The sequence below is a fragment of the Tympanuchus pallidicinctus genome, unplaced genomic scaffold (genome assembly GCF_026119805.1).
Source record: "Tympanuchus pallidicinctus isolate F22 unplaced genomic scaffold, pur_lepc_1.0 scaffold1, whole genome shotgun sequence".
NCBI lineage: Eukaryota > Metazoa > Chordata > Aves > Galliformes > Phasianidae > Tympanuchus > Tympanuchus pallidicinctus.
The window spans coordinates 51,090,940-51,163,028 of NW_026294618.1; the positions used below are offsets into that span (position 1 = coordinate 51,090,940).

Genomic DNA, 72,089 nt, shown 5'->3' on the forward strand with positions numbered 1-72,089 from the left:
CTGCTTTAGCTGAAATGAATAATAAATGACATGGTCCAACTCCCTACCCTGAAATGTCTCAACATTTACTTTCATCAGGATGTCGGTTGAGATCCAAGGCCAATGTAATACCACCATTTGTTTCAGTTTAGCTCCGATTGATTCAGTATATGTGCCCCACCGTAGATGTTTCCACAGAGTGAACTAAAAGTGAAATCAAGAAGGAAGCAGTAAAAAATAGATGAGTGCATATATATGCATGTGTTGGGTGCATAAAAGCAAAGCAAGCATTGTGAACTAGTGAGCTTTGATTTTTCTCAAATGTTACAGAGCCACAGAGATGGTATCTCCAGCACTACATCATCCTGGTTCTCCCAGACATACATCAATGCATACTTTCTACAAAACACAGCAGTCTAGACCAAAAGACATGAACTAGTGCTGAATGGCATCTCCTTGGAAAAACTAAATATCTAAGATTTAACTGCTCATAGGAGATTGTACAAGTAATAGAGTGACGTTTAAATAACCTGATCACTGTTTTTCTGAATTTTGAAGATTATTTCCATCATTGCTTTCCACTCACTATCACAGAAACAAGCTTGTCTATTTCCCAGAGCCAAGCTTCAACAGATCAGTCAGTTCTAAAAATTTTGGGTTGACTGCAGATCACTGGCTGGAGATTTTTAAACAGTTCTAAATTCTTCTTGGCCCTTTATGCTTCTAGTTCAGCTTTTGGCTACCTTTCAATAGTGAATGAGGAATTCTTCACTTTCTGTCCAAGCTGCTGCAATTGCTACAAAAAGAATTACAATGGCAAAAATCCATTGTTGAGGGTTCTCCTGCACAGAAGAGGCGAAAGCTTTTTGCACAGAACAAAAGCAAAAAACCCATAAAATTATTTGGCCCCAAAATAACACCTCTTGCCAGAAAAACACAAATTCTCTGGCTGCTCAGAGCATGCCCGTGGAAACTTCTCATGCCTTACAGCTCTGCTGACCTGCAGAAGAAGAGCTGGAAAATGAAGAGAATCTTCCAGGCAGCTGCTTTCCCAAGATCCATTTCCCTTCAGCTTGGGTATTTGAAGCTTTACCTCCTCATGGAAAGAGTGGTGGTGAAGGAGTGAAACTACAGCAGGGAGAAATGCAGGTTCAGCTTCTCAGCATAGACAAGAGTGCAGTTTTGTTTGTTTGACCTTAAGATGTCAAAGTCCTACATGAGTCTCAGCCCCACGCACAGAGAGAACAATACATGTCATTTTGCAGTACCTAAGCAAAGGATTTTTCTAACTATCTCAGATTTCCACATTGTTTTTTCTTTCTTGCAGAAAAAGAGGCAAAATTGCAATCAGAGCTGCACAGTAGGCTTACATTTGGAAGGAAAATGTGGCATCTATAAGTATTTTTTTGTCAGTAAAAGCTTTGATTGCATTTTCTTACTTAAAAGAAAATGAGCCCTCAGAATCTTGTGGGTCTCATTAACCCACAGGCTGTTTTTAATGTATAAAGCATTTCAGTACCATTTGTAGGGTGAAGAGTTTGTTTACACACAATATTGGAGACAGTTTGTTTGCAATATGTCTGACTGTGGTACCCATCTACAAATTGTATGGTATCTTAGAGCAAAACCAGCTACACTGAACACTGTGGGGCTTCCTGGAGGGAAAAGTGCTAATGTGTCACTTGGGATGTTATCATTCAATCCAGAAGATCCAGTGCCTTTGCATATATATATGTATACGTACAGGAGATACAACAGCATAAGAGCCAGCATGTGAACATGAACCTCTTTTGATAGCAGGCTACTTTTTGTTTCAGAATTCTCCATATGACTTCTTGTCAGGAGTAGCTTAGGTAGTTCATCTGCCTCCAGGTGATTTTGAAAAACCAAACGTCCAGAACAGTCAGAATATCGTTATGAAAACAAGGATTCTGCAAAGGAACATACAGTCCATACACACGCATATATTTGTCTGTGGTGCACTTCCATCAGCAATATTCTAAGCAGCTCTCCACTATACGTAACACCAGCAGAGATGATCCGCTGTGGGTATCTCGTGATGCAGATGTAAAACTCAGCATAATTTTCTGTGTCACTATGCGTCATGTCACTATGTGTCATGTTCACACAGTGCACATGTGAGTGTAATTTTCTTTAATAAAAGTCATTTTTTGTCATGAATAAGATTTGGTGAAACTAAAAATTCTTTCAGCCATTGTCAACTACTTAGGAAAATCTGATGGAATGTGCTACTAAGTAGAAGTCCACTGAGACTAAATATTAAATAACATTTTGCTTTACTGGAGTGACTGGTCAAGGGATTTTAGCTCACTAATTGGTATTAACCAGTGCAGATTGCTTATCTGTATTACGCATCTGTGCAGTGTTTACTCTCTCTCCCTTCTATTTTGTATTGGGATCCCATCTACTCCCTAGTAAAGGGAAACCTCTTATGCAATACAGCCCAAATGTTTGAGACTGAAAAGTGAGATGTAGGGATTTTTCCCTACAGTGTCATTTTTCAGAGAATCTTGGCCACAGTGATTTTTTGGCCACACAGAAGTGCATCACTAGGAGAAATCAGATTCTGGACCTTTCCACAGAAACACTGTAGATTGCGGTTGTTAAAGTAAAGGCATAAAGCAGCAGCGCCTGGATAGGAGCCTTCCTAGCACTTACAAAAATAAACACTGATTTGTTAGTGCAACCAGTAGTTGGATTTTTTTTCCCCACTTTTCCCTAGATAGTAAGGAATGTAAGACTACATGAAATGGATCTGATTCAAATTCATGAGATGCCCTGTTCTAGAATATGTGCTACACGTGCTCTCCATCAGAAGAGGGGTGGCCAGCAATGACAGGCAGGTGATTGTCCCTCTCTGCTCAGCTCTTGTGAGGCCCATCTGGAGTACTGTGTCCAGGTCTGAAGCCCTCAGTACAAAAAAGACAGGGAACTGTTGGAGAGGGTCCAGAGGAGGGCCAGAAAGATGATCAGAGGCTGGATCATCTCCCTACAAAGACAGGCTGAGGGAGCTGGGCTTGTCCAGCCTGGAGAAAAGAAGGTTGTGGTGTGACCTCATCGCAGCCTTTCAGTACCTAAAGGGAGCCTACAAACAGGAGGGGAATCAACTCTTTGAAAGGGTAGACAACAGCAGGACAAGGGGAAATGGTTTTAAGGTGAGTGGGGGAAAATTTAGGTTGGATGTCAGGGGGAAGTTCTTTACTACGAGAGTGGTGAGGTGCTGGAACAGGCTGCCCAGAGAGGTTGTGGATGCCCTGTCCCGGCAGGTGCTCAAGGCCAGATTGGATGGGGCCCTGGGCAGCCTGGTCTAGTATTAAATGGGGAGGTTGGTGGCCCTGCCTGTGGCAGGGGGGTTGGAGATTCATGATCCTTGAGGTCCCTTCCAACCCTGGCCATCCTGTGATTCTGTGATTCCCTTTTTTTTCCCCAGATGTCCTTTGAGAAGGGCACCCAGCCACGAAAGATCATACGACTGTAAATTTTGTACCACTCTGGTGAAAAATATCCTGTACTAAGGAACTGACTTTGCTTGTACTCTCATCATGCTTCCTGGCACAACCTGTGGAGATGAAATACAGTCTGGCTCTGGTTGTATTCAAGCAAAATGTTGGTTTACATTCATCTTCCAGGAATCTCTATGTTTTAGCAGCATGACAGAGTGTCCCCTTGCTCAGCGCTGGGAATCCTGTGTGGGTGGAAGCTCCAATCTGTTGTGCATTCAGGAATGTTCATGCTATGAGCACTGTCATGTACCTGCTGGTAAAACCAACTGCTGCCAATGAAAGGATTAACAAATGAAACTTTAAAATACTTCAGTAAACATCATACCATCAAATATGGAAAGAGGAAGGACTGGTGTTAATCTAACATACATTTCAATATTTCTTGCTACTGCGAGTTCACAGAATGGGAAAAGGATACATAGAAAGATGCTGATTGAGAAAAGAGTACATTACTGGAGGTTCCAGGAGATTCGAAATAGGCAGAACACATGGATCTTCCATTAGAAGCAAAGAACTAGCCACAGCATTAACAAGTGTTACACTCTCCTACTCAATTATCTGTTTTCCTCTGACTTTTATTTGTACACTTCCACTTTGAACTCATTGAGGGTTCAAGCTCTCCTCCTCGAGGGAAAATCTGATACAGCTGATTTTAGGGTATACAACTAGCAAGGCACCCTTAGGTATGAGCTCCCATAGCCACACAATAACAGGATGAACCACATACATCAGAAACACACCTCTGCTGATACAAGTACTATGCAAAACAGAAAAGGTGTATGGGCAAGGGTTAGAGGCAAAGCACATCAATCCTCATTTCAAAAAGCGAGAGCAACAAGTTTTATATAACATATGCCATTAACAGTTGATGAAAAAATTGTATTTTCAGTGATGCAAAACAATAGATTAAGGTCTAATATGTTTTTGAATGGCTATAACAATACCAGCATTTTTAAGAATAGGCTGTCCCAAAATATTTTGACATCAATACAAGTAGAAAGTCTCATGGTATGGCATATACATAAAGAGCAATGTCAGTAAACATTCACTGGGATCAAGGAGGGATGGAAAGGCCAAAGGGGCACTGACTTAGTGCACTGAGAGCAAATGCATTCTGCCCTCCAGTTTAAAGAGCATTTAAGCAATCAAAGAGACTGCAACAGATTTGTTCAATAGAGAATATCAAAAGTGTAACAGCTAGAGCTGTATATTACAGATCTCAAAGCTAAAGGAATTGTTTGCATAGCAACAGTGTGAGAATTGCATAAGTTCTCGCATGCTAGGAAATTTAGGCTTGGTCCAGAAATAACAAAACTCCAAGGGAAATGGCCTGCCTGCTGAGCTGCTGTAGAGCTTGCTGAGCTGCTGTTGAGCCATTGGATACAAAATCCCTATTTACAGAAACAAATTCTTAAAAAGAAAAACAGCAACAAAAACAACTGCAGAAATAAACTGGTGCTCTGAATGCTCTGGAAAATTACATTATGCTGATCGCTGATTCTTTTCTATATCTAACAGCTAACTCCTTTACAGTATGTATTATAGTCAAAAGATAATTTTATTGTCGATGGAGAACATGCAAAATTCATCCCTCAGCAACATCTTAAACATACATAAATGTCTATCACTAACACTGTAAAGATGAAATATTCAGTGGGAATATACACTGACTTTGAAGAATGATATCCATAAGCTTAAAAGTACATCTTTTTTCCTCTACTCTTTCTGCCTCTATCAAAAGCCATGAGCCAGCCCAGTTTTTGAGAACTGGGATAGCCTGCTATGCTGTATCTGTAGGCATGGTCTGATTAAGTCAGTGTTCTGCCCCTTCATGCTCCTCCTTAAGAGTTTGAAGGAAAGATAGTGCCTCCATCTCCAACCACAACAGAGAACAATCCCTTCCATGAGCTAAGCACCAGCCAGCTGATTCCCAGTGGTATCCCCTAGCTCTGACAGCTTGTAAATGTGCCAGTGAGCAGCTGGCTTTTTGTGTGTGAGAGGGCATTGATTCAAGTGTCCCCTCTGTAACTCCATTTAAGGGTTTTACACTTTGAAAATTTCCTGCTGCGTTTCAGTATTAATGTCCCTAACCATGCCATAACAAGACCATAGACTCATTCAGAGCACAGGTAAGAACAATCTGTATCTGCATTAAGACTTCATCATAGAATCATAGAGCTATTAAAGTTGGAAAACATCACCTAGTCCAACCCATCAGTCAGTAACCACCATACCCACTAACCATGTCTTTCAGTGCCACATCCACACATTTCTTGAACACCTCCAGGGACAGTAACTCCATCACTTCCCCAGGTAGAGGGCATACAGATGGCATACTGAAGAATAATAAAATCCTATTTTAAAAAATAACTTGGAAAACTATCAGCTTCCACAGGTGACCCCAGTATTAAAGGAAGGTCAATGCTTAGGTCATTAGTTGTTCTTCCATGAGTATGCCTGTGTGCAGGCATATAGAGCCACCTTTGCCTGAGACTTCCAAGATTAATGCATTTTCCTGTCAAAGATCATATGGGGGAACTTGGAGCTCTTCCTACAGCAAACATGTACAATAAAACCAGTGCTATGGTTCAGTAATCACTGCTCTGGAAACAAAAAACTTGCCACAGTACATAGGTCCTATACCTATGGGTATGGTTGAAGAGAATATTTCAACAGTCTCAGTGGCAAGTTTCTAAAATCAATATATCCAGCAAACCTCCTACAGATGAAAATCACCAGTTTTGATACTTTCAGGCATTAGAACCAATGTCTGTAATTTGATGGACACAGAAAACGTTGACAAAATGAACTTATCCTTGACCTATTAGTTTATTTCAAAAATCTTCTGTTCATTAAATTTACATACATAAGGGAATGTTGTAGATATTTGATCCTTTCTCTGTTATTCAAAAACGTGACTATGTCAAAAGTGATCAAAGAATGTTAAGCACGCAAAAGAAACACATCCGTTGACTAACTGATGGAAATGGTTCTGCAGTATTATGTTCTCAAAAGAAAAGTGCACCACCCATTTTTCAGAATAAAGTTGCATAACTTTACCATGAAGGTAATTGAGAGTTTTGATTGTGACTGAAATAAAGAACCATAATTTTACCATTCTCTCATATTACCCTTTCCTCAGCTACAGACATTTAAAGTCTCCTGACTACTTCGGCATTTAAAAGGTCAATTTGCAAGGTATTTTGGTATGCCAGTTTTCATAGTTACGAGAATCTTAATGTTCTAAATTCACTGTAAGTCATCTTAATCTTTCTAGTTCTAAGGACTTCAACAGAGTGCAATCTCTACATTAGGGCAAAGAGAAAAAATTTTATTACTCTTCATTTTTCATTCAAACACAGATTTTTATCTCTGTCCAAATTGTATGAATTTTCTTCAAGGTCTTCTGTCCTTCTGTCTTTTCTAGTAATAACCTTGCAATAAAATCTGAGCTGTTTTTGGTTTATTGTTGATCTGCTTGAAGCCTTCATATATATACTCACACATAAAGTGCCAGAAAGTTTAGATGAGCCAAATTAGTCTGAGCATGTTTTTGCCATGTAGGCAGCCATGATTCTGCATGCAATTTTGGATTTATGGCTCTAACGCCTTCTCAATCCAACTCTGGCATGCCTGAAAAGTTATTGATCCTACAATAGAGGGTACATTGTTCAGAACACATAGCTGTCTGCTTTTTACTCTGCAAAAAGGCAGTTGCATACAGAAAAGAAGAATAAGGCCCTAAAAAGAAGAAAAAAGGTGAGGGTTCTCAGCATGACTGGGATTAGACAACATATCACTATCAGATTAAGTACAGCTAATTTTCCATATATTGCCAAACATACAATTCACTAGGACAAAAGCCTACACTCTCTCTGAAATCCTGTTTACGTTCACATATGAGGACGCACATATTAATGGAGCTTGGGATGATTTTTGAAAGTCCTTTGAACACACTGTGTTTCTTCGGAAGAAGAAGGAAATTTGCAGGACAAGATTAAGCTGATGTTGAAGAAGGGCCTCTTTACTCCTTTTCACCTAGACATGCTGTTTAGAGGTACCATTTATCATCGTCACTACCCTGTGCATTCAGCAACAACCTAGAAAAGGGTGCAAAAAATTCCAGGATGGACACCATCTTTTCAGCAAGAGTCTGGGCAGCATCTGCACTTCTTTCACACTGTGGGAAAGAACAAGCCAAGCTCTGTACACATCATTGTGATGGCCCATAATAATGACTCAAGTGAAGGCAATAACACTTCCGATGCCATTTGTTGAGAATTTCTGTCACTACTGTGATGAGATCTCGATGCAGTACTTCCATACTAGATGTGGATGTTGCTAGAATGCAAGTAAACTTCATTACTGACTGTCAGAAGTCAGTTAGGGAGCAGCATGCTGCTAGCAAGCGGCTCAGGCACTCCAGTCTAGGAGGAGAATAAAAAAGGAGTGTGTCTGCAGCACTGGGAACAACAGTCCTTGTTCTCCTGCCTTGAGTGAAAAGTAAACAAGTCCATTGTTTTCTGACTTTGCCAAACCTCAAAGTATAATGCTAGAAGAAAAAATAAGTTTTGCAGAATTGAGCACATACAACCCTTTTCTTCCCTTCATAAACTGTATGTTACACTAGTTGGAACTGCTGAACTGTTTACAATATGCTATATATATATAATGGCACGCTTAAACGTTTTAAAGAGATCAGAACATTTCAGGAATGTCTCTGGTGTTGAAAAAGGCTGTGTATTACAAATCATATAATATTTTCATTCAGAAAAAATATGTTTGGGTATTTTGACCTCGTACTATAAGGGTTAGGAAACTGAACAAGAATGCCATGAAGCATGACTGACAAATCAGTTGAGCTAGTCTGCTTCAGATACATATTGTGCAAGGCATTATCGCTGCAATTAGTCACAAAAATGCATATTTAGTTTTTGTACATTAAATACTACACCTGTGAACCTATGTAAAAGATATACAAAATATAAATGTCATCAGGACTGTATATTTCAAACTTTTATAATAAGCACAAAGTATATATATATATGTTGGCATATAGGTTGTAATTTCAATGGCAACACTAGCACAGTTTGTCTCTTCTAAGTACAGACCTGTATACTTCTTAATCCAACACATGCACTTACAAACACATGATCATGCATACAGCTTTATGTTCTGCTGTTTGCAGAAGAGTCAGAATATACAGCACTATACATTGTTTCAACTCAAAATTGATTGGCAAATTAAGAAAGATGCCACTCAAAATAAATTCTCTGTGAGCTAGTATTCAAAACAAAACAACAACAACAACAAAAAAAAACAAAACAGGAGAAACCGGGGGTATCATTGTTTCCTCTCAATAAAAACACTGAAGACCATGATGATGACCTAAGATTCAAAACATTTTGTCCAGCATGTGATGGAGTCATTCTTGAACACGATAGGACAGTGTAGATCTGGTTGCTACAACACATACCGAACACAGTTATAATGAGGTGCAGAGCTTTCACAACACCATCCAACCCATTTCTGGGTTCAAACTACTGAGGTCTCCGACCGAAAGGAGACAGACCAGTTGTATGCTGTCCTTCTCACAGCTGGAGGTGCTGATGGTGATCTGGATGCCCATCTGGAAGGTAGACGTCTATTTGCTGGTCGGGCTGGCCGTGAGAAACCCTTCCCATTTGAACATTTAGCTGGCACAGATATCTAGAACACAAAAGCAACCATCCTTGATTTAATGAGTTACAGCAGGAAAGTCCTTCAGGGAGTGCACTGGGAATGTAGGAAGACATTCAGGGTGACCACAGAGCAGGTGGTCTGAAGCTATTAAAAGGAACAAAGTAATGCGCAGAATGCAAAAGAACAGGCATTTCTATGTATAGGGATTCTCACTTCAGCAGCAGTTTAAAATATGCAGAGACAAGTGTCAGACACAAGGAAAGAGACAAAATGTTAATGCAAGTTAAAACTGAACACCCATTTTTCATTTCTCTTCATTGTTGGAAGTCTTGTGAATGAACTCTCAGCATCTTAAGAATACGATCTACATACTTTTTAGGTAATTTTTGATAGCTTCCATTTCAGCAGATGCATTTTGCTAAGAACTCTCTTTCTATTAGCACAGCACAAAGCTGTTTACAGTTGGTAAATAATTCAGAGTGATTATTTATTAATGCAGTGCTATGCCTGCATGCCAAGCCTTATATGTACAGGAGAAACAACAGACCTTGATTTTAGCTACAGAAATATAAATCTGAAATAATAAAGATAAAACTCCATGCTTCATGCTGGGTGTAGTTTTTCACATCTTTGAAAAGCTGCTGAACCCCCAACCGAGCAGTATTCTACTCTTAATTTATGCAACATAAATGATATCATAAAGTGTGAGTCTATGGAGAAAATAATCCAATTGGATTAGTAAAGTTATTCTGGGCTTGCATCAATGCAAATTCAGTCATTCATCATTATTTCTTCCTTACATATTCGTTGATGAAATTCCATTTTCCTATCAAACTTTCACTGGATGAGAAAGAAATCAAAGGCTTTATGTATTTTCCTGTGCTGTAACAAAGATGCTTCTGCTAAGCAAGATGTTGCATCACTGCAAGGCTGACATAAAAACACACAGATTAAAATCTACATGCTCACATTCTCAGCTGTTTAAATCCACATACCTCCACTGAAGTCTGTGAATTTGTGACAGTGTAAGGCATACCAGATGACAGTCTGAATCCATCTAAGTTTCTCAGCTCTAAACATATTTGCCTTCTTGTTTCTGAGACAGTGAGGAACACATTCATTTGTGTTTAGGCCAAGGAGCTCTCCAGGAAAACAGATTTTTCCTTCTCTGAGGCCTCTTACAAAATCTGTAACTTATAGTTTATTTAGAAAAAAACAAACATCTGTTTCTATTTTCATTAATAAAGAATGTTGGCAAAGGCAGCACTTTCGCAAATACAATTCAGCCAAATATAAATTAATTAGTTATGCCATACTCTTCTACTCTTGTGAGCATATACTTGAATTTATAGGAAAAGCGTGGAGATGTAAGTGGATGTCACTTCATTCCTGAAAGCTCTAAGAATAATATAGCTCCCATTTTCATGGTCAGTTCCAAGGAAATCCTGAACCAAGCAGCACCTACGACTCTGAAGGATGCTGCCTCAGCCATCTAGAATTTTGACATGGCAGAGTAGTCTTAAGTCATTTGAGAAGGTTTATGAAACAAGTTATGAAAGTTTATGAAACATGAATCAGCTAAAGGAAGAAGGGAGGGAACTAATATCTGATTTTCAGTAGTTCAAACCCCAAACTGCTGTTAACATCTAGTTTTACATAGCAGCAGCAAAGGCTACAATCTGGCACATAACTTCACTAGTCATGCCTACTTACACACTTCTGCCCTCTCACGACTGTTATTTTTAAAGGAAATCCTTCTGATTCACCTAGATCCTGGCCTGACTTACCAATTTTTATGTAATTTTTTACAGTATAATGATAGTCTGCCTCACTTTAAAACATGAAGCTAAGTATAAAATGGATATTGTTCTTGCCATTCTTCTGAACCTTACCTCTGGTAACTTCTGTCTCTCCTTTCCTTGCTTCAGTTGCTGCCCAATATGCCTGGCTGAATTCCTCAGAAATTCTTGTTTTCCTTGCTCACTTGGAAGCATTTCTAAACACTGATTCAATGTCTCACAACCTCCATCAGTGGATTCAGGGTTTGGCCATGTCCACTTATCTTTGCAGTATTTTGCATTACATGGAGAAATCACTGCAGATTTTTCATAGTTTTTCAAAAGCTTTTCAACAACACCATAGTTTGATCTTGAGTCAGCTGAACGCGGGCGACCGGATAAATTACTCGGTCTCCAGTCATGCTCATGAAGCATGTGCCTGTAACCACTAGTATTTGAAGGTTCATTTATTTGCTTTTGTTGTCCTACTGTTCTGACAACTTTGCTGGGGTTGCTAGTTTCTTGTTCTTTTGCTGCAGAGAATTTGGGATTTGAAACACAAGATGTATCTACAGTTTCTGTCCTGCTAATAGCAGAGTCACACTGTGGGCTGCAGGGTTTGTGATCTAATGCTGTCCCAATCACCGGGTTTTCTTGTAAAGTATTGTTACGTTTATCTGTGTGAAATACAGTCCGGTTAAACTCATCAATCTTTGCTGCTAAAGTTTCATTTCTCTGAGTCTTTCCCAAAGTACAACTGGAGTCTCCCAAAAGATCATTGTGCAGGGTAGCAGGGGCATAAAAGTCGTTGCTGTAATAAGGACTGCAATGAGACTTGGAATTTTGTTTCTGGTGCATTCTGCTACTATGAGCCATATTTCCATCTGAACAACTCTTCTGGGCTGACAGTGGGGAAGGCTCACTTTTACTGTCTTTACCAACATCATATGCCCATGTATTGTGGCAGAAACTTGGTACAATGCACTCGTTTTTAGCTACAGGTATTGCAGCAGTTACCACCACAGGACCTTTCCCAGCCTGCTCCTCATTTGCATAGGCCATTGCAGTTTCATTTTGTTTTATAGATGAAGGATTTGTCAATTTCCTTCCACTCCTACTGTCCTGAACCTTGCAATTGCTTTTGATGCCTGGATCTCTCATTGGTGCTTCAGAAAGCTGTACAGCTGCAGAAAGTGAGTTTGTTAAGTGCCGAGAAGTGCTTCGTGGAGGAACTGGTGGAGCTTCTTTCTGTTGCCAAGGTCTGAAAACCTCTCCTCTGTTGCCAGTAAGACTACCGTAAGACATATCCTTCAAAACCTTGGTGGAGCTCATCAGATTCTTCCTATTATTATGCTCCTCTGTTACAAATGCAACTGAAGACTGTGATTCATTGTTGGACAGATGGTTCATCTCAGGCAGAATAACCGTGTTTTGGGTTTCTTCAAACTCCCCCAGGAAAGGAACTGATTTCATTCTGGACATAAAAAGATAGATATTTCAGGGGTGAGCAAAAAGAATATTCCCTAAGGGGACTTCAGCATGGACTCATTCTATGAGCAGGTATTTTATCACTGGCTGCTTAAAAGGCTTTGGCAGCTGTTTTGCTACAGCTGATAAAGTTTATTCAGAACAAACATGATGAATTTGAAGAAAGCTCAACACAGAGAATTTTGTGTTCCTTTCCCTTGCCACTAAAACTATTTGCTTATTTTCTTAACTATCCTATAGCAGGGATTCCTTGTCAGGCATTCCTTGACGCATTTCCGATATTTAAGGCTAAATCTGGGATTAACGTAAGAAACTTCCCAGCCTAATATAAAATATTCTATAGAACCACACAGCAATCAGGGCAGACAAAAATATCTGTTCCCTTTCCCAAGCCTCTATATGGACATTATAAACAGGTACAATTTAATCTCATACGAATACTTACCTCATTTTGTAGGTTCTATAAACTTCATTTTACTAGTAAAATGTGTCCTGTATCATATTTCAGAAAATTTCATTTGAATGATTTATGCTTTTATACTAAGAGACTGAGAGGACAGAAACTGATCGGCTGCTGATAAATTCAAGAGCAACCCTCACTTCAAAGTAAACAGAAACATGGACTTGTATCTGTTTTCTTCCTCTAAGATACAGAGTCCAAATATGCCTTTACCTTCTGTGGTTAGACTTCTTCCGAATTTCCTCTTGATAGCTGCATAATTCTTCACTAACTCTGGCAAGTTCTTTAAGAGCCTTTGTAAATATAAGAATAGTTTTTTAACATAAGCCTTTTAAATAGCATCTCCAGAACTACTTTGAAAACTGTTGGGATTTTCATTTAATAGTCACAGCACAGGAAAGCAGTGTAGGGAAAGATATGAAAATGGTTATGAACTGAGGTAAAGTGCATGCTATAAACACATTTAAGCAGTGAGAAGACGCACATCATCAGCAAACTGAGGAGGAAGTAGAGATAGCACCTCGCTGGGAGAATAAAATCAGGTTAATCCTAGCAGACTACAGCTAGGGTATTTTCTTCATCCTTTTAAGTGAAACATGCTAATACTTTACTTACCACATTGAGATCACCAATATAGCTCTTGGCATTTTTCTTGGAATTTTTGATGCTGAGGCTGTCTTCAAGTTCCTCATGGTTCTCAAAGGCCAGACTGTCCATTAACAGGGTATCGTTTTTTCTCTTGGCTCTGATTTCTTTGCATTCAGGTCCTCTTTTACTCAGCAAACTCCCTCTTTCCATCCCATCATTTACCACATTGTGTTGATAGTTCAGTTCCACTGTGTCACTCTTTTCTGAAGTAGGAGAATGCATGGACAGCTGCAGCATCTTGCTCTGAATAGCCTTATTGTCGTGGACATTCATATTGTTCTCTCTTCTAAGTTTTACCTCCTGGTAAAGCTAAAAAAAAGACAACAGAACCTTCTATTAAATCACAGTACTTTGATCAACTTTTGAAAAAAAAAAACATCCACCACATATTAATTTTCTATTTCGAATAATGCTTCACTTGGTAGCACTAAGAAGAAAAATTTGATACACGTGTTAGTAGAAAAGTGTTGAGTCACACAGCATGATAGTCCACAGGATGTTATTGTCACAGGATGTGGAATGGGAGGTTGCTATTCAAAATCCTTTGCCATGGTTTTAATAAATGGCTGGCACACATAGGATGGGATTCCAAGAGATCTCATGAGGACAATGTCCAGCCAGAAGTTGTGTGACTGCCTTCCAAGTAATATCAGTGCATTATATTGTGAATCACAGAATCACAGAACACAGTTCTGACAGGCTGCATGGGGAATGAGAACAGATGTGAGAGAGGGCTCTACGTCACAGCCTGGTAAACTATATTAGTTTAAGAAGGGGAAGTGAATTTTCATCACATACAGTGCCATCTGCACTAAAGCAGACTCTTCTGGTTCTCAGACAAATGGAATTCGTCCCTATGACTTCAGTGATAAATCAGTACTCCAGAATGGTACTATTTGGCAATGTGCTGTCACTGTCCTATTTTCTTTCTACCTGCTGAGAACCAGTGGCTCTACTAGTAAATGAAAAGGTGCTAATTCCTGTCATCCAGTATATACAAACCAGAGTACTGTGATAAACTACAAAGTTGAAAAAATAGCAGCATCATAAAAACCTTTTATGCTTACATTATTATTTCTAGTGCCAAGAATCCCACGGCTCCTTATAAACATTCATTCTTAACTTTCTCTTATGAAGAAAGAACAGAGTAGGCACCTCCAAATAACCATCTGCCTGCTCTCTTGTTGTGCACTGTCCTTTTGGAAGGACAATGATAAAAGAATGACAATGTGAAGAACACGGAGTCATTTCATGAGTAGTGCAGTTGATAAGAAGTACTCTCATATTCAGAGACTTGACACTTGACCTCCTCTGAGGCTTTCAAAATTCACTCTCAAAGCCCAACTATTCAAGAGATCTGAGGGCCAAACTTTGTAATATCCAATAAAAGAGAGCCTCATTCGGATTCAGCACAGATACTAACACGGTGCTAATTCAGCAATATCATCTCTTAAACCATCATAGGCCCTTCTGGAGAGATCCTTCAATGAAGTTCATATTTGGTGGGCTGAAGAAAATTACCAAACAAAATCACAACCTGATAAAGTAGCAAAAGCCTTGTTTAGGAAAACCCTCTGCAGATGACAGCATTTAAAAAGGGGTCTCCCCTTTTCTCTAGACTTGTGGTTTTTTGTGAAGAACTGTCAGGAAACTGAAATCAAGGGCTGCCACAGTCATAGATTAAAAAGGACCTTAGGATGTCAATAACCTTGGGGCATCACCTCTAGTACTGTCTGGTTCTGTATTTCCCCTCAAATCCATTCCATTCTTCATCTCTTTCCTGACAGCACAGAAGCATCCTAACACAAAAGACAGAATGTAGTGGGGATTGGCACACCAAAGTTTGTAAAAACTTCTGGGAAAAGACAGGAGAGCTGACATGAAGTAATACTGCATGCTTTGGACACTATGGCTGCAGTTCTTTTTCCATCTCCTACTTCCACGTGAGCAGTCTCTGCCACACATTCCTGTGTTGCTCAGCCACAGGGAGGTGTTGGCAGAGAACAAGCAAAGCTACTCCATGTGTATATTAGCATGAAAAATGTGGAAAACTCGGTGATGAAAAAGCTTGTCTCTATGTACTGCCAAAGCAGATTCAATTTACGTGTTTCAGGATGCCAGAGGGTTCTACTCAAGTGACGATTTGGGGATAAAGAAGTAACAAATAATTATCTAAATTATTTCTGGAAGGAGACGCCATAGAAATGGCAGAAAGTGAATGTTTGTTAATACATGTAAACACAAGTGGTGTGAGGGCTTTCATGCTATTTACCATAGCCATTTTCTCTATTAAATGTTGCCCATAAATGGAACACGTTCTCGACAGAACAATTCAGCATCATACAGAGATTGATATATTACATTCTTTTTAACATTACTGTTTATCCTACCAGACTTGTGCCAAGTAACGCCTTTTTTTTTTTTTTTGCCAGAGAATTGATACTTTTTTTTTTGTCACTAAATATGCTTTTTCCTATGCCTCATACATTCAGATCTATTTAGCATGTCTGTACTTGCAAAAAGCATGTATAAAATGAGCACCATGGCTCAGTGCCAGAAGAACTGGCACAAGTATATACAGCCAACAATACAGCAAACTTGACACAGTTATGTTTAACCTCCTGCTTCATATTTCTGAGTATTAAATGAGCAATTGCAAATACTGATTAATCCCAGGCTCTGCATCCTACAAAATCCCAGTGACCGATAGGAAATAGGATATAACTCAGAGAAAAATACATTAAACTGATCTCTAGTCACTGAAAATACTTAAGTAAAAATGTTAGTGTTCAAAGCTTTGTTTTAAAGTACCTCTTCAATTTTCTTCTGCATAACTTTCCATTGACATTCCCATTCTTTCCTCTCATTGTCAAATTTTTCCAGCAGTTCCATCTTCTCTTTATTCCAGTTCCTCTCGGTGTTCTCAAGTTGTTTATGCACGTCCATGGTTACAGTCTGTGTAACAGCAACAAGACAGCTCTGTCTTTCTTTTTCTTCCCTGAATGCTTCCTGAAAGATTATCAGAATTAGTCTTGTCTTTCATTCTAGCTTCCAGGAAAAAACAAACAAGCAAACAAACCCTAAAATTATTAACTTAAATGTGCATGCAGAAGACAGCAGCGCAAGACTGCACAACATATATCTGCAGTGTGACAGGAATATGGAAGACCTAAGTGTTGTAGGACAAATCTCCAGAAGGAAACAGATCCAATCTGAAAATGAGAGGGTGGATGCACAACCAGCATCACAGGATTCACCAGTGTCTTCCACATCAGGCTGTGTACCATGGCCTCTTCACATCTTTGCTGTTATACCTCGCTATAAACCTGCTTTCCTTGAAATCTGACTCTGCGTGATACTGAGTGGCAGATCAGGGCCTTGGGATCCTCTAAGGTCTGCCCTTGAGGGTGAAAGCTATATTTACATTTGTTCAAAAGACAACCACAAGTGTAAAAGTATCATGTTTGCTGATGCACTCTTTTCACACAGGCATTTAGCAAGAGAGAGACCGAAAATCTTTTGGCAATTGAAGACCGTAAACTTGATACATGGGAAGAAATTTCTCATGGCTGTATGGATGCTTTAGAATACATTAAAAAAAAAAGGAGAGAAAAGCTAGAAACAGGTAACAAGCACATACATGCTGTAGAAAGCATCATTCTGACTACAGGCTTCTATTAAAAGTTTATGTACTTTGTATGTATTTTTATGTACTCATGTACTTTGGATTCACAAACACACAGCATAAGGAAAAAGATAGGACCAGCATAGGGAAAAATGGAAACAGTTATCTGATAGCACTAAATCAAACTTATTTCAAAACCTCACTCAGAACATTTAATTCATTTGTGCTTCAGTTTCTTGATCCTTTTCAGAAGTCATTAGTTTCTTACTAAGCGTTGATGAAAAATTATTAATATAACTACTAAATGTTTTAAGTACTTTGGATCTGCTCATTTGACTTTGGAACAAAACAATTACAGATTTTATGGGCCTAATACTCTCCCTGCTTTGTTAGGCTCACAATAGAAGTTCCAGTACTGCCAGGACATTCACTATGCCAGAAAGGCCAAATCTACGCTCATTCAGCTACAGTGACTTCTGCAGTATAACAGCTGGTACATACCTTGATGCTCAAGTCATTAACTTTGTGTCTCCAAGCATGCTGTTGTGTCACTTAGGTTGGGCTGGAATCTAGTTCTAGTCACAAAATGCCTCTGCACTGCTTTGGTCTCCTTCCAGAAGCCAAGTGTACAGGCAGGCAAATGAACTACCAGAGAATGAACAAGGGGTGAGTTCTGGTTTGCCTTCTTGGAATTTGTTCACTTCCCTGACTGATAGACAGTGACTGTCAGCTCACAGGAACTGCCCATTTTGCCACCCACATCTTCTTTGATGTAGTACATATTCACACTTGAGCTTCACACAAAGCTCTTCCTCATCCCATATTTTATTGGGTGAGACTTGTTGATTCAACTGTGGCTACTATGTAATCAGCACTTACCAGTGTCTGCGTTATTTCAGCTGACTGGTAAGTTGATGCCAATCCTAGAGTCAGCTTTTTTCGTGAGCAAGTGAGTAAAGCTCAGCTGAGAGCAGAGGGTACTCAGATCTTGGTGCCACAGGAAGTCTTGCTGCAGCATCTCACCTGGCAGGCATCTTGGGGCCAGTCCTAGCCCACTGACTGTAATACCATTGACCCCAAGCACCTTGGGAGTGAGGAAGCAGTCACCAAACATCTCTGTTAACCTGTTTCATAGCAGCATAGTCCTGTCAACAAGTAACTTGTTTTTGGAGCTTACTCTTTTAATATCTTATTCATACCTGTCTAGGAGCTCTGAAATGATCATTTGCCCTTCTTCTCCCTGCATAAAGATGCATGAGGCAGCTTTTCAAACACCTTAAACTCTCTAAATTAAGAACCGCTCAAAGACAACACAGCATTCTCATTATAAAAGAAATTAAACACTTGTTCACTCACAGGTTCCTAGGGAAAATGGCCAGGCTACAGAGATGCACCTTTCCAAGCCAAAACTTTGGGCCAGACTTCAGCATTAACCAAAAACAACTTACAAAAGAATTCCACTGCACTTGAGATCTGTTGCAATCTGAGCATCTATTGCAAAATAATTTTACAGCTGTTTCAATACTTTCCCACCTTCTTAGTTCAAAAGTTGTAATTTTTATAAACAAGTAACTTGTCTACTTACTCTGCTTCTCTGAAATCTTCAAACACGTGTCAGAAAGAAACAATAACAACAACAAATACGTCAGCACTGCAAAATCACAAACTAGAGAGGCTGGCACAATCTGTCTGTAACATTAAGGAATGGCGATTTTACCAGTGCTCCATTGGTAATAATGGCTGCAATTCAATCAGCAGCATATTACTTGACAAGCACTAAAGACTATACATCATACTTACTTTATATGCATATAAGAGCAGATATTTACTTCTTTCAAGCACGCATATAACATCAAAGAGGTCCCTGGTGGTTTCTTTGTGCTGGGAGCTACTACTGCTTAACAATTTCCAAACTGTTTCATGTGATGTTGTAATTATAAAGAGAATTGGAGATAATCAAAATGCAATCAGGCCTTGGATGTTGTGAAGAGATTAGTTATAGAAGTTACAGGTAGTTTCTTGTAGCACTAAGGTTCACAAAGAACTATTGCTGCTTCTTGTTCTCTGATATTCTCTGTATATAAATTCTAAAAAGAAAACTGCTGCTATTGTACAATGGGTAATTTCCTCAGATGGTTTATCTCTTGTTTCTGTGGTTCTGTTTGCTTTTTTTCTTGGTCTTTATCGTTTATTTGTTGATATATTTTTTATTTGCTTGCTTACTTATTTTAGTAGTTCTTATTTGTAGTTCAGACAGTGTACCCTGTCTGTCTGGTGCACCATGATGTCCCCATGGGTATTGCATATGGCTTATGCAACACAAAAAGATGTCAAATGCCACATTTTAATCAGCCATGTGGATCTGTGCTCTTGCAGTATTGGCATATTCTGCATGTCCTAGACAAGGTCAGAAGCTCATTACAGCAATCAACTTCAAGCAAATAATCAATTTTGTCTACATCAGCTGCATTTTTCTCTTAACTTTCCCTTTAACTCTACCTGCTCTCAAGAAAAAAAATGACTTAAGCTGCTATTTGACATTACTGTTAGTATTCCCCTATGTCTTACCTGCATCCTTTCTATCTAACTATGCACAGCAGTTTGAAATCAACTGCTACCAACTTCTCAAAATAATCTGCAGTGACATCATCTGGGGAGACTTTAGTTTTCAACAGAGATTAATTAGACTGGTTTTGCACAACCATTTAGACAAAAAAATCTTCCACTGAGTTTACAAAAGACAAACAAAAAAAGGCAATTGGCAATTAAACTATTTCCAGCAAATTCCTATCTTTTCAATGACTAAGACAACCATAGAGTAATTCATTTGTTCAACTGTGAAAGAAAGCCGTCACAATACTGAGCATTTTATCATTAGAAAGAAACTGCATTTGAATGAGAATGAAAGAGAAGGAGTGAAAAAGGAAAAAGAAGAGAAGAAAAAGAAAATGGAAAGAGGAAAAAGAAGGAAAAAAAAGTTCTCAAAATGATACCTGTTGTCCCTATTCTGTTGATACATCTGTGTCTGTGCTAAAAAAAAACACAACTGAACTAATGCCAAGTCTTTCTCTAAGAATAAAGAATATGCACAAGATACATAAAACACCACGTAACATCTGAATTGCAACATGGAAGAGATATTTAAATAGTAATTAGTAAATTGCAGGGTTTTTAAATTTTAATTGCTCAAAGATTTCAAATAAGCAATAACCATACCTTTCATGGAATAAAAAAATCCTTGAGGTTTTCAGTCCATTTCTAAACAGCAGTGAAAGCAAGGAAATGCATAGCTAGCTGAGATCCAGTTCTGCAAATCTTGATCTTTAAAAGAAATAAGAAAGCTAAGCAATATGCAACCTTTCAGTTGGGCAGCATTTGCAACTGTCTGTGAATAACTCCACAACTTTTGCTAACTGAAAAACAGTTCCGCTCAGCATCATCCCAGCAGCTGGCTTCCACGTGACGTCAGTGCATGGAGGATGGCTTTAAAGCCATATCTTCCAACCCCCAGCTCTGTAACTTTATATCTGCTCATATTTTGTGTAAACAACTCCAAGTCCAGGACATTTTTAGGCTTTATAGTGCAGTCCAGTCTTCAAAGCTTGCCAAAGCAGCCAGTGTTAACATTACAGCTGTGACAATAGGCAATTCTAGGTTGCTTTTATTAGAGTCCATGTTGAGAAGGAAGATTCTTTTCTGCCTCCCAGCTCCAGCTTCCAGGGTTATACTTTTTGGTATGATTATTCAGAGCTTTGCAACTTGATCTCGTAAACTGCTTTGTAAGGGGAGTGTGTTTAAAGCAGCAATTTTGTTGGTTAATAGCTATCTGCAAGAGCTAAAAGCAAACCACACCTCCCTAAAATCTTTTTTTCTGCATTCACACACTAGCACTTAGAAAGGGCAGAATTACTAGGCATTGTGTAATCCTACTTTCCTGCATTCTGGAAATGGTGACAACGGTTTCTTTGGGATATACTCAAATATTCCTGCTACTTTATAAAGATTCTGGATTAGATTCTCTGGTCTGTTATGATACTTTGTGTCTCAGCAAAGCAGAGTGCTTGAAATTGAGAATCTCCTTTGCACAGGGAATTTCACCCCTGGTGTAAGGCTAGTGAGGAAGCTCCAAAAGCACCACAGCCTGGATGTAGAGGATTAGGAGTGCCCACAGCAAGTGCTGGCATGAAACGTGACAAAAAAGACCAAGCCAGTGAACATTCACAGGAGATCCTGAAGCTGATCAACAGGCAGAAGCCCCAAATTCTTACGTGTCTGCTGACCCCACACTCGTGCAGCAGAGAGGCATCGCTGCATCATTAGACTGCTATGCTGTGGCACAGCAAAGGAGGGGGGACCCCAGCCATAGCTGCACATGTCCTGCTGCCCTGTCAGGTACTTGTACCTGTGGGCATTCCTTAAGACCCACCACAGCCACAGAACTCACTTCAGGGAGTGTTCATCCTTGTGTGTACCTGGAGAAGAGCCACAGAGTACTTCACTGAGGCAGTATAAAATTCTGGACAATTTTTTTCATCTAATATCTGCCTTTAAATATACTAGGCAGAAGTGACATCTTTTTTTGTGGGCAGAGCAGCTGATGACAAGAGGATCTTTGAGATGGAGGACACAATATGAGGTTTCATACCTTCTTACTGAGTCAGCACTCTCCTCCTTAGAACAATACATGAGATCTATACTCAGCATAAAGACTGTAGTTCTGGGTGCATTTTATAGGAAATAGCAAAGCATGTTTCAGGGACAACACATTTTTTCTCCTTATATGGTCTAGCTGTATTTGTATTACTTGGGTGCTTATTCTTCCCCTATGTGACATAAATAATGGGACTTGGGCTACTAGTGAAAATTTGAAAGACAATCTCAAAGTGAACTAAGATGCCAAAGTGCATGACTGAATGTCCCTGAAGAAAAAACTCAGCTTCTAACTGGGGAATCACAATTTCCCATTCATAAGGCAGAAGTGTGACGCTCTTGGAGGCTGCTCCCCAGCAGGCCAGCTGGCACGGCTGGCAGCAGGGCCAAGTGCCCAGGGGCAGCCTGGAGGCACAGCTGGAGTCTGGATGCCACAGCTGCTCCTCCCAAGCACGACTGCACCACACAAACAGAGATGTGAGACAAAGCCTTTTTTCCCCCTAGATTTCCCATCAGCATTGGCTATTACTCCTGGGTATTTAATATTGCTAACTCAATGTCCCTCATCATGCTGTGTGAAGACTTTGAAACACAACAAAGAGAAACTAAAGGAAATAATGGACTAAATCTCAGACTCAAGTTCTTACTCAGGCAAAATCCTACATTTCTGTTGGTGTAATTATAAACACATGCAGCTTTGTAAAACAGTTGCTTGTAGTAAACATTCCCTTAGTTGACAAGAGCATAACTCTACGCTCCTCATACCTTCTGGTAACTGCAAAGACACTAGGAAAGACTTTTCCTACTCCTTACCTGATGGAGGCCAGGCAGAACTACAGCTCTGCATGGCCACAGGCTCTGTTTCATTGACACTGTTTTGCAGGATGATGCATGGAGGAAGAAAATTTCTTGACCTATCCACAGCACTGGAAGGACATTTCAGAGACAGCTCTAGTCTGGGTAGGCAAAACTAAACAGTGCTGTGCATAGTCAAAGGGCCTCTTTCTAATAAGAGAAAGGAAAGCAAACTTGGAGGAAAAAAAAAAAAAGACAAAAAAAACCTAACAAACACAAAACAAGCTATTAAAACCTGGGTTAATTGAACCCGATACTACTAAGTGCAGTAACAATGGCTCCCTCTTTGGAGGAAAGTAAGTCATCCAACAGAAACAGCTCACCCTGCAGCGACACCAGAAAATGCAGTAAGAGTGGCTTTCTGGGCTCTGGCACAGGCAAATTAAGTAGGAAGGCCATTGTAGGTTAATTACATCTGACACTCTGCTTCCGTAGGCAAAGCGTTCTGTGTCCATAGCTGGTATCAGCTCTGCTTGTTCTAGAAGTCAGCACATCAACAGAACAAGTGCAAGGGCATTTTAAACAACTCCTCAGCTAAATTTGTCTTCATTGTGCAAGACTGAAGTCAAAGAAGTGTTTCAGCATGGACTACAACCTGATTACATATTCAGCAGTGTCATCTGATTAGAAGTCTGCATTCAAGATTATTTCAGAGCATCTTTGGTTGTTGCATTGCCTCCTACGGTACTGACCTAAAACCAGGCCAGGACCAAATGACTGCACGTACACACCAAGATGATGAACAGCAAAATGGCCTTTATTACACATGAACTCTAGCTTATATAACCTACGTGCTTTGTCTACGCCCCTAAGGGCACGTGCCACACATCAATCATAGAGCAGGGAGAGGGTCTATCGCGTCACATCCCATGGGGGGGTCTCGCAGTTGCTGACAACATTTGATCTTGCCATACTTGCTCAGGAACAGCATACCTATTTTGTTCTGTCAGCACAAACCACATAAGAGAGAACAGCACAGCTGCCATCATAGTCAACCCAAACGTTACATCAGATTCCTATGAAGTACGTTTTACACATCAATATTTCAGGCAAATATATCTCAGCAGTGGATATATGTCTGGAAACTGGCAGACAGGAATACAAATTCTGCCTTCTCTAACCATCATGCGCTTCTGCAATCACATATACCTTAGCAGAGAAATAGAGCCAACAAAGTGCTATGTCATGTCACTTCTCCAAGGGTACACTGGAAATCAGTGGCAGATACTTTCGACGTTTACTTTAAATAGAGCCACTGTAATTCTCCCCATAGGCAACTGCATGTGTAATGGCAAAAGTTGAGTTTGAATATCACTACCCCCAACATTATATCAGAGACAGAAATGTAAGCCAATGGGAGTTAGGCACCCGGTACTGACGCCTTTAAAGTCTCCTACTCGCCTATCAAATGCTGAGGTGATTAAGGGGAAGGGCATGTAATATCCTAAAGCTCTGCTTGTTTTTGTAAACAACTCTGAAAGTTCATGTGCAGTTCATCTCTTTTTATAACACATATTTAGACAGCCACAGTTTTGGCCATTTTTCATTTTCCAACTGCGGGCACATTTCTGCACTGTAGCACCTGCTCACTTCTGGATTTGATACTGAAGCAGTGGTGACATGTGTCAGCAGACACTTATCCTCTCTAACCGGAGCTTCAGGCATGGATATTTTTGGTTGAAAGAAAGATCACTGGATCCTGGAGAAGTTGATCTTTCTAGTATCAGGGAATTTTTCAGTAAAAGTAAAAATATATAAAAAGGTACCTTCTCTGAGTATGCAGAAATTTTTCTAAATAGGAAAGAAAATATTTCTCTGGTTGCAATAAAAGGAAAAAGAAAGCATCTATATTCTAAGTGACAAAAATTTGTCTGACTTATTTCCAATATATAATAAAACGAAAGTATCAGAATTAATCTATATTTTCAAGATCTTTATGAAAGGACGTGGAACACATGTCCTGGAACACCCAGAAATCAGAAATTTAATCTTTCAGAGAAACTAAGACAATCTTGAGCCTGAAATTTAGTAACCTTTTTTTGCAAGGATAGAATATTAATCGCGGTATCCAACCCAAATTCAGATTTTAATACTTCTACTCCACAGAACAAAATTTGGCATCCATTTCAAGCAGATTTTGCTTATTTTAAGTTCCTTTCATTAATAGGCTCTGCAGCTTTTTTTGTGCACTTTTATGTAAGATTTTAATATTTACTCTGTAGTGTAATGTGTTACCACATTTATTTTAATATCCCTGTTAGCAGCAGTAAATATTACATCTCCTGTTTTTATAGGGCTTACGCAAGTCCCTGGATGTGCTTCAGCGGAGCTGGATTTCATCAGTGAAATGCCTGAAATGCCTTCAGCTGACTTGTACAGGTAAGCTGCAGCGATCTGTGAGAGCAAACGTACTTTATAAAGGTTAGCTACATACATATTCTTGCTCAACATCTGAGCTTTTTGCTATAAAAGCATACTTCAAAATATTAATCCTGCTTTAATTAAGAAGAATCTATGATTTGTTGTTGAAACACTTTTCCTTCACTTGCAAAAAAAATACATATATCTGGTTTACCCAGCATCCTCTCATCAGGAGGATAACAAACATTTCTTTATTCTGCAATGCCTCTGCTATTGCAGCTCACTTCAAGAAGTTCTTCTGTTTCAAAAATGGGATTTGTGAATCCACTACCAGTATAACTGATACTGATAGGCAATGTGCCAGGTAACGTGCCATATAAGAGCAAAATCACCCATTTTTCTTTACTGCTCTTCTGAGTTGCACACTATGCAGCAGATAAGCTAATGAATCAGCAGTGCTCAGGTTGGCCTTTCTCTGCCTGACTCCCACACACTCCCGCTAGAGGATGCGGATGTGTTCAGCTGAATTTAACTGCTTATCTCTGAAGTAGACTTTGTCCATCACCCCTATAAATGGGGAGAATCTGCAGCCTTTCTTGACAAGTAGAACTGTCACATTTGTGAGACCGAGCCACTTCAATTCAGCACGACACAGAAGACTTATTTAGCTAAATGTTATCTTCTGGCTATCAACAGATTCTGTACTGATTTTATTAGCTTTCTCAGCAACTGTTAAAATAAAGAAAAATGAAGGGTTGTGCACTCCTCTGCAATATTTGATGTGAAACAAATGAGCAAATCCAGTCTGCCCCTTAAAGCTGGATGCAGGACATGAAAAATAACTTTCATTTCTCATTGGGATTTTTCTGTATCAAGGGTTGCAGGGTTCCTGTTTTGCTCATCACAGATTTAAAAACTGTGGGGATACGCTAAAATGATTTTGGATGCTTCAGGATCCCTTCATTTCAGGTTGTAGGCTATGCAACAGTTCCTTAAATGTCTCAGCTCTGACTTGCTTTCTTGATGCCTGGCAGAAGTAGGATGAGGAAGGTTTGGTTCACGTAAAGTAAACGAACCATACGCAAGAAAAATTACTGTGACTAATCAGTGGGGTTATAATTGTCAGTCCTGTACAGAGGGTATGTCCCACCTGCCAACTCGATAGATTCATGTACACTTTAACTGATTTCTAAGAAAGATGCAAATCTTTTCCAAATAACTTCCAAAATATACTTGATGTATGAATACTGTGCTTTAAGCTTTTTTGGCAATTTTACAGTAGTACCGTTACTGATACACCCAGTGTAAAGCAAACCCTTTCTCATCATCTTTATTACAAACAAGCTGAGAAAGGGATAAATGTGTGGGTTAAAATCTGAAAGCCCACAACTTCAGATCAGGTTTGAGCATGATTTGTTGTACTCTTTGGGACTGAGACAGTAATATTAAGAAAAAAAAAATATTTTCTTCCCCCAATAGCAGCAGTAGAACAAAAGAAATTCAAAAAGCCAGTGTTTTGCTAATATTTGATTCATCAAGTTGAAGCCTACAATTATCAGATTTTAATGTTCAAATTGCAAAGCCTTTGGAAAAAAAAAATCTCAATTATTGAAATAATCTGACAGAGAAAAGTAGCAAAAAGGATGTCCCCTCAGTGACTTCAGTGCTATCTTTAAGATCACAGAAGTTCACAGTGAAGGGAAGTTTACAACTGACCATATCTCACCATAACAGTTTCTAATATGTGCAACTCAACTTTAAGGCAATTGAGCACAAGAAGCTCTTCAGAATTCTGTTGCACCTGACTTCCTCTTTACCCAGATGAAGGTAAAAAATTCTCTCTTTACCTATATATTGATCATTGTTTTCTTTACCTGCATCTCAATAACCACAAAGTAAATAAGACAAAATTCCCAGATAGGAATAACTGTTTGGATTAAATGAAGGTTCAGTGATTTAACTGATGAAGGCTACTATACTTGTAGAGAATACATGGAAGGAGAGCTAGACAAATGAGGAAAAAATGAAAGTTTTGTTTAATGCTGAATGCTGTGAGTTCACTACCTTTTCCATTCTCATAAAAAAAATTCTGCTGGCTAACCTCTGCTTACCTATAAGTGGTTTCTCTCAAAACATTGTCTCTGCTGTTTCATACAGTGGGCTACAGCTCTCAGCAGGAATTTTTATCAGATGGAGCGAGACATGAAGATGAACTCTTCTCATATGGGAGCAGGGTTAAGTGAACAGTATGAAAAAGAATTCATATTGCCAGTTAGTAAAGCAGCTGCTTTATTTATTACCACTTATTTATTGTTTTGGCACCAGACAAGGCAAATAGCATCACCACCCACAGTTCAAGTAAGACTGCAGTGTGGCCGCTTTTCTAGAGCACACAGAGATTGCAGCCAACCTACATCTCTCAGCAGACTCCTTGCTTGCACTGCTAGACTCCTCTTCCTTGTATATCTAATTCTCAGAGGCCCCAGCTCCTCACCACATTTCTACATACAAGTACTCTGTATCAGCCATTCTTATTCTGTCCCCTCCACGGTGTCTAATCTACATAACACAGTGCTGATATCAAAACCATAGAAAATATATATGAACTGTGAAATACAGTTACAGAATACATATGGTTTTACTTTTCATTGGCTAGAATGCAAGTTATTTTTCTGGGAGTGGGAAGAGGAAAAGCACAGACTCCTCATACCCACTCCTCATGTTTCCGTTTTTCTTCTGATTTGGTGCAAATTAATGAATATTACATTGGTTCCAGCCACTCGGGAATATTTCATTCAAAAATAAAAAGCAGAGAAAGTGAAAAATATTCTGTTTGCTTACCTGGAACACTATGGTGAGCAGGTTTCCTGTTCAACTGGATGATTTTTTTTTTCTTTCGCACTTGTAGGTGTCTGTTTCGGTTTTGGCAAACAAGTAGTCTTCAGTGTTTTTACAGCAGTGGATATTACAGAAATTATGTCTCTTGCACGTCTTATCTTGGAGGGTGGACAAAATAAACAAACTGAAAATAACACTACAATGAACAGCAAAAGATGAATGGGTTACAGTACAAAAAACAGTGTAAAAAGGAAGACAAGTTTAAATATTGTTGTGTATGAAAGGGATGAAAATAATACAAGGATGAGAATAAGTAAAATGATAGGCTGGAACATCTGGGAAAGTAAATACAAAGACAAAGAGAACAGTCAATTAATGGAATACCAAGTCCAAAGTTTTTAAAAAATAAGTAGTGATTCAGATTATGCTTGTAGAGGGACCAAGTGCCCATCTCCCATTGACTTCAGTAGGAGTTCTGCATGGTTAAGCCCTGAAACGCCGATTTAACTATTGATGTTATTTGTTTAGAGAAAATACCAATTGGATTGCTTTAAATTTGTATGAACCCATGCAGTGCTCTGCCTCTGAGTTAATGGGAACTCTAACAAGCTCAGAACTATTGCTAGATCAGAAAGTGAGCATGCCAAATGTCTCTTCTGTTTGATTTCATGCAGTACATGTATAGTAATTGATTAACTTTAAACTCACTGCGTCTGTGACTTTCTGATACAAGAAAACAAAAGACTAATTAGTCAGCATAGGGACAAGAAATAATAGCTTTCAGCTTCACCTGGCAACTAATTTAAAATTGCAAACTAGCAGGACAGCACACGTAAATTAACACAGCAAGAGACTTACTAAAACTTCAGGATAATACTGTGACCAATAACACCATTTGCCAACTATAGGATTGCATAATAAGATAATGAGAGGTAATTTTCATTTTTCACGGCAGAAGATCTTGAGTCAGCAAGGAATTTGCTCCCCAAAACCTCTCTGGGACAACTCTGCACGTCACATGCAGGATGCTTGTTGGCTCTTTCCTTAGGGGATAAGAGAAGAATAAAAAAGAACTGCAGAAAAGATGCTAGTCACCGTTGCGTGTAAGCAGTGACCCATAACCTTTCAGTGAAAGATACAACCAGTTACAGCAATTCCAATAGTACCAGTATTCATCACCACGCAGTCCATGTAGATTTTTCATGGTTTTTTTTTTTTTTCTGTGGTTCACTATATTCTTTGTAATTTTAGAAATTGAATATTTTCTAAGTTTAAAATTAATAAGATTTTTTTTTATTCATTTAACAAGAACCCAACGACTATGAAAAAAAACACGTTCATTAATGTGCTAAAAATGCTATCTGCATTGTCTTTACTGGTAATCACTGCAGCTTGATTGCCATTAACTCTGGCGACTACAGTTGCAAAGCCAGAAGGAGGAAAGTCTTCCAGCTCCTACAAGAATTGTATCTATACTATAATTCTTTCATTTTCATAGAGATCATTTGTTCACCATTTACAAATAGGTCCCATGGTAGAACAAATTTGCATATAGCCAAATAAGGATTTAAAAATAATTTAACAGAAATTTTTGTCCAAATTCTAGTTTAAGAATTTTAAGGTGCCATACATCAAATTTTAGTCTTAATTCTTTTGGCCAAGGTTTTTTACCTGTAGGCCATAATAAGTAAAAGTCTACCTGACTCACTGACAAAGGTTCGTCCGCACTCCGATCATCCGAAGACTTCGGAACTTCGAGTCTGTCGATGAAAGTCTGGAGTTCTTTCCTGAACGCCTTCATCTGCGCATTGATCCTGTAAAGGAGCTCATGCTCGCGTATCCTGCTGCCATCATCTTCCTCATCCATCAGTCCAAACAGGTCCCCATTAGCTACATAAATTCTTGCCTCTGTTATGATGGTGCTTGTGTCGGAAATCAAGCGATCTATTGTCTTGCCCAGTCGCTCAGCTTCACAGCGAATGTCCTTCATCTGCTGCCTGTCAGTGAAGCTTTTCTGCCACCCAGATGGTGTTGGATAAAAAGATCTCGTGGGTGTCAGGCACCGAATATTTCTCACCTCTTCTGAGTCACTTTCCCCACCGATGGGCCCTTCCCTTTTGCGGTGAGGGGGACGGGAATCATCATCGCTCTCCTTTTTTCCTGCATCACTTTCTGCATCACTGTCTCTGGGGCTGCCACGGATCCCAAGATGAGAGGCTAAATCATAGCGTTGCATGTTGGACATAAGCACTCTATTCTCATACTGGAGTTGCATGACTTTGCCACTCAGCTCATTGATCTGCATTCGTGCAGCTTTTAGCTCCTCCTGCAGTGCTTCAGTCTTGGCATTATCGTGGTGCCTAGAGCTCTCGTGGGCTCCGGACTTGTATTTGTATTTGTTCAGCTCAGCCGTTATGCGTTTGTTTTGTTCTTCCAAGTCAGCTACATTTCTCCTCAGCAATTCTGTCTCATCTTCTACTAGCTGCAAATGCTGTCTTAATTCTGACAAGGATTCACTCTGTTCTCCCAGGAGTGGATTGGTGGCCCCTGAGAAATCATCTCCTCTTAAGTCATCTAGCTCTGCTTTTAATCCTCTATTTTCTACTTCTAGCTCCACTATTTTTCTCCCAAGAATGTTAGCTTCCTCTTCCACAAGTCTCAACCGAAGCTTGAGTTCAGCTTCCCTTGTGGTAGGTGGACCGCCTGCTTCACCTTTTGGCAAAGGGCTGTCTAAATCACCATAAAATGATCTATATTTTTGCAGCTCGTGTTCAAATCTGTCCTTCTCCTTATCAATCTTAGCCATTTTCTTCCTCATCAAAGCTGCTTCTTCTTTGACAAACTGCAGCTGGCATTTCAAGTCTTCGTTGTCCTCCTTAGAAAAAAAAGAGGAAAGCAAAGAATTTGAAGAAAGTTGATGTAAAACAGGAGACCTCCAGTGGATGGTCTTAAATTACAAGATGAACAATTAAAGATACGTGGCTTTAAATACACAAAGACTTTCCTGTGACCATTTGTTCATTAATCAGTAAATCAAATAAGGGGAAATAAATATTAAAATTTGAAAGGAGAAAGACTATTTTACTCGCCATTAAACCCTGTGCAGCCCTCAAAAAAGGCCTTTTGAAGGTATCTTGTAAAAATAACTTGCAACACTGTAGTAGATATCACATTGTTAAAAAATCTTGAAATCTGTACACAAAGGGCCTATAATCTTATTTCACTGTTGCTCCATTTACTCATTTTGCCTAAAATATTTGGAGTACATGAAAACTGGTGGGTTTTTATTGCAGCACAAGTAGTTCATTTAGGTAGATCTTGACATCATGTCTTCTCACTACATGATTTGAGGATAAAAGTCTCCATTTCGCAGCATGTAGAAAAACAAAAATCAGAGCAAAAAAGTGTAAATCTGAAAATCACATTTCCAGAGTGTCACTAAAATCTCCACATAATGATCCAGATTACTGTTGTTTCAACATACCTCTGTTGGTGTTTGCTGTGACTTTTTCTCTGATTTTTGTAGGTCTTTGCTCCCTCTTCTTTTCAATGACTGCTGAAACAAGAACAAAGTGAGCGGAACTGCATATTTCACTGAAGAGCTACATAATTTAGTCATTCTGTTTAAACATAGTGAAACAAATGCAAATACAAAGCTAGTAGCCTCTTGCAGCTCCTGTGATGTCAAATAGAGAGGAGAGACACTGCTGCCTAAAAACGACACAGCAGAAGCACTGCATTAGTGAAGTATTGGTTTAATCAGTCTGCAACATTTTTTTATTCAACACATTTTGAAACAAACACATAATAAATGCTTAGCACCCTTATCATCACATGACAGGTAAGAAAGGAAATATATCCAACGGTAACCCCAAAAAAATGGAAAACTGAGGCAAGCAGTAAAACCAGTGCCATAGGTAAGCCACACAAAGCATTGCCAGCGACTTCCCCCAGCTAACCTGAGGACAAGGACATCTTTCTCTGCATCCCACCCACAGGCCTCAAGCTTGCAGTGGACTGCTGCTACAGCTCTCCTAGGCATAAACTGCAGACAAAGCAGGCAGAAAGATGCATACATCTGGTCACTAGATTTGTTCTGTTCTCCAAACATATTCAATACCTATTTTAAGTTGCTTGGACTACAGATTCCTAGTGAAAGGCAAAGCAGATTTACTTGCGACAAGCACAAGACAAACAAACCTATCCACACCATACAAGTGAGCTACTTTTTATGGAGCTAAGATGAAAAAAATGGTGAACAGAAATTCCTGATTTTAGAGCAGGATGCACTGAGTTCAAAAGTTACTAGGAAAAAAATCTTGTAACTGCTAACAATGAAAAGTTCATTAGTGGGCAAGTGGCAGTAGTGGAAAACAACTGCAGCAATCCCACTGTCAACACACAATTTAGATCATCAAGAAAACAGCAGGGAAGAGGAAAGTGAGTGAGAAGATGTTAATACATAACAACCCACTTGCAGCTGTTCCCAGGTTTTATGCTTCCCAGGTGAAACGTAGCTCTTGCAGCAGGCAGTGATATAACTACCTCCCTCTGAGACTATTCTCTGGGATGAGCAACCTTTGTGCCACTGAATACTGAGAAACATGCATTTCCCTGTGCCAGCCAGGGAAAATCCAGTGGTATATCCAAAAGTCATGCAGTTCCACCTAGTGGGAATTAAAATCTGTTCACAATCCTCAAGGAACAAAGCACAATGGGCAAGTATACTGTACATTGCTGCTGCTACCAATTGTTTTCCTTCTTCTGCAGGTCAGCCTCAATACAACTACTATGCCCCAAGGACTGCTCCCACCAGAGGAAAACTTGATACCACAGAAGTGATTGGCACATAGATCTAAGAAACCATAAGAGATGAGGCTTCTTGATCCAATTCACTACAGAGTTGTACCAGAATAAAAATAACCTCAGATTCAGAATGAGAATTCACAGGTATAGCCACCAAGAACCAGAATTGAAACTTTTATGTCTCTTGAAAATACGCAGTGCTCTCAATAGATAAAACAATAAAACCAAAGATCATTAGAATCTCAGCTGGATACCTATGAGAGGATTCCAGAAGAATCCAGAAAAAGTCACAAAAAATAGTTAAATTGATTCTTTCTTTCAAAATAAAGCCAACGATACAGGGATTAAGTCTACAAACAAAATTATTCTTCTCCAGGGTCACCCATTAATTACCCTACTGCAGAATTGGTATGTGCACGTGGAAAGTTTTTTTTATTGCTTTCCTAATCGAATTGGCAAATTTATAAACTTTCAGACGTGCAGATTCCTGGTATATGTCACAATCCACTATAAAAAGCTCATTTTCAAGTCAGTTATTACTGCAAACTTTTCTGGAACCAAGTTCTTGCCAGTGCCATCCACTAATAAAGTAATTAGAGGATAATTAAACTATGTATGTTTGATTACCTAAATTCCTTCCCGCCAAGCCCAGCATCTCTTCGAACAAAATGAGCTTCTAAAATGCTGGGACACAACTTCTTGTGTACCCTACAACATTTTAGGATATGAGATGTATGAAAAAGTTTTCAATGACAAAACCATTAAAAAAGAGAAAGTTCAGAGAGCAAAAGTTATTTTTCTGAGTTTGACATAAAACTAAAACACTTGATTTTCTCCTTTCTCTCAATGTTTTTTATTTTAAAGTCCTTTTCTTCTTTTGTTGTCAGCATAATAAATTTTTAACTTCATTAATAGTCGTGACTACTCTTTCTTCCATTTCTCTCATGTCCTGTACTACCGCTGTCTTTCAATTCAGTTGTCAATATGTTAAACAATTTATTCCCAATAATTAAAAAAATACTTCAAAACAAAACAGAAAAAAAAAAGTATTCAAATAAACATACTGCAAAACCAAAATCAGCAGTCCAGACTCTTGCAAGTGAATGTTCCCATTTTCCCACTGGATACTACTGAAACTGCACACTGTTTATTTTGATATACTAAATAATGTTACACAAGGCTATTTTAGCCAACTTCATGTACAAACGTTGTCTGTTCAAAAAGCTTCATCGTCTTTTTCATCGTCTTTTAATATATTTCTCCACTTGTTTGGATAATTCTCCTTTTTCCATGTCACAGGGTACAGCAAGAAATACTGCAGTGCCACTGAAGGCTGCCTTGTTGTTTCCCAAGTACAGCAAAAAAGTCTGCCCATCAAATTCTAGAATTGTTTTGAAAGTGTATAATTTAAATTACCCTCTGTTACATTGAGTTCAGTCTGTTTAATGAGTATGATTCTTAAATTAAAAAAAAAAAAAAGACTGCATTTGCACTATCTAATTTGCAATGCTTTCTAGAGAGCTTTATGGTTGTAATAATCTTAAACCAAGTCATCCATCTTCAGGAAAAAAAAAGAAGAATAAGCAAAAAATGCACATCATAGTGTTTCTGCAATGGAGATTTTGCTAAACTGCTCAAGTAATAATGAAATATTCCAAAACTGCTAGAACAATAGGACCAGCAGCTGGGGTATGTATTATTGTGCTGTATAAGCTCTGCTTACCTCTGAACGTCTAGGAAGTACAACTGAGTCTGACCTGACTCCTAGCATTCACTGGTTTGAGCACACATGAGGTTACATTAATGTTCTGACAATGCTGAGAAATTTCCACAGTATAGATAAGGCCATAGACAATGTTTGCACTATATGCACACCTGATCACATGACAGGAGCAATCCTGTTGTGATTTTCAGGAGCATCAATTCTCCAGTGACCTTCACTGGACTTTATCCAATGTCTTGTTCGAGATGCTAAGCGCTTCTCAAGACCAGATGGCAAAATCCTTCTCTTGCGAGCCTTAAAATGCAATCCAAATGTGCATTTCCAACCACCTACGATGCTGAGTGCTTCAGAGTACAAAAAGACCTGAAGTCTACTTTATAAAAACCACAGCTCAATGAAATGACAAAATGATGCTGCACTGAATATCAAAGCTTTAAAATGAACTAATTTCTCACTACTTTGTACTACAGGAAATCTCTCTGCAATTAATAAAGAAGCTGAATAGAATATACCATAGTTTTTCAAGACTTCTGGATTGATTATTTCAAGTCTGATCTGAGGATAGATGATCTAAAAAAACAATGTAAGCAAACACAAGAGGAATTGTCAAAAATATAAGGGAACTTATGAGTGCACAAGGTTCCCCTGCCAGCCCTTATCCCTGCTCACAGACCAGGCCAAGGCAAAGGGTGTGCAGTTTCTGAATCTCTACAGGTGCAACCCACCATGGTTGTACTGCACACACTTGGTAGTTAGCTACCTCTTAAACACTGCGACAGATCTACAGAGTTTTCAAAAATCAGAGCAAAACCAATGCCATCTTTACAGTCTTTAAAAGTCACTGAATATTTTGGGACTGCACAACTTGCCTCTGTTTGGCACAGACTGATCATTATCAGGAAATAGAAATTCATCTTCAGACTTTCTCTGTTCTTTCTCTTCAGTCAAGTATAGTCAGTTAGACTGTGGATCTGGATCAAAGCAGACAAGACAGATTTTTCAGTTTACTGCCACTAACTCTAATTCAGTGTATTACACATACAGTTAACACTAGATGGATATTCTCCATGGTGGTAAACTGAAATACACTTTCTCCTCAAAATAATCTTTGTATTTAAAATGTCCCCTTTACTCTGTAAATCTACCAATCTATTTCAGATACAGACTCCTTAAACTATCAGCCACTTTGGTAGTTGTTTGCCTGCAACAAACTCCAGGCACTGGCTTTGTCATTGGCACATAGAACTACACAAACACTTTTCTCTTTCCACTCTTCTTGAAGAGCAGTTACCACAAGTATTCCAGCATTTGACTTGCTTCCAAGAGCTGCAAGAAATGCGGAGGATAAGGGAAATGCAAAGAAGCATGGCACCCAAGTTCAAGAACCAAACAAAACTGTAGGTCTAACCATTCCCCTACCCACATTAGAAACACTCCCTTCATATTAAAACGGGCATAACTGAAAACACTGCTGAAGAACAATATGAAATGAAGGCAATCAAAGAGAGAATAACAATTCTTAGTCTTTGAATGTCTTCATATTTTAGAAAAGAGTAGCCACCCTACCATATTTGTATTTTTTTATTTGCATTTATTTATGAATTACTACAGATATCACTGTCAGATCCTTTGCTGTTATCCATTTGTCAGTTTTAAGAAAAAAAATAAGAGGGAAAAATATACATCTTTATCTAGAGAAAGCCCTTATATTTTGAAGAAAAAACAAACTGACGAAGCAAATAATGAGAACTTTGCAAGTACAATCAGGTAAAAAGATGAAAGCTGCCTTTTAAAAGCTCTTTATATAATCAGATCAAATAGCCAGCAAAATCTGACACTTCACTTTCTGTGACTGCATGCTTCTTCATCTACCAATACACATGAAAGTAGTGAAAGCAAGTTCTCTGAAGAGGAAGCTGTCCTCTGCCATTTGAGCAAACTGGGCCTCGTTATAGATGCAGAAATCAAAGGTAGCTTACACATATCTCTCTAATACTGAAATGCAAGAACAAATCTCAGAACACCATAAATACTTTGGAGTGAAAACACTGGAATAAGGTACCTTGCTGCACAGTGATGCCAGTTAAGCCTATTGTTCAGGACTTGTCTAAGTTGCAGTTTATCTGTGAGCTCAGTTATTTGTGTTTTCTGGGAAAAAGAGTCAGTCTTTTTGTTAGGGTTTGCACAGCACCTAGTACAATGTGCCCCAGTCATTATCTTGGATCGTTACTGTGACAGAGAGTATGTCAACACAGTTCAAAACTTTACCATACAACAACACAATTATCATAAACCACACTCACGGACACAACAGTTACCAATTAAATATATTACAGATTTTACTTAAGTTAAATAGAGTTTTCTTTCTCACATCTATTATCACAAGTAGATTTTTTCAGTCTTATCAGAAGAATGCCTAAGAGAAAATTACAAATAAATTATCACAAGAACACAAAAGTGCCAACAACCTGATAAGGTTCATGGCCTTAGTTACAAAAATTCATGTATATCAACCAAAGGCTAGTTATTATCTCTTGACAAAAAGGCGACTGTGAAAATGGTAAGTAATAAGAGGGAAAAAAGGAATGATTCTACACATACTGTGTGCACCTTCACACTGCTCACTGGAGGAGTAAACAGAAATCAGTTCTGCAAAGTTAAGCTAGTCGTGTTTGTACAGTTGCACTCAAGCTTATTTCAAACAGAAGAGCTGTGTTATATGCACAGACAGCTCTTATTGGATTCACATGGAAGGGTTATCAAGAAACTTTAGGTTTGTATGCACTCAACAGGAAAAAGGGCTCTGTAGGTCACCTTTCAAGACTATGCGCCCCAGACAGCTTTTGTGGTACAGGAACATCTCACATAACAATCAAATTTTAGAGTCATTTAAGAGGATGCAAAAGTTTGAGATGAATTAACTTAGGAAAAATGCAAGGAGCTGGAAGCTAAATTGGAAGATATTTTAGCAGTTTAGACATCTCCATGCCCACCTTTCTCACTTTATCCCATGCCTTATGCTCATAAGGATGCACACAGTGCTTTTCGCACTATTTCTACCATGCAAAGGCAGCAGAATATAGCAATACTGGCTGAAGCAGGAATCCAGGAACTCCATTCATTCCAAAAGGCTCAGAAGACCTGTGACTGGCCCCTATGCCACTTCCTCCTAGGTGAAACCTGCTCAGCTTTTTAAGGAAGATGCTAATTCCTTGCAAGAGGAAGGGCTGTGGATCTTAGGCTCACTTGAAATCTTTATATCTGCAGTTGCCTTAACACTCTCGTTTAATATTTCCCTTTGCAGTGACTGAAAATTTCATTCTGAAATGAAATTTGACTATCTTCGGCTCATTATAAATATTGATCACTCGGATGCATTTTTTAACTAGCCTTCATGAGCAAACATCTGACCGTTCTTCATTTATCATGAATGTCACTGAACCACTGGATCACCTGCAAATTAACAACACAGCAGTGACTCCTTATGGGGTCTCAGAGGAATCAATTCTTCGTCCTAGCTTATTTTTCACTGCTGCCTGGAAAAAATTAAATCACGGATAAAATCTGCAGACAGAGTCAAGGTTGGAGAAATTATGAACAGTGAAAAGAACTATCACTCATGTAAAACTAGGTGAAGTGAAACAGCACCTGTTTTAAAGGATAATCAGTTGAAATGATGAAAGAAATGTAATTTCTTGACTTTATTAGACTTACAAAGTAAGGTTTCTGTAGCAGGGGGCTGCAGGAGTAGCCTGGTGAGCAGAGCCCACCACTACCCCATATCAGACCAGAGCCAGCTCTAGCTGATCCAAAAGGGACCCACTGCTGCCATGAGTAGTGCTGGTTGTCCATGTGGGAGAGCAGACTGAAGAAATGGAAAAACTGCTGCACAACAGCAGCTTGGGGAGAGGAGTGAGAAATGTGAGAGAAACAGCCCTGCTGGCAACAAGGCCAGCGCAGGAGGGTAAGAGCTGCTCTAGGTTGAAGCAGCCCAGGAAAGGCTTATGGTGGAGTAGGTTGCCCCTCCCCTGCAGCCCACGGGCAGCACATGGAACAGATCTCTGTGTGCAGCCTTGAAGGAGCTCACAGTACAGCAGCAGATGAGGCCGGAAGGAGGCACAGCCCACGGAGAGCCACTGCAGGAACAACCTCAGGCTGGAGCTGCAGCCCTGGAAAGAAGTCCACAATGCACCAGGAGAAGAAGGAGGCCATGAAGGCCTGGCAGAGACAAAATACTGTGCTGGTGATGGTTACTGGTGGGTGATCTCTCTTGTCTTTATCTTAACCCATGATTTTTTTTCATCGTTATATCCTCCTGTACTTTTCAGAGAGAGTGGTGTGGTAGTGCTGAAACCACTGCAGTAACCAAACAGCTTAATTTAGTTCTACAGTGTAGATACCAAAACTAAGGTTCCCTCTGCAGTCTCTAGAAATGACTGATTCTCCACAGTCAATCCACCTTCACAGGTAGTGAAATGAACCACTTCCAAGTACTGCCCATCTTTCCCCTTTGAGGAAGGACAACTTCCTGACTTAGATGAACATATACATTTTTAAATGGCTAAATGATGACAACCCTAAGCATGCAGATTAAAAAAAAAAACCAAAAAAACCCCACAAAACCAGGCACAATAAATGAAGCACTGATGCTGGACTCTTCAGTTTAACACACTATTAGGAATGAAACTTTGAAACTTTACCAAAGTCTGGGAACTGGGCAACACTACTCAGAGTAGCATGCCATAAGAAAAATGAACCTTTGAAGTGTATCTATGTCTGTATATCATCAAGGCAATGCTCCAGTTCAGAACTCTTTCTGGGGCACTGTTACTGGTGCTTCTAATGAGTCACTTAATCAAAGATCTAAATTGCAAGCATCTGTAAAAATTAAAATAATTCAGCCAAGCCTGTATTATAAAACACTCTCAGTAATTAGGCCACTTTGATGCCATCATCAGTCATGCTTTACAGAGATGCAGAAACCTCTCATTACACACAACACTGATGGAACAGATGCCTAGGAAATACATTCTAAGTGCAAGTACTCAACTGTGACCTAAGCAAAGAGCTTGGTTATTATTCTAACCTGATTTGCTGAGAAAATCAAATTCAATTAACACAATCATACATCTAGGATCACACAGAGCAAAACAAAATTGATATCCACATATCTCAATGTGCTACTATTTATACTAACAATGGAGAAAAAAAAAAAAAATAATCACACAATATGTCAAAACACCTCAGCAGAAACAAACACTTCAGGAAAATTTATCTGCACATCTAAAAGGTTAATCCACTGCCCTTTACTTCAGAATAGTAAACGCACTCTTCAGATTTCATAACCATGTAATGTCATCAAGCCAGTAGGCTGCATTTTTTTTGATGTTACAAATAAAGCAGTAAATGAGTAAGTATCAGAAGCCTGGTTTTCTTCTTCCTGTCTAGTATCAATTCCTCAGTGTTTGGTTGATCCCAGCACTCAGCACACCCTATAACTGAATATTCTCTCTGTCCATAGACTCATCTCTATTTAATATGCACCCACCACAGAATATAACTATAAACATATTCAAATATAAGAGTTTGGAATAAGGTGGCTCAAGACATCCATTCTGCACTCTGCTCACAAACAGAGCTATGCTGCATAGAACACCAGTTGCACTAAACGCTATCAGTGCAGCACGGAAAATGCCCAGTACATACCTGGGTCTGATCTCCTGTTCATTGGCCATGTTTTGCCTAAGAAAACAGTTTCACAGACTCCAAAGCCTACCTGATTTAAAAAAAAAAAACAAAACAACCACAATCTGAAAACAATTTCTTTTCTCCCAGAACATTACCTTTCCTATGCCTGTGTGCTCTGCAGCAAAGTGAGAAATTAGATTCTTCTTGTTATTGATAATTACAGAAAAGAAAAATATCAAAGAATAAAAAATAGTTAAGGCTGAAAGCAACTGCTGGACATCTAACCCAATCCTCCTGGTCAGAATAGAGTCAATTAAAGGAGGCTTCCTTGTGCCACACCTTGGAGGGTTTTGAATATCTTCAAGGAATTAAAGACAAGAATACTGGAAAAGAAGGACCAAGATTGTTCTGTGAGTTACTGAAGAACACCTGGAAGACAATGCAGTCACTGTTCAGAGCCAACACATATTTATGAGGAGAAAGCCCAGTTTAATGAACTTAATCTTCTATGAAAAAATAATGGGTAGTATATTGAATAGTAAATGCAGCAATTTCTGTGAGTTTTATTGCATACGGCTCTGTAGTCTGTTTTCTCATTTGAGGTCTTGCCAATCTCTTTCACCTGTTTTTACACTGGAAACTACACTGACATCACCCCCTGAGGGCCCACGACATGCTTCACCACAACCATCTGTATTATGACATGACAAGGTTATTATTTCTCATGCTGGCAGCTGAGTTCAGCCAAAACACAAGAGCAATGCGTACTTCCATGGTGCTAGATTCAGTCTTCTTACTCTCCTAACACTGGGACAAAAATATAGGGCCATGAAGCTCTACAAAAGAGCCATCAGGAACACAGATACTTGAAAGATGCATTGTCTATGTGCAGACTAACTAACAAATCTATTTGATGACAGAATGCCCAGGTTTCTTGTTTTTTTGTTTGTTTTTAACTGTAGACGTACTATTGCTAACATAAAAATAAACTCTAAAATTATTTCATGTGGATTTGCTAAAGAGTTCAAGATAAGACTAAGAGAAAACAAATGCACATGCACTGAACAAAAACAGCCAGAGTAATTTTTCCCTCAGTCTGAAACAAGCTCAGCTTTGACCTTTTTCAGCACATTGAAAACAGAGGTGTTTCTTGAAGGGATTGATGCTCTTAAGCAGAAGACTGAACACTGTGGTATAAAGGGCAGAAATCATTTATTATTCTTATTCATCAAAGCCTTAGTAGGACTTCCAGTAAGATTACGACATTTGGTTTATATTCATTCTATATTACAGCACATATCTCAACTTCTCATTCAGCACTCAGAAAATGTCTATATTCCAAGAGATAGTAAGCAATTTTGCAAAGTCATCTGAGTTTCTCTAAATCTATCTAGAGAATCCTATATTCCCCTTTCTGTTCCTGTTATAGTGCGAAGAGGTTGAATTTGGCCTATATTCCAATTTCTTTCTTTAAGAAACTAAGAAAATCCTACATAGCATCTGATGAAAAAAAAACCATGTATCCAGGGACCTGTCAATAAATGAAAAAATAAGCAAAATAAAATTACAGTTGGAATTTAAAAGGCATAATCTATTGTTTAAAAAATAAGCAAGATAACAATGAAAGAATCAGTGTGGATTATTTGCTGCCTTTGCTACAACTATGGATACAAGCATGAAAGGTAGCATGATAGCTATTGAAATACCAGATAATGCAGCTTTTTTTGTTTTGATTTGTTTTTTACACTCAGACTTTTAAATTACCTGGTATCTTTTTCTTTCAATCGAGCAAACAAGTTGGTACCTCTATGTTTAACTTATACCTTTGATATCTGAATGTCCACTAATAAAAAAATAAAAAATACTGAAACAAGGAAATGCAAAACTAAAAACTTGTCTTTTGTAATGCTGCTCCATTACTGCGTTGTATGAAACTTAATGTCTTTTCCTAAAAATTATGTAAATTCAAGCTTATAAGTAGCACCAACACAAGATTACAAATGGCTGTATGGAAACCAAGTGACAATGGTTTTCCCAAACTTTCCTCCATTTATTAATGTGTTGTGGTATTTGAAGGCTGTTACTGAAGTCATTAGCAACACTGCCTACGTAGGTAATGAGATAGGTGACCTTCTCTCTAATTTAGAACTCAAGAAAATCATATGCTAAGGTCTGAAGTAACAGAGATGAGCATTTTCCAGCCTGCCCACCTGTGAGTTCACACTCATAAACCATATTCTCTGGTAACCAGTTACCATTCATCAATCTGACTCACATTACTACATTGTTCATTACTTGCTTAGACAACTGGCATACCAGTTCTGTTGGTACTGTAGCTGCTGGTGATTGCCCCTTTCCAGTAAATCTCAGCTGTAGTGAATTCACATGACAGCCTTGGATTGGATTTGATGTTCTATGTTTCCCTTTGCCTAGTTTTTGCACCAGTAAATGAAATAGTCAGGAATTGTTCTAAGGGTCTGATGCTGACTGACAGTCCACAGTTAAACTATTTTCAGCTAAAAATGACAATACAGCTAAACTTGTAAGCTGTAGGAATACAGCTTCCTACAAACAAGCATGACAGCATCCAAACTGTCAATCAAGAATGAGCTCTGCCCCAGGCTAGACTCCAAATCATGAACAAACTCTGAAGCAGTGGTAGCTGATCCACACCGAAATCATCCAAGGGGTACAACTAGCAACCACACGTCAGGGTGTGAACCCATTCCTCAGCGCAGTTCATTTTACCCATATAGTTGTTGTATAATGGAAGCAAGTCTACAGCAAAAACATCTTTGAGAAGCATGACCCAAGCAATAAAATGGTCTCAGGTGTTGAAATGGGACCAGGACATAGAGATTCTATCCGTTCTCTAATGCTTGGATTCTCTGTGATTGGAAGCACATCTATTATTCTGCATTCCTGTTCTGATTAGCTTTGTCTGAAAGAGACATTTCCCTTTCTTTTATTGTATTTAGTTCAATACAAAGGGGTTCTGGTTTCACCTGGAGACTTTATCAATAATAACCTTGACAGGCACATTTGCTCATCTAAGGCTGCTTGTATCCATCACAGGAAAAAGGCAAACAAAGTAGCATCCCATCAAAAGGAAGGAACCCCCTTGCCTCCATCAAGCCAAAGCAATAGTAGTACGTTTACAGATTCAAAAAGAGATGCTCAAAATAAACTTCGTTCTATGACTGAATTCTCTTCTGTTTTAAACTTAAGCCAGATATACTGTCACTAGTTACTTTTAGTATTAGTTGCCCATTAAAAAGCAAATTAGTAATTCCTTTTGCATGTCCTTGCAAGTTTTATAACAATTTAATAAGAATTCATGAATTAGCACATCAGCTCCAAGGACTCCTCCAAAAAAATCCTTTCCAGGCATCTTTCTTCGCAGTAAGATATCTTTGGAACTTCACTCTTTTGAAACCTCTCACTGTATTTTACATGTGTTTTGGAGCTTCCTATGATTAACCACTAGGCCATTATTTTCAGTTTTGATAAACTGTCTTCGAAGCAAACAGCTCATGAATTGCTGATGGCTAATGCATAATTAAAAGGTAATTTTGTGAGGTTTAAGCGCAAACTGATTTGCAAGCGTATATCATTTTTTCCTCCTGATGGCATGATATTTTCAGAGAACTATTAAAACAGATTTTATAACATAAATCAATTCATTTCTCCATTATTTTTTTCACATATTCTAAACTTTAGTAAAATCTTCTTATGCTCACTGTGGAATCAGTGAAGTTGATCACAGCATGCTCTGAGCAATGAAGTCAGAATCACAAATTCATAGATTATGAATATCATCCCTGCTGAGTACTGCTTTTAAAGGAACAAAATATTTAGGCAAGATACCAAATGCAACAGCATTTCACAAAGACAATTCTGAAGTAAATAGAGGTTCCATGTCTGCAGGATGGGGAGCTTAGAAAATCACTGAGCTGGGCTTGGAGACAGGGGAATTCTTTTTGCCTTTTCCTATACTAACACAGACAGTTTCTAATCTTTTTAAAAAGAAGTCTTGTCATCACGCTGTTGTTTTTCACCAAAGCAACCTGAGTTTTCACAAAGCAACAGATTCCAGATCTCAAAAGCATTTTGCCTAAAGGTATTCCTAGTTGAAGTGCAGTCATTGATACAGTCATTGATACAGGTCCTCCGACAGGCCAGGGCTTATTAAAATTATTAAATCCCATCCTACTGCAATATGATGCCAAAAGTAAGTAAATTACTGCAACTCTTCAAAGAGTCCCAGTTTCTCATACTGACCTTATGAAACTGATCAGCTACATTAACAGGCATCCTGGCATCTCCTCTCTTGCTCTTTACCTCATCCCTACTCCCTCCCTTACTAGCTGTTCCAGATGAGGATAAGGCAGAAACAGAAGCATGGGGTACAAGCAGGAAGTTATTAGAGGACAGCATGATAGAGGAAACTCAAACTTTCCCTGTCAAAACAATACAACCAAGTGTCTATCTCCAGTAACATATATGCACATGGCATAGGAAACAAACACAAGCTAGAAATTCATGTTCAAATATGACCTTGCTGGGATCACATGGGAGACATAACAAGATACCTCACACACCCAGAGTGCAGCCACAAATCTCTGAAGGTGATGAAGAAGGGTTCTGCTCTATGTAAAGTTCAAATGTATTATGCATAGCCTTGTTATCAGTGATGGGCAAGTTGTGAGCTACAGGTAAGAATCGGAGGACAGAGAAGTATGGGTAACACTATTTTGGGCATCTTCTGCAGAACATCTGATAAATAAGAGGAAATAGATGAAGCCTTTTTCAGACAGCTATAAGAAGCCACATGATTTGTGCGATGTGTTGACTTTGAAAGAGATTTTTATCAGAGACATAGAGGCTGATATTGGGACAAGATTATCCCTTGCCAGTTCTTTTCAAAGACCTCAATATTGTTTTTGTGTGCATGTGTGGGTTTTTTTGTGTTTTGTTAGTTGATTTTCTTGTGAATTCTCTAGTTATTCACTTGATTTCTGCTCAGATATCTGAGAGCACTCAGATATATATGGAGATCTAAGTTGTGACCACAGATTACATAAACAGAGCAAACAAACTTCACAAGAGTAAGCAGAAATACATAATTACTTTCCTGCAGTCCCACAGCACGCTAGTATCAATATCAGAGATAGAATTCAGATTTCTCCTTGTAAGTCCTGTGCTGAGCTTCCTAGATCATGTTGCCTTCTTCCATTTTCACACAAAGTACAGAACAGTCTGACTGACAGGCAGGCTGCACTCCAAGAAAACATAGACACATGCAGAAAGACAAACTCTTCTGCCTACATTATGAATTGAATAGGCACAAGAAGTCTCTGGCTAAACCATGAAGCTCTCTGAGCTAATAACCTAAGCTTACAAGAAGAAAGTGCCAGCTTGCCAACATCACAGTAATCTTGCTGAAGAAATGAACTATCTTGCATCTGCCCCATTTAGAGCAATAGCAGAGCTATCTATATCTATTCATAAAGACATACATATCTGAGAAACATTGCATTTCTGCATTGCAGTGAGTATTTGTAAAGCCCAGGGCCCAGTAAATCTGTCATACTCTCCACCTGTTTTATTTATCTCACCACATACAGTCTAAGGCATGGTTAACTGGGCATTTCCTACATAGCTACAGCAAAGGAATGATTCTTTCCCCCATATTTATTCAATAAAAGCTCTACAAGAGTTAATTAGGCTTCAACAAATGCTATCCATATTTTGAATTACTAAAATTTTGTCAGAAGGAATATTGTTTGCAGTTTGAATACTACCTTTGCTTAATGCATATCTAAAATAAGTGTAAGAACTAAAAACAAATTAATGAATAAGTAAAGGAATGCAAGTCATTAGCAAATTCTTATATCTCAAAAATTATATATGCAAGAATAACAGTACTGAATGAAATAGCTGCAGGTTGGAGGACTCCAAGTCAGAAGTACCAACATAAAAATAGTTTCTGAAACATCTTCCAACACCTTGGATATTTGCAAGCTTCTGTCATCAACAACTACTTCCATTTGTCATACAATGCAATGTATCTTTTTTAAAAGCTTCAAAACAATAAACATTTTGCAGATATTGCAGATATATCTCCAGACTAATGGACAAATACAAGTCTACATTTACTCAAATGTTCAGCAAATAAATATAACTTTGTCTCTAAACAAACATACCTGCTAGCATTTATCTTTCATACATGTTTGCAATGACACACTTATTAAAACAATATTGAGTCTATATAGAGAAAACTTTGGCTCTCATCATGCTCTAGAGACTACCAGATAAAAAATGCTGCTTCTGCTTCCAGCATTTTAACAAGTCTTAAACATTCTCTGCTATCTCACATTTTTTCATCATAGGAGAAAAAAATTCCCATGGCAAATACATACTCTAAGCACTGCTACAGTGCTGTAAAATAAAGAAAGTTCATTGACTTTGGAGATTAAGTCTGCCATTAATTTGAAGCTCAATTAATCGTAGAATCCAGACAAAAGGTCTTGACTCTTCATTCCTGTTTATGTTAAGCAGAAATTACTTGAGCAGAAAGTTCCATTGGTTGTAATGGGTGAACCCACATGAGAAAGGGTTGTAAAACCACGAAACCAGGGGAAACAACTCAGGAGCAAATAGAAGATTAACACTGTAACTATCTGACAATTACATTGTCATCTGAAACCTCCATTCAATGATGAATAAGAAAAAGTATTTTTCACAGAAAAATTCTAATTCACTTTAGCTTGCTTTGGGTTTTTTCATGGTTATTTCACATTAACAATTTCATAGTTTCTTTACGGATTCTAAATTTCAAATTTGTAAGCATTAGCATCCTTCACCAGCATTGTTTCATTGGTTTTCCAAGTTTGCAAAGTGCATGACAATTTGGCTTTGCTTCAAACTCGCTTTTCTTCAACTTTTATCACCACAACCACCTTCCAGCATCCCCTATCCTATGCTAAAAGTCCTAGACGGAGAAATAGCCTCCTCCTACTAACTGACACACAACAATCTCTGTGAAATGCAAAAATGAAAACTCCTGCCTAATTGTGCTAAAACACATAATGATTGGTGATGGCCATTCTTCCCAGCTCCGTATAAGGACGCATTTCTGACCCTTTATCCACTCCACCTCTACTCTGATATGTAGAATCATGATGCATTTTTCCATTCTGGCTCAGTGCTCCCATTCTTTGTCAAAGGGAATCATTTATGTGTTCCAGCTGCAGGAAAACAGCATCATGCAGAAGAGCTGCTGGCTTAAACACAATTTTTCTGTCTTGCTGGTGTATCAAATATCTTTCCATTGCTATCAATAACAATAGAAACCTAAGCCACAGAAAGAAGAGGAACATGAGCAACCCTGCCTGTGACAAAGGGGTTGGAACCTGATGATCCTTGAGGTTCCTTCCAAGCCATTCTACAATTCGATCATTCTATGAGAACAGCAGAACCACAGTTCCGCCTAGTGGGCTGTAGGGAAGAGCCAGGATAAGGAGAAAGAAACCACTGGTGGCAAAGATGAAGAAGCCTATTTATTGGGTTAATTTCCTGCAGGTACATAGCTTCCGAAAAAAAGCAAAATAATAAACTGCAACTAAACTTTACTGTAATCCAGATTTCTTATGGTCATAAGAAGAAGCAAAGCAAAAGAAAAAAGAAAACAAAAAGAAAATACCTTTGTTACAATCAATTACAGGGTAGGAGGAAAGCTACAAGAAAGTAGATTTTGAGACAAGAAAAACTGAAAACTTGGAGAAAAGTCAAGCTTAACAAAAAGTTGTAAGCATAATTACAGGAAGATCATGCTCACATAAAGAAGATGGTCTCAAAAACTTAGTGGTATTTGAAGGCAGAGGCCAAAGCAAAGACAGAAAATCTCAGTCATAGGACAAGGAAGCCAAATAAGGCTCAGATGTCACCGTGCCCTTTTAAAATCTACAGTTATCTAGAAAACAGCAGAAGATGGTGAAAGCACACCTGTTTATTCTCTACTAACATGTTTGAAATTCAGTTCCTGTAAAGAAAACATATGCATGTTTTTAATGCTACCACACTTAGAGTAAGCATTTGCAACTCTTTAAAGTACTGTAACTGATGGAAAATATACACTTGGCTGGAATATCCTCCAAACCTTAGATGCTCGCAAGAATACAACTGAAAATCTCCTGGCTTTTTAAGAACTGAAATACATCCTTTCCATTTGATATAAGAACAAAGTAGACATTGGCATTTCTGCTAGGGAGTATTACTGAATGTGAAAATCATTGTCATGCGTTGAATTTTAAACACTGAACATGAGAGTTGTTCCTAAAATCTATTCTAAGAATTCACTCTTAGTCAACATACTCTCTTTTAATTGCTTTACTATCTCTGTGTCCAGGCTATTATGTTTTAAAACAATTTTCTGCTTACTTAATGGGATTGCAAGTTACATTTGCATAATAACAAACAGTAATTTTGAAGATGACTTAGATACAATATTAAATTATGCTAAGACTGAAAGTCTAGGTAGAGTCCTCCACTCTCCAATACTCCAGAAGAACATGCCTGAGTTGCCCTGTCTCAGTGTGCCTGCTAGTCCCTAACAGTAGTTAGCAAAGGAAAAATACTATTCTTCATAAAAACATTAGGAATTCTTTCTGTACATATTCCAACATAAGCACAAGGTAAGCACAAGGTCTCAAGGCTTCTGAACTCCGTTACTACCAGTTCTACCTTTCATTTCTAGTACAGGAAAAGCTAAGCCACTATCTCCTTTATATTTCTCCTAGAAACAACTGAATCTTTTCATTTGCTCTTAACTTCTCAGTCACCTAGATGTATTTCAGCACTCTTTGCTACTTTCAACTTTATCTGTCATATTTCATGCTCTTCAAACAAGCTGTTGGAAGAAAAATAGTCAGGAATAAGAATTTGAGAACTTCAAATATTTTACATAGAAATAAATAGCAATACCAACCTCTTTCATTTTTTCCAGTTCATTCTGCAGTGCCTGTTTTGCAGTTTCAACTTCTATAAGCTGCTGTCTTAATTTTTCATTTTCATCTTCTGTTACAGTACGCTTTTCTTCTACATTCTCTAACTCATGATGAAGTCTCACTGATACATCTTTTGCAACCTAAATGTAGAGATATTTCAAAAGAAAGGGAAAAAAAACACAATTACAAGAGAATCACTGCTGAAGTGCTTAGTGTCTAAGCAGCGATTTACAAGTTAATTCTGGATGCTTTTATTGAAGTGATATGTAAAGAAACAGGTATACAATGACATATACACATAGGAATACAAATTATTCAAAATTCAAGACAACCCTACAAAAAAAATTGAATATTCTTTCTATGGAATTTACTGGAAAGCACTGGAAGCCAACACTTTCTTAGGTTCTGTTAAATCAGCAATGAAATAATATCTTCATTATTCCTGGAGACAGTGCAGCATGCTTTCTCTCAGCCACTGCCAGCTTATTCTTTTCAATGCAGTAAAGGATATGTCCCTCAAATACTTGACATGTGGAAGTCCCAGGTTAAAAGCACAGCACAATTTCTCTAGGCCTACTGTACCTGGGCATTGTAAAGGGTCAGAAATGGGAAAAACTTTATTTTCTGACTCTTCTGATTTCTCTACCCTTCATGGATAGCTAACCAAAATATATGCCATTTAGTTCATTTGCTACTGGTTAATTTAAGGAGTAAAGCATGAACATTTTTACTGACCTCATACTTATCTAAATTATGTGTGACATTTTAAAATTAAGATGAACAGAAACTGAATTAGGGGGGTTTGACATTTTCTTTTTTAATTGTATTTTCACAGGAACAGAGTTAGAAGGAACGCAACAAGATCTAATTCCATTTCTTTGTGTAAGACAATAAAAATTTTGCTATTTAAGCCATTTGCATTATATTTTATGAAACCAGTAGCAACTACAACCACACATTAAAATATTCAAATATACACTAATCACTGCTGTGGTGATGATTTAGACTTATAATTTGAACAGGCTAATTTGATGATGATTTTTATTATTTTTTTTTAGAACATGAGAAAGTAAAATTAATCCTTTTCAGCATTACTTAGGGAAGCTCAGAGGGCTTTCACTGCTTACATGTCAAAGAACTCTTTTTGACATACTAAAACACTGGAAAAAAAAATTGCAAGCAAGCAGTCTAGAAGAATCTGATCTATCAGAATACAGCAGCAGCCAGTGAGTCAGCCTCCCTCGACAAAAAACTGTGAGTGCATTACTGATACAACACTGCAGTGTAGCTCAAGACCACTCAGTAACCTCCCCCACTGCATGCATACTCAAGACACATAATGCCCAACATTAGGAGAGAATGGAGAGGAATTTCAATGATAAGCAGAGTCCAAAGAGACTGCAGGATGAGCTGAGAATCACACCATAAGGCTGCACCCTGATGTCTTTTTCCAACAGTAACTATCAAGCTGTTCATCTGGTTGACCAAAGTAAACAGAAAATCACTGGGGACATTCTTAACAGCATCCTACCACAGTCTGCAGCTATACTCCGTATCAGCAAATACTACACAATCATTACTAAAAGTGATTTCATGCCACAAAATTTGGCGGAGTGGCAGTTAAAGCAGGTAGATAATACAGACATTCTAGATCACCTGGAAATTTGAATTCACTTACGCAAGATGCATTTTAATACAGCTATATGAAAGACTATACCTCTGAAGAACTAAGTCCCCTAATGTAATATACTTGTAAAATGGAGAATGTTATTTTAGATAGAAATTCTTCAGAAGCAAACCCGGGAAGACTACAAAGAATGCTGCATGAGTTACAAGCATGGGTACCCAGAACCAGGATTTCAGTTTGGCAGATATACGGCATTTGACAGCCATCCCTACCCAAAGTAGAGTACAACCACGACCTGAGGGAAAGCTTAGTGAAAATATCATTCTTTTCTAAGCAGTCAGTTGTGTAATCATTAGGAAAGACATGGCAGAAGTCCTAATTGAAAAGAGCCCTTTGTTCAGATTAAACTGTGGCCTTTGGATCTCCTGCAACGGCAGGTAAGCACCGAAATACAGGGTCAATTTCCCTCCCAGCCGCTGCTTTCCCCATGTATACAAAGTAGTATTGAGCCAACTCTTTGTTTCTTTAGCCAACACAGGAAGCTGGGATCACCCATCCAATCTGTAAGGGAAGATTCATATTCTGCCTACCAAAGTGTCTCAGCCATTCCCCTAAACACAATTTTGGCTGTGCAAAATGTCTTTTGCTTTGATCAGAATTCTCACTTGACCCCGGAGAAAGAGGCATAAAAAGCAAACAAACAAACAAAAAAACCAAAACATTTCCACCAGTTTTGTTCCTGACCAGGAAGACACCAGTTTGTACAGAGCCACGTGACAGCTAGATACAGAATTGTTGTGGCCAAAACAGCAAATGTAGCTTTTGGATACGCACAAAAAAGGAATATCAATAAACACCAAAAAGGAAATTATCATTTTAAATGGCATTAGTAAGAAAATTACTGGAATGTGTCTTGGTCTGGTGTCTATGTTTTAATAAGAATGATAAGCAGGAAATTTTTCAGAAAAGATGATCTAAGTCTGAATAACGGGGCTGGGAACAACAGACTCTCAATCCATCACACTCATCAGAAGTTTAGCAATTGTCTATTCGTGTCATGTATTAAATTAGCATTTCCAGCTGCAGTCCACAGAATCCAAAATGGCTAACTAGTACTTGGGAGGAGGATGGTCAGTGAGTTTCAGTTTGATACACAGAGATTTGCAGTTCCTTGAGAAATGGCTGGGAGATCCTTCAATTGACAAATGTTCTTAAGTGTTGACTTGGGAACAGCCTTAAAAAATCTAGAGCGTGGAAGCAAAAATTAAACAGCTTCCAACTAGCAGAAGTCCCTCTAATTGGAGCAATCTAGAACAGAGATTATATTATTTACTAACATTAGCATTTAAACAAATGCTGAAATTTCTCAGCAATAGGTTGTGGTTCATTCAAATGTCATGGACTAAATACAGGTGATTAGACATGGAAATTTGATGGGCTGTGTCTACTGTTTCACATGGATGTGGAAAATCCTGGCTTTGCTGAAAGTCCACTGACGCCAGCAGAATCAGGATTTTGAGTTTGCAACTGCAAGCATTCAGTTTAACAGCCCTTTATGATCTTCAGCAAAGAGAACACTGATCTCGTAAAAGTCAGTGGGGCTGTTCATCAGTGAGGTTGGTTTAATTTTGCAGTGGGAGAATATGGCCTGTGTTCAACATAAAAGACCCAAACCTCCGGACTCCAACTGGGATTTAAGTCACTTTCTGCGCAGTAACTTCACAAAACACAACTGGACTAAAGCTGCAAACAGTCTGCCTGTGAGGCCTCACCACAGAGCTGCTTGCTGGAGATCTCCCATTACTAGTTAAGCTGCAACCCTACGTGCGGCACAGTGTACGACAGAATGGATGATAACATGAGAGTCACGAGGCCTGAAGAGCAACATGTGCCTCTACCTCCAGTGCTCTGTCTCACCAAGGCCGCTCATGCCCGTACCTTGAGGTCCTGCTCCATGCTGCGCAGCAGCTCACCGTCGATCTCACCAGTCTGTGCGTAGCGGAGCCTCTTGCGCTCGGCCTTGCGCAGCCGGTACTGGAGGATCCGGCAGTTCTTGTTGGCTCTCTCCAGCTCGTGGCGCATTTCTTGAAGCTGACAAGCATCCTCCTCGAAGAAGCTGTCCCTCATCTCATCCATCTCAGTCCTCAGCTCATCTATCTCGTTCTGACACCAGGCCGAGAAGGGGTGGGGACACCAACAGGTGGGTCAGAAACAGAGGTCAGCCAAGGGTAGGGGAAGGCACCCAGAGGGAGCTCGGAGACGGCCCTTCTCCCCACGGGGATCCGCCTAGCTTATTAAAAACACCGCAACAAGAGAAGGAAGCGGTGCTGCCCGCGCACGCCGCGCCGAGGCCATTTTCCCTCCACCCCAAAAGCCTCTCGGGCAGCAGGGAACCCCTCCCGGCTCCCCCAGCCCCATCTCCGGCTCCCCACCGCGTCCCCTCACCTTGAGGCTCTCGTTCTCCTCCCGCAGCTTCTCCATTTCCTCTTGCATCTCGTCCTGCGGCTGCGGGCTCAGTGAACCCTCGGGTGTGCCGTTTCTGCAGCCCGCCTCGCCCTGCCGCAGCCCCTCGGCCCCGGCCGCCGCCATGGCAGAGGGCGAGGAGGCGGGGGCTGCCGAGGGAGGCTCGGCCGAGGCGGCGGCCGCGGAGGCGGCGGCGGCGGCGGCAGCACCGGCGCTGTGGTTGTTGCCCTTGGTTTGCATCTGAGCGGCCGCCGCCAGCCCCTTCCTGAGGTGGAACTGGATGAGCTCACTCTGCAGGCATCCCTCCTTCCAGTACCCGCCGCCGCCCGCCGCCCCGCGGCCCTTCCCCGCGACCGCGGAAGATGGAGGCGCGGGGGCCGCCTCCCCCGCGCCCTTCGGCGGAGCCCGCCCCGCTTTCCCCCGCCACTGCCTGGGCGGCGGCGCCACCGCCCCCTCGCGCTCCCCCCCGCCGCTTCCCGCAGGGGGCGCCTCCTCGGCGGGCTCTTCGGCCGCGGCCCTCCCGCCGGCAGCGAGCGGCGCTTCAGCACCGGCGCCGGGATGGACAGCTCCCGGCGAGGCCGCACTCCGCGGCTGTTTCTCGGCGGCGCGACCGCGCGCGGCCCTGGTGGACTGGCCCGGCGGCGGCCGCGCGGTCCCGGTCTTCAGGGCGGAGGCGGCGGCGGGCGGGGCGCGGGAGGCGGCGGCGGCGGCGGCCGCGGCGGGCGGCGGCCGCGCGGCGGCGTCGCGGGCTCTGGCCGGGGAGGAGGCTCGCTGCTGCTTCCTGCCGCTGCTGCCCTCGGGATGGAGGCGAGGCTCGGCGGCGGCGCCCCCTGCGGGCGGTTGGCTCATGGCGACGGCTATCGGCGGAAGGTGGCCATCCTTCTAGTCGTCTTTGGCGCTGCCGGCTGGGGAAGAGAAGCGGAGAAGACGATCGGGCGAGTGGGGACGCGGTGGAGGCGAGCAGAAGCTGCCCAGCAACCAGCCCGCCTCGCCCGGCGTGCTGCCAGTCGGCCCCGCGGGCGCAGCGATGACCGAGGCCGAAAGCCACAACTTGGGTCCGAGGGGCTCCAAAGGGCTGAGACTGAGAACTGTTCCCTCTCCTCTTTCACCGATTGCTGTTTTCCTCCTCTGAGCCAAACCTATTCCTATACGTGCTGCCATACCACAGCTGTATTTGAATCCACACACCCCGCATTTCCTCATGCTCTTCTTCACTGCCTATTGTAGTACCAGCTCAGATTGCTGCTACATCCCTCTGCCTGCCTTCAGGCACCTGTCAGTGGGCCAGGCTGCTTCACAAACAGCTGCAGGTGATAGTGGCAGCTCACTGTTCTTTGGCCTTAGCAGGAGTTCTGCCAGGGCAAGGCCAGGCCTCCCAAGCACACCAACTAAGAGTTCTGGAAGAAAAGAGTTCCTGAACCTACTTTTAAGCCCATCTGAGTTTGATACTGGTTATACTGAAACAGGAGTGAGGCATAATCACTCCAGCATATTTTTAAAGCTCAAGCAGTGAGGAATACACCCCAGCCCAACAGCAGTCATTACACAGCATTCACTTGAGTGTGCAAGGATGGCAGTTTTGCCACAGACCGACTGAACCAGAGTTTTCATGACCACAACAGATGATCAAAATAGGCTGCATTCCTTAATGCACTCCAAAAATATTAGCTATGATACATCAACTGTTTTTACATAGTCTTTGTTCAACTGCCCTTAAAGGAAGAACACAGGCCAAAGTAGAAGTGACAGCATTCCTAACACAGCCTAATGATCCCACCTGGACCACTGCAGGGTAGGGAATAAAGAAATCAAACCAGGCAAAGTCAGAGTAGACCTTATGCTGCACCCTGACAATTGCTTTGCCCTCTGAAAAGCACCAGGCACCAACTCTATTCCATGCTCCAGGGCAGTGGCTCCGATTTCTGCCAAGTGCACTGTCATCATACCTCTCATTTTAACCAATATGCTTAAAACTAACTCTCTCTTTCAAATAATAATAATAATAAAATAAAATATCTTTTAAAAGATAAAAATTGGCGAATCCTCCCAGGCATTAAATAGTAAAGAGGCAGAATGGGAGTGTAAACCGACCAACAGTCACGCATGCACAATGCTATACAAAAGGTTTGCTTCGTTCCTCTATTATTCATCATAATTGCTGCTGTTCAGAGTTGTAAGGTACCAAATATCGCTCTTGAAAACCAGAAACCTCTACGGAAGCTGAAAGAAGTCAGAACAGGACTTGGCTTAGATCCCATATTCTCCTGAGCACTCTGACTCTAACTTACCATCTTCATGCCTCCAGTTTCAGGGTTGGCTACTGCCTACAGTTTGTTTGGCTGTGGCTTGGAGTTTTTCTGTTGTTTTGTTTTTTTTCTTTTTTCTTTTTTTTTTTTTTTTTTTCTTTGTTAACAGCATAATGAAGGCCCCATTTGAGCCCAAGCCCAAATCCCATGTCTCAAATAAAAGCCCCTCCATGAGAAATCCACGTGGCGGTACGACACTGCATCTCCATAGGTTTTTCCATTGTGAACAAGAAAAATGCTCGACCAAAGGCAGCAACAAAAGGCTCCACCCGCAGCGTCGGGATGCGGCGCAGGGCATCCCTCTGCCCGCTACTCCGCGGGACTCCGGACCCCGCCCGGCTTTTGTCCCGATTCTAGGGGCGAGGGAGGCTTTTCTCAGCTCCCCACTTCTACCCGGCGGTTTTGTTGGACCAGAACATTGAGTAAGATCCCCCCTCCCTTTCTCCATATATATATATATTTTTTTTTTCCTCTCCAAAAAGAAGAAAGAAAGAGAGGCTCGAGCCTCCAGCAGCCGCATTACTCACCGTCGCTCTGTCCGCTGCCCGGCTGTTGAAACGCGTGCACGGAGAGGCGGGCACCGCACCCGGGGTACCCGGAGCTGCTAGAGCCTCTGAGGAAAATGAAGCAATATTCATGAGCTGACCTCACCGGGCCTGGGAGACGGAACGGGGGGAGGGAGGAGAACGGCAAAGGGACGCGAAAAGAAAAGATTAAACGGCAAGAACCCCGCCCAGGCCTGGAGACGAGTTGCGTCTCCTTATCTGTCTGCACATGGTGGAATTGGATTACAGCACAAATGGGGGAAGGAACAGGCTGCTTGCGGGAGATGCGCCCGCTTTCTCTTCCCAGTCCATCCCGGCAATCGATTCCGATCTATTATTTAATGTCCCTGTCGGGGAGCTGGCTTGGAGCAGCCGGAGATGCCAGGCGTCTCCTACATCGGGGTAATAGGATTTCCCTTTGTTCGCTTCCTGTATCTGCGCTTGGAGGCAGCGATCGCTCCACGCGTCCTGTTGACAAAAGCCTGGGGAAAGCTGGGAAAGGGAGAAACAAAAGCAAACCGCGGTGGTCTACTGAAGATAATCACCCGGTGCTGTCTGTTCGCGTGACGGTAGGACTAACGCACCACTGGCCGCATGCTGCGGGCAAAACTCAACCACGTCCGTCTGTTTCACCTAAAGGAGCTACACCTGTTCGTCTTGCCACCAGGTGAATTTGCTTTAGATGGTCTGACACACTTCGCACCTACATCCACTCCCGATTACAAACAGAAGCCTCCCCTCCCCCCCCCCCCCCCCAAAAAAAAAAGGCTTTCCTTCCTCTCCTCGCCTTTTCACTGGAGGAGGGTAACATTGGTGGCCGAGGGTTTTCCCCTGTCCGACAGCCGCGTGTGGGAGTGCCCAGTCCCAGCCCTGTGTAGCATTCCTAGCTGGTCTCTGAGCTGCAAGTTCCTCCCCTTTAAAAGAGGATTTCCAACCTATAGATGTAGATATACACATAAATGCATGCATACATCTATATACACAGTACATATACAAAAATATTGTATACATATAACATGTAAGCTTATGCATACACACTTGTATATGCATACACACATGTACAGCACACAAAGTATATGTGTATATATACTTACACATAGTATGTGTATTTATATATATATATATATAAATCTGTGTACTTAACTGTAAGGTCTGTATTCTGGATTTGGGGGAGGGCAATCTGAAGGGAAACAGCTACATTCTTTCTAGTTGTCTCTGCCCCTTAAAAAAAAAAAAAAAAAAAAAAAAAAAATCAACCACATCTTAAACATCACATCCTGAGATACGGAAAGATGTACTCCCTATCTCCACGGCCTCCAGTCTTGAGCCCAGGGACATGATGTGGACTTGCATAAAAGTGATGAGTTGAGTGCAATAAAAAACAAGATGTGAAAGATCTATGCTGAAGGATATGTCTCATTTGAAACCCATCATGAATATCGATTGCAGTCATATGCACTAACGAACCAACATGATCGGTTGAAACACAAGGAACAAAAGTACAGAGCTAATCAGAGCTGAGAAACGCAACATGTTGTAGTTTTCCAGATAAATTTATTGATAGATCCTGAAAGAACTGGGATTACACGCAGTAAAGCAGCATAAATAGTAGGTGGTCCTACTGTATTTTATTGGTCTGTTACTCCCAAAGTTTCATAGCATTGCCCCTGACATGGCTTTGGCTTACTGGGCACACTGGTGACAGATGGTTGAGCTAGCTGCTCTCAGTGATCTTTTCCAACCTTCATGATATTGTGAGTAGGCATGGCATTGATGACTTGATGGTTGGACTAGATAATCTCAGTGGTCCTTTCCAACCTTCTTGATTGTATGCTTCTATAGAAGTCTGGACTCTTTGTCTCCGTAAATGTTAGTAATGACAGAGTACACAGGGTAATGGTGATGAAGCCATCACAACAACACAACACTTTGTCTATACAATTGCCATAAGGAAGTGCACAGCAGTTCCTACCTTCAAGCACAGAGCAGGAGATAACATCCTTTCTGCCCACTCCATATTGCCTGGATATACTTCTCTGTGGTTAAATAAAAATGGGATCCAATACCTTCCCATGATGCTTACAGTAAGTTTTACTGCACAGTTGGAAAAATGCAGATCCTAAGTATCCTAATTGTCTTATATAAGTGTCCAAACTGAAAGCAAGTAATCAGATAATCTCCCTGTCCTATGTTGTCTGCTTTTAAATACACAGTACTACTATTTGTGGAAGAAAAACATGCCCATCTCTAGGCTTTATTTGGGATTGTTGTCTTTATTCTCAACACTTCTATTTTGGCTGAAACCTCACCGCTGACTCAGTAAAAACTTACATAGGTAGAGAAATGCTTCTTCTCATATCATTCATAAGGGCTGTATTTCCAATAGAAGTTGGTTCCTAGATCTCTGTAGGTGTTCCGTATGAGCAGCAGATCCTGCTATTCCTAGAATAAGTGCAGCATGAAGAAACTGACACAGAGATGTCAGCATAGTGAAAGTTTGATACATAGATAGGTTTTTTTTTTTTCCTGCAGGTTCTCTACACACCTTTTGGTGCATCTAATATTAAATATAGATGCTGGTAGCCCTGCCTGCAGCAGGAGGGTTAGAACTTGATGATCCTTGAGGCCCTTTCTAATCCAAGCCACTCTGTGAGTCTACGATTCAATGAATACACAGAAAGATCTTAACTTACACAGAAAACAAGAGTCTCTCACCTGGCTGCTTCCATTCAAGAATAGCAGAATGAAATGAAGCTGAACTGTTTAGGATCATCATTACTACTTATTACAGTTGGTATTACAGCTGGAAAGATTATCATGGTGAAAATGGGAAAAAAAAAATAAACAGAGAACAAATGTTCACCTGCATCTGAAGACCTAGGATCACAGGAAAGACTTCACAGAGAAGAGATCTCCAGAAAGAGATCCTTCCCCAGTGCCAGTCAGCCCTTAAATGGGGTCTAAGAGGAGTGCAGACAGGCTCCACCCCTTCTGGTCACACAGGTGAATAACCTTCACCTGTGCTCCCAGTGCTGACTCAGTCCTTTCCTCAGGTCATCAATCAGTGGTTCAGGCCATGACTCAACGTTTCCTCTACCCTAATTCAGAACAATTCCGTGGTATAGATAAATTTTGAATTCCTAGTGAAGCTCTGGTCCCCCGTCTCATAACAGACATGATGAAAGGGGGTGAGGGGAAGCCAGGTTATGATGTAGCTCTGTGCTAGGAATGGTTTCAGGCTGGAAGAGGAGACTTTGGGCTGGGAGGGGAATGACTGAGGAGAAATATAAAACAGATCCTTGCAGGCTTTAGTAAAATAAATAAAATTGTTTGCTTTGTGTTACTTATGGTTATTCACAGTTTCCTTCCATGAAAGGCAAAGATGTAAATATGAATGCAACAAGTAAGTTAAGCGTTTTGAAAAATTGCAAGGAAGACAGTTCTTGTGGTTACACTCTACAGTTCTCTGCCCTGAGGTGCTCTGAATTTAAGGGCCCACATGATTTTAAAAAGTGGTTGAAAAATTCACGGAAGGAAAATCAATTGAAGGCATTAAAGGCAAAACAGATTGTGTTTTAACAGGTTAAAACAAAACAAAACAAAAAAACCAGAAAAAATAACCTAGCCTTCTGCACTACCAAATTTTCATCTGGAAAATGGCTGGGGAGAGATAGTATTATGTGACTTTGTGTTATCTTCTAGCATCCACTATTGTTCACAGTCAGACACCTATTACTGACCTAAACAAGTCTTTGATCTGTCACTGAATGAAAATTCTTATGCTTTTTCTCTAATTTTGCTTCTTTCTTTTCATCCTTTTTGCCATTTCTTTCTTTCTCTTCCTCCTTAGATTTCTTGTCATGCACGGCATTGGTAACCTGCTGCACCCTGATTGAATGTGTACGTGATTGTTTAGCACTCTTTCTTTAATAGATAAAAATATTTTGACACAAATTAAAATTGTTTATGTCATATATTCTTATCTCCACTACTGCTTGTTCACAAAGATTTTTTTTTCATCCAGCTTGCAATTGCATTTAGTAGTATGTAGTAGTCCAAAAGGCACTGGACTCAAAGAGGTGCAGAAAGACAAAGGAGATGAAGAATTTTCTCCTCCAAGCACAGTTTTGGTTTAAGTCATGTAAGTGTTTTTTCTAAGGTGAAGTTGAGAATTGCCTTATATAACACCCTAGAAGTATGCTCCAAGCATGGCCTCCTAGCCTGCAGTAAAAAAATACTTTACCAGCAGATTTCAGAAGCTTTTCAAACAGGATGCTTTTCCAGGAAGAGCTCTGATTGCTGTACTTTGGACACATTGCTTACTCACCTCTTCTGGCCTCTTGGGAATGCAGTGGGTTATGCTGGGGCAGAAAGAGGAGGCACTGGAGCATGCTGTGCTAACTGGCACCACCCCAGTTGGCACAGACCCCATCTTATCTCCCTGCTCAAAGAGATGTGCTGGACACCACTAATTATACATCAGACCACAGTCCTTTTATTCTGTCCTTGGAAAATTGAAAGTTTGAGACTTCAATTCACCAATTTCTAATGTGTTCACTAAATGGCACTAATGTCTATTGTACCAAGCAGTAATTTGGGGATAAACAATTAATACTTTATCGTGGTCCTTCTTTCCTATTTATCTGGAAATGGAAAAGCTTTTTAGATATACTGCATAGCAGAATTATGCAGCACCAAATTGAGATAATTAAAAAATAATAAAATAAGCAGTGGAAAATAGTTCTTTCAAGCATGCTTATTTTGGCATACGCATTTGACCAGATCATTATATAAAATAACAATGATCCTGGTTGTCACATCTCTCTCCTTCTTCCTCCTCCTCATGCTCTGTAGCAGCTGCTCCTCAGCCAGAGGCTGCTACAGCACAGCACATTGAGGTTGCACCTTCTGTTCATCTGCATCCTCATACACAGAAACCCTACCAAGGGTGCAGAGATGCTATTTGCATCCTTCCTGAAATACATACCAGTAAGAGAAGGAGACAGTGCCACTTTCTGCCACTATGAAAAGGAAACTGTTAGATATGACCCACTGGTATCAGTCTCCATATTCATAATGGACCTCTCATATCCCAGCTCAGAAAGCCTGCTTGCTGTGTGCTGTGTCACAAAGGTCTCAATCTGCCCAGCTCATGAATTCCAACACCTGGTTGAATTCTTAGTATCATGATGGATTTCATGATACAAAAATTGAAATTAATATTAGAGGAATCTTTGGCTCTGATGGTAGAGAATAAAACTAGATGAAGTTATGTCTGTTGATTATTAGGACTCAATTTATTGTAGTGATAAAATAAAGGCTTTCTTCTATTTTTGCTTTCCAGTATTTCATTCTGGCTTTCTGAAGACTGAAGTTTTATGTTTCTGCCTTTTGTTCCTAGAGAAATCAATTGTACTTATTGTTCAGAAATGAGCACGCCCTGAAGCAGATCAGTACCTCTCAACCATTTCTGATGAAAAAAACAGTTCATAGCAGGATCTCTTTGCCTCTCCTGGACATATAATACCTTCTGCTATAAGAATGATTTTTATTTTTAAAAATTTATAAATTTACAACTTCAGTTATTATTTACAAGAAAAAAAGAAAAACGAACAAGCAAACAAACAAAAACAGTCTTTCTGTATTGCTGTTTCCTGTAACATTCATTTGAATCTCTTCTTTTTTCTTATTTAGAAGCTAGAATTGCACCAAACTTGCATAAGTCCTACCATGCATACATACATCTGCATAGGCTATATATTACATTTGTACCTAAAGCTCACTGGTTATTCAATGAGACTGACAGAAGAGGAACCCTACAGAAAATCTAATGGCTAAGAACGTAGGAATAAAAGCCAAAATATAGAATATCTTTGGATTAATCAGCCCTGTCCCTTGTATTGTTGCAATTTATGTAGCATGCCCAGTGACTGCTAAAGAAAACATTCCTGTTTGAACACTAGCACGTTACCTGTAGGCTCAAGTAGCCAGTTCCAGAGAGAGGTTTCAAATATGAAGGAAAATGATTGAAGGCAACATCAGAGCTTTTTCCTACTGCTTAATGGATATTCTTAAGAGAAGTTACTGGTAAGCAGGCTGTGTGCTGGGATTTGTCTTCTTTGTCCCTGAGGAAGCTCTGCGGACCACTCTTCCTGCTTGTGTATTAACAGCCAGCACCACTGCATCATACCAAGTAGGGACTTGTGTTCAATACACGAGAGCTGTTACTCATTGTAATGTCTGAAGTCCTCATCATGACTTGTTCAATCAGGCTGCAGATATTCTTATCACATTGCACTCCACAGCTTAAAGTGAGTGGTCATAGTGGTTACGGCACCCACGGGCATTTACAAACTCCTTCTTCTGTGCCTGAAGAAAAGTTAGAAGAAACAAGGTCATATTGTAGGCTGGTGATGTTTCTTGATTATTCTGCCACTCTCCAGCAGTTGGCCATTGTGTCTGTCAGATAAGTGTAAAACGAAGCTACAAAACCATAGAACTGCTCTGGTACCCAGTTCCCTCTGAGTACAAGGAGACTTATGCCTTTATCTTGAAAGACAGTGAACAGGTCAAGAAACAGCTTATATTTGTGTTGAGGGACATGGTTTAGTGAGTTTTATTGGTGATAGGTGGATGGTTGGACTGGATGATCTTTAAGATCTTTTCCAACATTGGTGATTCTGTGATACTGTAATGTTTAATTAGTTTTGTTTTATTTATACTCCAATTAATTGATTTTTATTTCCTTTTTGTTAATTTGGGATGTTGGTTTGATTACATGTGGATGTGTATAATTGTTCAGGCTGGGACCATATGTTGTTGCTGTGACTTCCAGGTGGCATCACATTACCAGAATCTGTGGATCTTTGTCCACGTGTTAGCCATTTTTGAGTGTAACGCTATTTTTATGGAGATAATTCTTGGACTAGAATTTTTGAAAATGTTGACAATTTTGTCTTAGCTCTTTATGCTCCTGAATGCCTGTAAGAGCTCAGCATAATTCATTTTGAAAATATTTTTTCCATTCCTATGTCTTAATTGCTATTAAATACGAGGAGTAGAGCTTGACATGTGATTTCCTAATTTATACCTGCAAAGACTAGCAAAAAAAAATCACTGTACTTACACAAGCTAAAAATTAATAAATCAATAGTGAATCGGTTCCTTTGTTTACCAGTTTGTTGCACTTTCTAGCATGTGTATTATGATATTGTCTGCATCTTGGATCATATCCAAGCTTCTTACATAATGTCCTGTTGCTTGTTGAGAAATAAGAGAGCTTCTGGCACACAACAAAACAGTAAAACTAGGATGTCAGGCTTTCCACCTGGTACATGTAAGCATTCCTGCATGGAATAAGGTCTGTTTCCAGAATTACATATTAGGGGTTTGATGCATGGCTTCAGATTCAGGGACTGCATGTGAGAACAGCAATTCTCATTTCTTAAATAATTTAGCTCAATTATACTTCCTTTTGTATACCAGTACTGCTTTGTAAGGCTCTGAGTTGCAGACAGATTATGGCTACACTGGCTTCCGTTTTCTCCCCAGCCTTCTAGAGAGTAGTTTTGTGCAAGCAAGGCCAGAGATGCATTGGTTTCTATGGTGACTTCAACCTCACGTCACACACCAGCAGCCCCTCTCCACAGGCCTCAGTGAGCTGTGCATGCCATTATGCTTTGCTAGAAGTACCAATGAAGGAGAATTGTTTTCAAGGAGCAGTGAGGGAAATCAGAGGTAGTATGTTGCCTTTGTAGCTGCTTCCATAATCTCAGGTGGTCTAGAAATGGGAATAGGAGAAACCTCATTCCTGTAGGGTGGTCTCTGGAGAACTGCTTTGTTTTACCACCTTCCTCTCTTGTGAATGCTTGGCATCTAGCAGAAGCATAGAGAGATAAGTACCTGTAGCCTGATATGTGCCATTCTGAATCCCAGTGGAACAACATTACTCAAGGCAACACATTTATCTACTGCAGTTTTACTAGAGGTGAAATAGCATTTGGGTTTGTAGTAAAGGGACAGGGCAGGCAAGATGAGTGCCAGGCTCTGAGAGCCTGTCTCTCACTGTCACAGCAGCATTGCTGCCCACAGAGAGCCAGAACGCTGTGGAACAGGTCCAAGATAACACTTTGCTGGGGCCTGTGACTGAAGAGTACCCTTGAACTTAAGCAGAGCCTTTGAGCTGGAATGGGCATCGACTGAAGCTTTTTCTCTCCTTAGAGTCTGAGCTGTGGAGTTAGCTTGGTATTTGTCACGGAGTTGACTAGATCAATCTATGTCTGTGACAGGGGCGGCAGGCCTTTGCCCTCCCCCCCACCCCAGTCCCACAAAAATGGGAAGGAAGGAAGGGAGGAAAAGAGCAGTGGCAACAATCTATGGGAGGAAAACTTATTTTACTATAATATTGGAATACAAGATAACACAATATATACAATTTAACTGAAATTGAGATTAATAAATCAGACAAGATGAGAGAGAGAGTTCCTGGGACCGAATCAAACCTGAAAAGCTTGGAACGGCCAGGAAAGCACCTCCAGCACCCACTGCAAGGCAGCAAGAGAGCGCCCCCCCACCCGGAAGGGCCAGATCCCGTGACTGCTGTAATGTACAGGGATAGGTACCTGGGATTGGGGCATTAACACTTTAATACCCCGTACACTACATGATGTTTTGATGTGGAATACTGAAACCCAAAATAAAAACAAACAAACAAACAAACAAAAAACATAGAACCATGACAGTATTCATCTTAGCAAAGGCAGTAGTAACTCTAAGTGCTTCTAACTGTCTAACTTAATTAGTTATTAATGAAACATGAGAGGGTGCCCCACAGGTTCTGCTCAATCCCGAGGTATAAAGAAGCACACAAACATACCTTATGTCAAACTCATGTCTGTTCAGAACCTACAGATCCAATCTTTCTAAACATGCTCTCTTGCCTTCTGCTCAAGGCTCTGTTGTAATTGTGAAAGAGGCAAGTGCAGGAAGCAACCACATATGATATTGCAGGGATCTTCACTGTTCCCTTAAAATCCTCTGAAATTAAACTTTGAGTCTACTGAGGTCGATTGCAAATGTCACACTGTTATTAAAAAGGCCAGTCCTAAATATTTGTTAAGTTTCATTGGACATTTTACTCGAAGTCTCAGGATAGTTGGCATAGGATTGTTCACATAATTTGAATACTGACAAATTTAATTTAGAATTTTTGCTAAATAAACTTCTATAAAGGCAATGTATATTTTCAAATCAATGATTATTTCTGCCAAGATCATAAAAAAATAATGTTCAGTTCACTTGAAGTCCTTTATATAATCTGAGAAATGTTGTGAATCACATTACTGAATTATGCTACAAATTCTTAAAATGTCTTTACAAATGAACTTTATTAAGGTAGCAATTGTCCTTGCTATATTTGTGGCTGGGACACGGTTAGTGGGCACAGTTGTGATGGGTTGGTGGTTGGACTAGATGATCTTAGAGGTCTTTTCCAGCCTTAATGATTCTATGGCTCTATGCAATAAACTTTTGAAAGAAAAAATATGAAAAAAGTATAATCACAATAAAACTCACTTAATGTAGCACAGAAGATGTTCAGATTTTATAAAGAAGCTTTTATTTTGAGAGAAATAACTACGGCTTCTGGAAATGAAGGTTCTCTGTACTCACTTGGGGCTGCCAAGTCTCATGCACAGAGCAGAGAAATTCCTTCTGCTCTCCTGTTTGATGCTGGGTGCACCAGATGACTTTCAGTGATACAATTTCATAACCACGTAACAATGTTAGCTAGCATCAATTCCCCTCCTACTCTTGAGATCTATTTCTGGAAAAAGTTATAAAAAACAGATTAGCTCTGAAAAGTTAAGTCTTTCTTCTCATATAAGATTGAGGAAATTTTTTTGTTTGCGTGCTTTTCTTCTTTTTGTTTTTGTTTGTTTGGTTTTTTTTTTGGCTGTTTGTTTGTTTGTTTTGTTGTTTTTAAATAATCATCTTTACCCAATTTTCATTTGCACACACTTTGCATTCATCTCTAATGATTGAAAAACCATGAGACAAAGATCAATTCTATCATTTAGTTTAGCATACTTCTAATAGCTTGAAATACTGAAAACTCCAGTGCTGAAAACTTCATTGGCATTAAAGCCCACAGGAAGACCTGTGAATAATTCTTTTGAGTCCAGGATCTCTCTTTCAGAAAGAAAAATTGGCCTCTTCAGCTATTACTGTAGTGATGATCTTTCTCATTGCAGGATGCTTGGTGAGCCACTGGGAGTCTGAGCAGTGAAGCATGAATCTGATTTGATTATGTTTATTTTTTAGACTTTCAGCTGCAATTTTTTAGGCTATGAGAATTTCATAACTACAATAAAACATTTGTATTGGCTTGCACATTGGGTACAGCTTGTGTAATGCAACAGACTTATACCAAAACAATGTCACGTTTCTGCAAAGTGAAATTGAGGAGCTCTGAAGCAGTTTCATCTTATGACTTCACAGAGTAAGGAAAGTTCTTGCTAGTATCGTTCTTAGCATACTAGAAAAATCTGACAGTTTTCCCACACGCACAAAAGAGGACACTGATCTCTCCATAAAGCATTTAAATACATAGAGAGGAAACTCTAAGGTAGGTGTTTGATGTGTATTGTTGTTTCAGTAATACTCATGGAAGAGAAAATGGTATCCCCAAGTATAGATAAACTTTATTTCCTATCATGGGAATCAGAAGTTTTGTGCAAGGATTAAATGCAAAATTTCATTTGCATATTAAAATGATATGATTGTGAGTTTAATACATCACAGATAAAAAAAGTCTTGTTGAGAGTGAGAGCATGATAAACCAGAACTCCAGCTCATGAAAGAGGTAGCAGATTCTGTTCCCCAGTTACACTCTTATCATCAGACTTGTGATCAGGCTCAATTGAAAAACTTGACAGCAGCAATGCCTACGTGAGGTTCTTTCTGGTATACGATCAAGCTGTCTGAAATCAATATTAAATCCACTTCCAAAGAAGTTAGCAGCTCATGCAATTGCTCCCTTCACTTCTTCGAATGAAAGCACAGCAGCAACTGGTCACTGTGGGCTGATGTTTACATGACATAACAGAGTGCCAGAGTCTTTAAAAAATAGTGTTGAAAATGTTGAATACTTGAATTTCCTCACAGCAGATCTGACAAACAGTGGGATTGAAAACACTGTGATTACTAAGTTTTGAATCACTGAAATGCCATAAGATTTTCATCATATGCAAAATACTTCTTGTACAGGCACAACCATTTTCCCATATGTAAAGAAACAGAAGAATGCACGTAAATATTTCTGCCTTAACAACTTGACAGTGGAAACACTTTGTCATTTCTGTAAAATATCATGTTGTTAATGAAGGCTTTTATTAACATTATTTTAATTAGATGTATTTTTTATTTCTTTTCATAGCAATATAGTACTCAAGATATCTACCAGATGACATTGCTTTTTAGGAATGCAGGGCTCTTGAATGTCGTTTAGCACCATACAGCCTTGCTCTGCCAATCAAGACATAAAGATGGTCACTCAGCTCCCAAATGTGGACAAGCTTTACACAACAAGGATGACTCTATTGTAGTGGTGGTGAACCAAAGTCTGCCAGAACTCTGAAGAAGAAACACAGGACTTGTGGGAGCGGGCAAAGGCCAGTACAGCTCTTTCCTGCTGCAGGTGTATTTTCTTCAACTCTTTGGGTGGGATCTAGAATTGGAATTCTTTCTCAACCTGTGTTTCCTTAAAAGAAAAGTTTGCATATGAAGCCTGGGAAGCACTGTTGCAAATTAAATAGATACCGGTACCTCCATGCTTGTTATGATCTGTTGAAGAAAGTAACACAAAATGTAACGACATTCCATATTAATGGCAGTTGCCCAGTCACAGTTTGCACAGCCGTATGCAAAATGACTTGTGTTCAGTGTTGTTTCCTGGCAAGCACAATTCCATTAGGAAATCATGAAAATACAGCCCTGTTGGTGCTTAGTCATGGAGGGCCCCTTCCTAGCAACTCCCTCACTTGGGAAGTATGGGGAGATGTTCAGTAACGATCTTAACTGGTCAAACAGATTGTTTTTAAGACTCCTTGCCTTGTCTCTGCAAATGATTCACAGCGCACTTAACTGTTAGATTGATGTTCTATTATTAAAAGCCAAAAAGCTTTTGCACAAAAATGAATTTCCTCTGGGCATGCTAGCATCTTTCTGTTTGAATGTCTGTATTTCATTTTATCTAGGCTTGTGTTACTAGCACAAGATCTCATTCTAGAGCATGTTTCTTCTTTATGTTCTAGGAAGAGCAGACTTCCCTCATTTAACACATTTTCCCATTGCACATTTTTTGTCCTATCTGACTGTGCTCTGCTCTACTTCAAGCTTTGCACAAAATACTGCTAAAATTTGTAGAGATAATTAACAGTAGGTTCATTGTTATTTCAAATGGTGATGCATTTAAGCATAAGGGAGGTTCTCTGATGTTTGAATGAATAGTTTCTTCTGAACTCTTATTTAAATACTAGGAATTGAGGCTTATGTTTTATCAGTTAGAAAACAACCTATTTTTGAATGGATTTTGATTGCTCTTTTTGATATTAGGAAAATTTGGATTGTTCTGTGTTTTTTCTTTTTATCTATTTCAACTATCTTTAGCATAAATATTCTTTTATAGGGATATGCAATGGATTAGTGCTGGGTCTTACAATTAGTATTCATGTTTTTTGAAATCCAGATGATACATGCTTGTAATTACAGATGTAACATGTTAGTTATGTTTTTTAGTTTATCAGGAACCAATTCTGTTCTCCTGCTTTATTGCTGAAAATATTGCCTATGGTATAGAGGATCCATCTACTGTGACTGCAGAGGAGATTAGAAAGTTGCTGAAATAGCAAATGCTGCTCATTTTATCAGAGATTTTCCAAAAGAGTTTGACACTGTAGTTGGAGAAAAAGGCATTCTACTTTTGGGTACATTTGTTACTTGATATTAAAATCACGATGCTTAGGAGTGAAGCCAAAATTGTGTTGTTGTTATTCAGCCTTTTTCTCCAAGTCATAGTCCAACATCAGTATTAACATCACTTCCATTCCCTTCCTAATGCACATGCCTAATTCAGCTCAGCCCAAGCCTCTAGTTAAAAGGACTTCATGTCTGTTCTCCTCTTTCAACTTACTTTTTCCCCAGGTGGACAGAAGCAGCGAATGGCAATTGCTCGAGCTCTGCTCAAGGTAAGACTGCACCTGTTAATTAAGAAGTTACACAGTGTTTGTGAACTCTCATTTATTACATCTGTGGTTGAAATACTGATAGATCTGGTGGATTTTTCTTATTTTTTGTTTCTGGACAGTAAAATAGCAGGCAGACTCCAATCAGCGGTTTGCTGACGCATCATGAAAGATCCCTGTGACAGTAGTAAATAGGAAATTGGACTTCTGACTGCAGTGCTGCCAAGTATACGTTAAAAATCTCCCACAGCACTGCTGCTAGGTTGTATCTTTGAAACAGTCACCACTTAGTAGTATTCTGTTTCTTTAGCTTGCAAAATTGGAGATGAAAGTGCTATTTCCATTTTGCTATCTCAGCCTGTAGACTTACTAAATGTAGTTTTAGAGTGGCACCCTGATCTTTTGAAGAAATAACTGCTGGGCTGTACTAACACTGTATTTTTTATATATTCAGATCTTGTCCCATTGTAATTGTAACCAATTTTACTTCTTTCTTTAGAATCCCAAAATTCTTCTGTTAGATGAAGCAACAAGGTAAGAAAATTAAATAGAAACTTGTGATCTATCTGTAGAACAGAGATTTGGGCGGTGTTCTTTCTTTAGCTGCATGCCCTTGAACAACCTACCTAGCCTCTTATCTTTCTCTTCCCACAAGAAACTAAAATTCCAGAACGCATAAATTGACAGGCAGATCTGTGCTGAAAGCTTTGTTTATGCAAAGTGGAAGGATAGCTGGAACACTGTATTAATTTTTCCCCAAACTAGCTCTGTAATGTGCAGCGTAGCTTTGAAGCAGGTGTTTCAAAAGCTAACCGGCTGTTAAAATACATATTCCCCTTTCTCTCTACCCCCTCTCCCTCCGCCCCTTCTGCTCCTCATTTCTTTGTAGTGCTTTGGATGCTGAAAATGAGTACATAGTGCAGGAAGCCCTGGACCGGCTGATGGAAGGGAGGACAGTTTTAATCATTGCCCATCTTCTGTCTACTATTCAGAATGCTGATTTTGTGGCCGCCCTCGGTCAGGGCAAAATTCTCGAATGTGGAAAACATGAGGAACTCCTTGCAAATCCAAATGGACTTTTCAGGAAACTAATGCAGAAACAAGCTTTTCTCCAGAACAGCGATACTTCTGCACTAGACATACAATCCAGAGAAAATAATCTATTAAAAGAAAACTTATGAGGGAATGTACGAACGATGGAAGCTTACAAACTATGAAGAATGTAACTTATGTAACTAATGTAACAATGTAAAGTAAATGTTATATTTTTCCAAAATGTACAAAGTATCCTTTTGAAACTTAAATGTGTTTAAACTTTGTATTGAAAGCTTTTTGATAATTATTGTCACTTTTTAAAATGTGTGTCGCATTCAGACAGTGTCAGAGGACAGATGTTTGTGCTTTGTGTCACATTAACCGAGGCCGAGGCCGTTTAGAACCTTGCTTGCACTTAGTCATGGAGTGCCCCGTTCCTAGCAACTCCCTCACTTGGGAAGTATGGGGAGATGTTCAGCGACATTTTAACAAACAGATTACTTTTAAGACACGTATGTCCCTTGCCTGTCTCTCCAAATGCTTTACATGGCACTTAACTGTTAGACTGATGTTCTAATTAAAAGCATAGTGGTAACCCAGTGTACACTGCATTTCAAAATATCTGCTTTATGTAATTATTGTGGTTTTGTGATTTTTTGTTGTCGCTATTCCACATCATAACATCATGTAAAGCAGTGGGAGTTAAAGAGTTAATGTTCTGGTTCTGTGGACTGCCTTTTTTCAGCATTTTTGGTTTATGGAGGGGAGAGGAGGAGTGGCATTCCCCCGAGCCCAGAGGAAGAAAGGAGGAGCACATCAGCCTTGCTCCCTCCCACGGATTCTCTTGGTTTCACGGTGGAGAAGCACATGGTGGAATTTGACCGTAGGTAGACAAAGAACTAATTCCAAACCTTGTCCACTATGCACCTATTTTTATCCAGAGTTCACATGCAGTTCTAAGATGCAGATCTTCAAGTCCTGACTTTGAAGTGACAGCAACATTTTTGACATCACCGTTTTGTCCAGAAAGAGAACGTTTTCTGCACTGCCTCTGCTCTCTCTTCTCTTTACCTCAGGCTGGTAATCCACAGCACTGAGTGTAACATGCTCAGCCTTTATGGAGAGTTTGCACTCACCTTTCAGTGTAATAGATGACTTGAGGCCTGACTTGTAAGCTGAGAAGTCATGTTCTGATGAACATGGTGAACTTTACATTTTGACACATACACGCTTTTTTCATGTGCTTAGCCCTCTGGTACTACACTTTTCAGAAAATTGGTACTTGAAATTGAAGTACCGAGATGTTTCAACAGAATTTGATGCAGGAGGAGACAAACTCAGTGGGACTTCCAAAGTAAAGGGGAAGCTGGAATGAGTTTACTGAATTCTTTCCACATGTATGGTATAACCAATGCTGAAAGGGAAGATTCTTTTCAGGTAACTTGCAGATTGTATATCCAAAAGTGATGTCATAGATCAATTTTTCAGTTCTACTTTTGTAAGTGCTAGAACAAAGAAAGTAACACCTCCTTTATAAAACTCAAATTGGTAATGTGGCTTCTTCACAGAGAATGCTGTCATTGAGTCTGCTGCCAGGAAAATGCTGAAGCAAGCTCTTTTAGTTTCAAAGGAGGCTCTGCTGCCTTTGAAATTATCCTGTAGGTACGATGGAGTACCAAATAGAAGATCATTTTGGATCTTTTGACAAAGTGACAACATCCTATTCTAATGAATTCATGCCTATCATGTGAAATGATTG

At 39.8% G+C, this 72,089-nt stretch overlaps 2 protein-coding genes across 4 annotated transcripts; both read right to left on the reverse strand.

Annotated features, from left to right (window-relative positions):
• Positions 1–6,313: 6,313 nt before the first annotated feature.
• Positions 6,314–28,110, reverse strand: KIAA0408 (KIAA0408 ortholog). Of its 3 annotated transcripts, XM_052677649.1 has the most exons (8): positions 27,892–28,110; positions 20,401–20,505; positions 18,384–18,424; positions 16,371–16,568; positions 13,527–13,868; positions 13,125–13,204; positions 11,078–12,437; positions 6,314–9,212 (listed from the first exon to the last, which is right to left on the reverse strand). In XM_052677649.1, the coding sequence occupies exons 2-8, from the start codon at positions 20,405–20,407 to the stop codon at positions 9,039–9,041; spliced, it is 2,202 nt and encodes a 733-aa protein (XP_052533609.1). In that variant the 5' UTR covers positions 20,408–20,505; positions 27,892–28,110; the 3' UTR covers positions 6,314–9,038. The 3 variants fall into 3 exon arrangements, with proteins under 3 accessions (XP_052533609.1, XP_052533612.1, XP_052533613.1); XM_052677652.1 differs by lacking the exon at positions 18,384–18,424; XM_052677653.1 differs by lacking the exons at positions 18,384–18,424; positions 20,401–20,505.
• Positions 28,111–28,937: 827 nt separating this feature from the next.
• On the reverse strand, positions 28,938–54,721 carry SOGA3 (SOGA family member 3). Its single transcript, XM_052677379.1, is given in 6 exon segments — positions 28,938–29,460; positions 29,462–30,763; positions 31,373–31,444; positions 49,095–49,253; positions 52,679–52,903; positions 53,186–54,721. Coding segments are annotated over 6 exon segments (3,042 nt in total). The 5' UTR covers positions 54,407–54,721; the 3' UTR covers positions 28,938–29,397.
• Positions 54,722–72,089: the final 17,368 nt, after the last annotated feature.

Bases quoted from the DNA above. Each gene is read 5' to 3' on its own strand.
- KIAA0408 (XM_052677649.1), bottom strand. The intron at 13,869-16,370 runs GTACTTTAAAAC...TCTTTTTTTTAG, and splicing joins TGCAGAAGAAAATTGAAGAG to CTTTACCAGGAGGTAAAACT. The intron at 12,438-13,124 runs GTAAAGGCATAT...TTTTATGTCCAG, and splicing joins AAGAAGTCTAACCACAGAAG to AATGAAATCAGTTCCTTTCC.